The 72,089-nt window shown below is 38.2% G+C and overlaps 1 pseudogene; it reads left to right on the top strand.

Annotated features, from left to right (window-relative positions):
- The first annotated feature begins 31,392 nt into the window (after positions 1–31,392).
- Positions 31,393–32,729, top strand: LOC110307419 (glutamine synthetase pseudogene; annotated as a pseudogene).
- The last annotated feature ends 39,360 nt before the right edge of the window (positions 32,730–72,089 follow it).

Consider the following 72,089-nt stretch of genomic DNA (forward strand, 5'->3'; position numbering starts at 1 on the left):
TAAAGTTTGGAGCTATGACGAAAGGATGGACCATCTAAAGACTGCCATATCCAGGGATCCATCCCATAATAAGCTTCCAAACACTGACACCATTGCATACACTAGCAAGATTTTGCTGAAAGGACCCTGATATAGCTGTCTCTTGTGAGACTATGCCGGGGCCTAGCAAACACAGAAGTGTATGCTCACAGTCAGCTATTGGATGGATCACAGGGCTCCCAATGGAGGAGCTAGAGAAAGTACCCAAGGAGCTAAAGGGAACTGCAACCCCATAGGTGGATCATTATTATGAACTAACCAGTACCCCAGAGCTCCTGACTCTAGCTGCATATGTATCAAAAGATGGCCTAGCTGGCCATCACTGGAAAGAGAGGCCCATTGGACTTGCAAACTATATATGCCCCATTACAGGGGAACTTCAGGGCCAAAAAGTGGGAGTGGGTGGTAGGGGAGTCGGGGGGGAGTGTATTGGGGACTTTTTGGATAGCATTGGAAATGTAAATGAGGAAAATACCTAATAAAAATATATTAAAAAAAAGAATATAGACATTTGTTAATATCTCACCCAACAATTCTCATGTAATAGTGAGCATATGATTATATATATGTATATATATATGTGTGTGTGTGTGTATACAAATTTACAAAAATATTTAAGGGATAGATGTGCTATCTCTTATTTGGTAATTTGATATTGTATACACATATTAAATTTTCACAATGCCCCCACAATAAATATGCAGAGTTTAAAAATAATGAGAAAATAAGTTATCTAGAGATAGACTCCTTTTATGAAAACAAACCAGCAAACTAAGCATGTGATGATATTGCCAAGGCTACAGTGAATACAATCAAGTACACTGAATCTCTGGTAGATGGAATTACTATATTAGTCTATCTCCAATTCATCATAAGTCTAATACATGATAGTTACTCCTAAATACAGTGATCTCAGCTCTCAAAGGATGAGGATAAAACAGAATGAGTTTATTCTGGTGCATGAATTGCTAGGGCGATGGAAATATTTCTTAAGGTGTATGATTTTGAAACTGTATAATGTTTTAGTTTCAAGGGTCTTTATGGTTATTTTGTTCTCTCTTTGGGATTATTCAGGAAAAATAGCAATCTCAGGAAGCATGGAGGACTAACAGTAGGAAGGTGAAGCCTCTGCAATTTGAGTTTTAGACTGTTTATGTGAAAGTGTTGTAGAACAGTGAATTCTGTCTGATCTGTCTTTTGGGGCATAGTACAAACATCACTTTTCCTGTCACAGCTTTTCTCTTTGCTAACTAAAATAGCATCAAGAGCTTTGTTATAATACATAGTCCCAGAACCTGAATTCATATTTTACACTATGTATTTAGGTCCTCTTGGGTTTATTTGTTTTGTTTTATTTGGTTCGGTTTGTTTGTTTTCCATTTTTTATTAGGTATTTTCTTCAAATACATTTCAAGTGCTATCCCAAAAGTCACCAAAACCCTCCCCACCCCCCACCCCCCTACACACCCACTCCCATTTCTTGGCCCTGGCATTCCCCTGTACTGGAGTATATAAAGTTTGCAAGACCAAGGGGCCTCTCTTCCCAATGATGGCCAACTAGGCCATCTTCTGCTACATATGCAGCTAGAGACAGGAGCTCTGAGGGTACTGGTTAGTTCATATTGTTCCACCTATGGGGTTGCAGACCCTGTCAGCTTCTTGGGTACTTTCTCTAGCTCCTCCATTGGGGTCCCTGTGTTCCATCCAATAGCTGACTGTGAGCATACACCTCTGTGTTTGCCAGGCACTGGTATAGACTCACAAGAGACAACTATATCAGGGTCCTTTCAGCAAAATCTTGCTAGTGTATGCAATAGTGTCTGCATTTGGTGGCTGATTATGGGATGGATCCCTGGGTGGGGTAGTCTCTAGATGGTCCACCCTTTCATCTTAGTTCCAAACTTTGTATCTGTAACTCCTTCCAGGGGTGTTTTGTTCCCAATTCTAAGAAGGGGCAAAGTGTCCACACTTTGGTATTCGTCTTCTTGAGTTTCATGTGTTTTGCAAATTGTATCTTGGGTATTCTAAGTTTTTGGGCTAATTTCCACTTATCAATGAATGCATATCATGTAAGTTCTTTTATGATTGGGTTACCACACTCAGGATGATATTCTCTAGATCCATCCATTTGCCTAGGAATTTCACAAATTCATTGATTTAATAGTTGAGTAGTATTCCAATGTGTAAATGTACCACATTTTCTGTATCCATTCCTCTGTTGAGGGACATCTGGGTTCTTTCCAGCTTCTAGATATTATAAAATAAGGCTGATATGAACATAGTGGAGCATGTGTTCTTATTACCAGTTGGAACATATTCTGGGTATATGCCCAGGAGAGGTATTGCTGGATCCTCTGGTAGTACTATGCCAAATTTTCTGAGAAACCACCAGACTCATTTCCAGAATAGTTGTATAAGTTTGCAATCCCACCAACAATGGAGGAGTGTTCCTCTTTCTCCACATCCTCAACAACATCTGCTGTCACATGATTTTTTTTTAATCTTAGCCATTCTGACTAGAGTGATGTGGAATCTCAGAGTTGTTTTAATTTGCATTTCCCTGATGATTGAGAATGTTGAATATTTTATTAGGTGCTTCTCAGCCATTCACTATTCCTGAGCTGAGAATTTTTTGTTTAGCTCTGTGCCCATTTTTTAATGGGGTTATTTGATTTTCTGGAGTCTATCTTCTTGAGTTCTCTCTCTCTCTCTCTCTCTCTCTCTCTCTCTCTCTCTCTCTCTCTCTCTCTCTCTCTCTCCATATATATATATATATATATATATATATATATATATATGATATTAGTCCCCTATCTGATTTAGAATTGGTAAATATCCTTTCCCATTCTGTTAGTGGCATTTTTGTCTTATTGACAGTGTCTTTTGTCTTACAGAAGCTTTGCAATTTTATGAGGTCCCATTTGTAAATACTCGATCATACAGCACAAGCCATTGCTGTTCTATTCAGGAATTTACCCCTGTGCCCATATCTTTGAGGACTTTCCCCAATTTCTCCTCTATAAATTTCAGTGTCTCTAGTTTTATGTGGAGTTCCTTGATCCACTTAGACTTTAGCTTTGTACAAGGAGATAAGAATGGTTAAATTCACATTCTTCTACCTGATAACATCCAGTTGTGCCAGCACCATATGTTGAAAATGCTGTCTTTTTCCACTGGATGGTTTTAGCTCCCTTGTCAAAGATCAAGTGACCATAGGTGTGTGGGATCGTTTCTGGGTCTTCAATTCTATTCCATTGATCTACCTGTCTGTCACTACACCAGTGCCATGCAGTTTTTATTACAATTGCTCTGTAGTACAGCTTTAGGTCAGGCATGGTGATTCCACCAGAGATTCTTTTATCATTGATAAGAGGATTTGCTATCCTAGGTTGTTTTATTATCCCAGATGAATTTAGAAATTGCCCTTTCTAATTCCTTGAAGAATATAGTTGGAATTTTGATGAGGATTACATTGAATCTGTAGATTGCTTTTGGCAAGATAGCCATTATTGCTATATTGATCCTGCCAATCCATGAGCATGGGAGATCTTTTCATCTTCTGAGATCTTCTTTGATTTCTTTCTTCAGAGACTTGAAGGTTTTATCATACAGATCTTTCACTTCTTTAGTTAGAGTCACACCAACGTATTTTATATTATTTGTGACTATTGTAAAGTGTGTTGCTTCCCTAATTTCTTTTTCAACTTGTTTATCATTTGTGTGGAGAAAGTCCATTGATTTGTTTGAGTTAATTTTATATCTAGCTACTTCACTGAAGCTGTTTATCAGGTTTAGGAGTTCTCTGGTAGAATTTTTAGGGTCACTTATATATACTATCATATCACCTGAAAATAGTGATATTTTGACTTCTTCCTTTCCAATTTGTATCCCCTTGACCTCCTTTTGTTGCCTATTGCTCTGGCTAGGACTTCAAATACTATATTGAATAGGTAGGGAGAAAGTGGGGAGCCTTGTCTACGCCCTGATTTTAGTAGGATTGCTTCCAGCTTCTCTCCATTTAATTTGATGTTGGCTACTGGTTTGATGTATATTGCTTTTATTATGTTTAGGTATGATCCTTGAAATAATGATCTTTCGTACACTTTTATTATAAATGGGTGTTGGATTTTGTCAAATGCTTTCTCAGCATCTAAGGAGATGATCATGTGGTTTTTGTTTTTGAGTTTGTTTATATAGTGGCTTACGTTGATGGATTTCCATATATTAAACCATCTTTGCATCTCTGGAATGAAACCTACTTGATCATGATGGAAGATTGTTTTGATGTGTTCTTGGATTCAGTTAGTGGAAATTTTATTGAGTATGTTTGCATCTGTATTCATAAGGGAAACTGGTCTGAAGTTCTCTATCTTTCTTAGTTCTTTATGTGGTTTAGGTATCAGAGTTATTGTGGCTTTGATGAATGAATTGGGGAAAGGACCTTCTGTTTCTATTTTGTGCAATGGTTTGAGAAGAACTGGAAGTAGGTCTTCGTTGAAGGTCTGATAGAACTCTACACTAAACCCATCTGGTTCTGGTTTTTGGTTGGGAGACGATTAATGACTGTTTCTATTTCTTTAGGGGATATAGGATTGTTTAGATAATTAACCTGATCCTGATTTAACTTTGGTACCTGGTATCTGTCTAGAAATTTGTCCAAATCATTCCTGTTTTCCAGTTTTGTTGAGGATAGCCTTTTGTAGAAGGATCGGATGGTGGTTTGGATTTCCTCAGGATCTTTTGTTATATCTCCCTTTTCATTTCTGTTTTTGTTAATTAGTATGCTGTCCTGTGCCCTCTAGTTAATCTGGCTGTTTATCTATCTTTTTTATTTTCTCAAAGAACCAGCTCCTGGTTTGGTTCATTCTTTGAATAGTTCTTTTTGTTTCTGCCCCCCCCCCCCAAGAGTTATTATTTCCTGCTGTCTACTCCTCTTGGGTGAATTTGCTTCCTTTTGTTCTAGAGCTTTTAGGCGTTCTGTCAAGTTGCTAGTGTATGCTCTCTCTAAGTTCTTTTTGGAGGCACTCAGAGCTATGAGTTTTCCTCTTAGGAATGTTTTCATTCTGCCCCATAAGTTTGGGTATGTTGTGGCTTCATTTTCATTAAACTCCAAAAAGTCTTTAATTTCTTTCTTTATTTGTTCCTTGACCAAGTTATTATTGAGGAGAGTGTTGTTCATTTTCAGCGTGAATGTTGGCTTTCCATTATTTATGTTTTTATTGAAGATCAGCCTTAGTCTGTGGTGATCTGTTCAGATGCATGGGACAATTTCTAAATTTTTGTATCTGTTGAGGCCTGTTTTGTGATCAATTATAAGGTCAATTTTAGAAAAGGTACCATGAGGTGCTGAGAAGAAGGTATATCCTTTTGTTTTAAGATAAAACGTTCTGTAGATATCTGTTAAATCCATTTGTTTCATAACTTCTGTTAGTTTCACTGTGTCTCTGTTTAATTTCTGTTTCCAGGATTTGTCCATTGAGTTGGGTGTGGAAGTCTCCCACTATCATTGTGTGAGGTGCAATGTGTGCCTTGAACTTTAGTAAAGCTTCTTTAATGAATGTGGCTGCCCTTGCATTTGGAGCATAGATATGCAGAACTGAGAGTTCCTCTTGGAGGATTTTACCTTTGATGAGTATGAAGTGCCCTCCTTGTCTTTTTTGATAACTTTGTGTTGGAAGTCAATTTTATTCGATATTAGAATGGCTACTCCAGCTTGTTTCTTCAGACCGTTTGCTTGGAAAATTGTTTTCCAGCTTTCTACTCTGAGGTATTATCTGTCTTTTTCCCTGAGATGTGTTTCCTATAAGCAGCAAAATGTTGGGTCCTGTTTGTGTAGCCAGTCTGTTAGTCTATGTCTTTTTATTGGGGAATTGAGTCCATTGATATTAAGAGATATTAAGGAAAAGTAATTGCTGTTTCCTGTTATTTTTGTTGTTGAGTTGGCATTCTGTTCTTGTGGCTGTCTTCTTTTAGGTTTGTTGAAGGATTACTTTCTTGCTTTTTCTAGGGTGTAGTTTCAGTCCTTGTATTGGTGTTTTTCTGTTATTATCCTTTGAAGGGCTGGATTCATGGAAAGATATTATGTGAATTTGGTTTTGTCATAGAATACTTTGGTTTCTCCATCTATGGTAATTAAGAGTTTTGCTGGATATAGTAGCCTGGGCTGACATTTGTGTTCTCTTAGTGTCTGTATAACATCTTCCAGGATCTTCTGGCTTTCATAGTCTCTGGTGAGAAATCTGGAGTAATTCTAATAGGCTTGCCTTTATATGTTACTTGACCTTTTTCCCTTACTGCTTTTAATATTCTGCCTTTATTTAGTGCATTTGTTGTTCTGATTATTATGTGTTGGGAAGAATTTCTTTTCTAGTCCAGTCTATTTGGAGTTCTGTAGGCTTCTTGTATGTTCATGAGCATCTCTTTCTTTAGATTAGGGAAGTTTTCTTCCATAATTTTTTTGAAGATATTTGCTGGCCCTTTAAGTTGAAAGTCTTCATTCTCTGTGGAGAGCCGTGAGCAATCACCATTACAAGATGGCGCTGGCTTCTGCTGTGCCTAACTAGTAAACAAGCCTTGTGCGCTGGTGTGAGAGTGAATTCAAGCCAAGTCACTGCCCATCTCGGGGTGTAGTAATGAGGTGATGGGCGAGCAACAAATCAGGTGCTGATATGCCACACTGAGGGCTATATAAGCAGCACCATTTTCTGGGTTCTGGGTCTTCCCTCCTGAAGAAGCAATAAAGCTTTTGCTGCAGAAGAATCCGTCCTAGTGTGTTCTTGCCAGCGAGAACAATAGCTCGGGATAATTCTCATCTACTCCTATTATCTGTAGGTTTGGTCTTCTCATTTTGTCCTGGATTTCCTGGATGTTTTGAGTTAGGATCTTTTTGCATTTTGCATTTTCTTTGATTGTTCTGTCCATGTTCCCTATGGAATTGTCTGCACCTGAGATTCTCTCTTCCATCTCTTGCATTCTGTTGCAGATGCTCTCATCTATGTTCCTGATTTCTATCTTAGGATTTCTATCTCCAGAGTTGTCTACCTTTGGGTTTTCTTTATTGTTTCTACTTCCACTTTTAGATCCTGGATGGTTTTGTTTAATTCCATTACCTGTTTGGTAGTGTTTTCCTGTAACTCTCAGAGGGATTTTTGTGTTTCCTCTTTAAAGGCTTCTAGCTGTTTACCTGTGATTTTCTGTATTTCCTTCTTAAAGTCCTCCATCATCATCATGAGAAGTGATGTTAGATCCATTTCTTGCTTTTCTGGTGTGATGGTGTATCCAGGACTTGCTATGGTGGGAGAGTTTGATTCTGATGATGCCAAGTAACCTTGGGTTCTGTTGCTTCTCTTCTTACCCTTGCCTCCTGCCATCTGATTATCTCAAGTGCTAGCTGACCTCAATATATCTGCTTGGAGCCTGTCCTTCCTATAATCCCAGTTGATTCAGGACTCCTCTGAGTCCAGCTTTCTCTGTGATCTCTTGATTGTGGGCTCCTGTGAACCTGAGATTCTGGGTGTCTTAGAGTTCTTGGCAGTCAAACTCCTTTGAGACCCTGAAATACTGGTTTGACCCAGATCCTGTTATCCTGGTATCCTGTTGTCCTAAGATTCTGGGCGTGCTACAGTACCTGGAAGTGGTGTTTCCTTTGAGGACCATGGAGCTCTCTGGTTTGTTTGAAACCAATGTAAACCAGAACTGATCAAAAGAAACCCAAGCCTCTGGTCAGGAAGTGCTCTGGTGTCATTGTTCCTGCTGTCAAAGGCCTGTCACAATTGGATTGGAACTGATATTGTGTTCCACTCATCAGTGATCCTAAGATCACGTGGAGAGTTCCTCTTGGGACTGTGGGGGTGTCCGCTGATTCTGTGCCCAAGGTGACCCGGCACTGGTGCCAACCAGAAGGGACTTGTGCCCCTGGTCAGGCTGGTTTTCTGCTTCCCTACTGCTATCTCAGGTCCCGTGTGATTGGATTGGAACCGATGTTGTGCTCCACTCACCAGTGATCCTAAGATCACGTGGAGAGTCCTCTGGGGACTGAGGGGACATCTGCCCACTCCATGCCCTAGGAGACCTGACCCTGGTGCTGATCTGAAGGGCCCTCTTGGGTTTTTGACCTCAAAGCCTTAAATCATCTGAAAGCTAGTATTGTGCATAAAAATCATAATTTTCATATGCCATAGTAATGATGAAAAGAGTACAAAATCTACACTTTCTATTTCAATTTTCTAATATCTATTAGAAAACATTGTATATCTGTGCTGGTGATTGGTTCTAATACTTTGAATTAATTATTCAAAAGCACCCTCCCCCCAAATTAGGACTTTATGAGTCCAAACACTGAAGGTTGGTCCTTGTTCCCAGTTGGTTGATCACTCAATGAAGAGCCAACAGCCAATGGTTGGGCAGGTAGACTGAGGCGGAACCTTTGGATTTACACCAGCTAGTAACTAGAGAATGGAAGAAAGGAGCATCACGATGATTTGGAGTGATCAGATTTAGAGCTGCAGAAGGAAAATCATCCAAAATGTAGGTGAGAAGTAATGAAGCCCCCGAAGGGCTGCCCAGAGTTTCTTAGGCACCAAAGACTGGGGATCCGCCCAGAAGGAGCCAGGGCAGCAAAGATAAAATATAGAATTACAGGGAGTTAAGCCAGGATTACAGAAGGGAAATGTGTGCTAGCCATGGGAAGGATTAGAACTGCCCAGACTTTTAGCTAGTCAAGATATTTAAAATTAATTGACGTGTGTGTGTGTGTGTGTGTGTGTGTGTGTGTGTGTGTGTGTGTGTCTTTCATTTGTGAAGCCAGAGGGTTCTGTAAAGTGGCCAGGAGGACAAAGTGATATAGCAAATTTGCCACTACATATCTGCTGTTTATATGTGCAATGTTGTATATGAGTGTGCATATGGTGTGATTTTCCCCTAAGTCAGTTAGCTATATTGCCATTTCAAATAGTCCTCAAGATAAAATGACAAAAAAATAAATAAATAAAACAACTCAAGGTTCTTTTTTCACTTTTGATATAACAATCTAGATCATGGATAAAAATTCTGTTCTATAAGGTCAAAGGGATCAGCCTCACTTAGAAACTCTGCTAGTCTCAGTAGGCACCTCTCACTTCTGCATATGAGGAAGCTCAAGGCAGTTTCACTTTCCATTAGGATGTAGGAGACAGAGACAGAGAGTTCAGAAGAAACAGCGTTGGTTTGAAGGACATTGTCTCATCAAAGTGAATTTTACTTCCTCACAGAAATATTTGCTCCTAAATTAGTCTCACAGTCTCATTACTGACTGGCCAGCCTGAGAAGTCTGGTATCTATCTGAGTACTTGATAGCAACCTGCAACTCAGGGCTTAAGGCCAAGATGAATAAATTGGGTACAGATTTTGGAAAAGGAAAAATCAATGTCCCTGCCTTGGTAAGCAAAACGGAATAAAAGCAGAAGGTGACAGAGTCAGAACCTTTGAAGCTTGCTGTGTGGATCAGCAATGCCTTTCACCTTGCTGGGTATTTCCAGGAACAGAGTTCCTATGAACGATGCCTGAGGCAGTGTGACTCCTCTTGTTGCTCAGTGTCTCCCCCACAAAAGAATATTTCAGAGAGGAGTTGCTGTCCTCTGGGTCTCTTCTAAATGTGTAAAAAGCTGAAGGCAAACTTACTATGCATTGAATAACATTTGATGTTTTAAGACTTCAAAAAGTTGAAACGTACAATAAAATTTAGAGGGTTTTCTTTCTTTCTTTTTTTTTTCTCTTAACCATGATGTCAAAATGACATTCTTTCAGTAGACTTCAAAATATATATTTTGAATTTTGAGGTGTTGTTGCCTAGTAATAAACAGTAAAAATAAAGCAACAACAACAAAACTGTAATGTGATGATGGAGAGTTACAGAGTACCACAGTGCCTATTTAGCCATAGGGCTATTCTGATGATCAATGCTCAACCTAGGGTACACTGTGTTGCCAAGCTGAGCTATTCTCTAGGTTAGGAATTCATGTTCATAATAGGTTTACATGTTTTTCTACTTTCAGTGGATTTATTGTCGGGTGCTTCAGATAAAAGTTAAAGGACAGGCATAATGGTGGGTTTTGTTAACTTGGCCCCATCAACAATTACAGGGAAGAAAATCTCAGTAAATGGTTCTCTAGATAAGGTTGGCTTGTGGACATATCTGTAGGGGATTATCTTGATTATTCTAGTTGATTCTTGAATATCTGTGTTGGGTGGCCATTTCCAGGATTTGGAGGTCCTGGACTATGGAACTATGGAAAACAGACTAAGCAGAAGTAGCATCCATGTATTAATTTCTCAGTGCTCTAGTGTGGAAGTGATACAATGATTTGTCTTAAGTCCCTGCTGGCTTGACTATCCCACTGTGATAGGCTTTAATCTGGAATCCTGAACCAAAATAAATATAACTCCTGTAAGTTATTTTTTTATCAAATTATTTTAGCACACAGAGCAACAGAAATGAGTCTAGGACAATGTAGTGGTTTGAATACATTTGGCCCAGGAAGTCGCACTATTAGGAGGTATGGCCTTGTTGGAGGAAGTGTGTTACTATGGGGTGGGCTTTGAAACCATCCTCCTAGCTGCCTAGAAGAGCCGGTCTTCTCCTAGTGGCCTACAGATAAAGAAGTAGAGCTCTCAGCTCCTCCAGCACCATTACTGCCTGGACTCTGCCATGCTTCCTGCCGTGATGATAATGTAGTGAACCTCAGAACCAGTAAGCCAGCCCCAATTAAATGTTGTCCTTTATAAGAGTTATGGTGCATCTTCACAGGAATGGAAACCCTAAGAAAGACAGACAAGGAGTATTGTGGGAAACTGGTTTTGACAAAAGAGTCAGGAAGAAGTTGTACAACCACTATGCACAGAAAACCAATTAAAGTAATTGAGAAAATACATTTTCAAAAACATCTTAGATGTAGGAAAGTGAGCAACTGATATGAATAGTATGTAAATATTATCCTTATAAACTATTTTGCATCAGTTCAGCATGGCAGCAGCTTGGTACTCAGGCTGTCTCACTCTCACTGATGAGGAAGCCACAATTCACCTGGCTGTAAAGTGAGAAAGCAGCTTTCCTGAAAAGGCACAGGTTTTCTGAGTGAAGCACAAGGAAAACTTAGAACCAGGTCCAACACATCTGAATAAATTCTTTGCCAAAGAATACAAAATGTTAAATGACCACAAATACACTCATTATTATTTGTTAAGTAACATTTAAATACAAAGAGACATGAACATGTACTGTTAGAATGATAAAAATTTAAATTGTTTTTATATTTTTTCTGGAATACGTATATAAGTGAAGGGATGAATATGAGTTTTGTGTGTGCAAGAGGCTCCTTGTACAGAAGCTATTAGCAGTTATGAGGCATTCCTCATGGATGTTGAGAAACTGATTCAAATCCTCTGCCAGAGAAGCAAGAACTCCAGCACCTGGCAACACTTTTATACTGAAAATGGCACCTTTAGAAAACAACCTGGCAGTCTCTTCAAATGTAAATGATATCTCAGGATGGATAAAGGCTATTCCACTGGCAAGTGTTTACCTGAAACAAATGAAAACATATGTCCACACTATGCTTGCATGCTGCAGTCTATGGCAATTTCATCCAATAATAAGTGAAACCCAAATTGGCTTTAAAAAAGTGTTTTACAGACATTCAGCACAATACTGCTGAGCAATAAGGAAACAGTGTAAGAAGCAACCCGCTGAGGTAACACACAACGGGGAGCAAGAAGCTGCAAGCACAAGGATAAATGTGAGCAAGAACAAGAGTCTACTAGCTTAAATCTTCATTTACACATTTCCTTTTGAAAATTGAAAGTATTGCAAAGCCTTTCATTATTCCCATCAACCCACAGACTAGAGGAAAGCTTCCAGAAGGGCAAGAAGAAACATCTGTGAGTGTTCACGTTGTAAAACTACCTTGCAACATGACTGCTGTCACAGAAGGTCCTTAAACCACTGGGATGTAAATTTTAAAAAGTTTTGGGCTAAAAAGAAGGCTCTGACCATTTCTGCAGAGGGCCTGAGTTCAACTCCCAGCACCTACATGGTGGCTCCCCACTGTCAACCCTCTTCTGACTTCTGTACACATGCAGCTCCCATACATATATGCAGAAAAAACACATACATATGAAACGAAATAAATAACGTTTGTAAGGGAAAGCATTAAAGTATTCATACATACCTCAAGTTAAAATTGTAAAATAGTCGTAGGATTTACACCAAAAATGACCAAATCAAATTTGATGTCAGTATGTATATCCTAATAAAGAAAAGAAATTTTAGAAATCAAGTGAAGAAAAACATTCTCTTTAGAAAATTGAAGCACAAATCAGGATGTAACTTGTTGGTAGTGTGCTTTCCTAGAAGTCATGCTGCCCTGGGACCCTGCCAGGTCCAGCATGGCTGGGTAAGGGGAGGTGTAATACAGTTCCTGCCCCTGGAGCATCACCAGGCCTTTGATCCTCACTATCTCCATATGTGCTGATGACTGCTGGTGCACTGAAACGGATCCTCTTCTCTTCTATTTTACTTTCAATCTTTCTTTATGGGGAATATACTTCCCCCATTACTGAGAGCTAATCAGTCCATAAAAAATGAAAAGGATACAGTTTTCAGGAATGAGGAATTGAGGTGGTCAGGAGGCTGTGGAGGACAAGGAATAGGTCTTCTACTTGGCCTTTAGGGCCATGCAAAAGGATCTAGAAAACCCAACCACAGAGGCCATAAAAGTCTACCTGGTCATTTATAGAAATATTTCATTGCCAGATTTGGCTTTGAATTTAGAATTATGAGGAAATGCATGTACCCTTCAATGCAGACCAATGACTGCTGCAATAATTAGCTAGGGTGAACTTGGGGACACTGAGGATAGAGAATTAATGTGATCTCTAGAAGAAAAGGTCAACAAGCTGAAGTGCCCAAGTGAGGACGCCTCAGTCCCACTTAGGAGAGAGAAGAAAGTTATCAGAAGTAGGGAGGAAGGGAGGGAAGGAGGGAGGGAGGGAGAGACCTTGGAGGGAAAGTGGACAGAGGGAGGGGTGAGTGGGGAGGAGAGGGGAACCTGATCTGGTATTGGGTTAGGGAAAAGGACTGAAGCCCTGAGTGGCAGCAGAAAGAATGTAAATAGGCATCCTTGGGAGATAGGAGGTTGGGAGGATCCTCCAGAATGCACCAGAGACCTGGGAGGTGAAAGACTCAGGACTCAAAGGGAGGGACCTTAGAGGAACTCCAAGACTGTAGGGAGTGGGAACTTATACAGCCCACCTCCCGCAGGAAGACAGGACATCAAGTGAGGTTTGGGGTTGCCATCCTACAGTCACAACTCTGATCCATAATTGTTCCTTTCTGAAAGAATTACAGGAATGGAAATGGAAAAGAGCCCGAGGAAAAGAAGGTCCAGTGACAGGCCCAAAAGTGGGATCTAGCTCAAGGGGAGGTCCCAAGGCCTGACACTACTACTGAGGCTATAGAGTGCTCACAAAAAGAGCCCTATCATGACTGCCCTCTGAAAGACTCAGCAAGCAGCTGAAAGAGTCAGATGCAGATATTTTCACACAACCAATGGACAGAAGCAGCTGATCCCTGTTGTTGAATTAGGAAAAGCTGAAAGAAGCTGAGGAGAAAGGCGATCCTGTAGGAGGACCAGCAGTCTCAATTAATCTGGACCCCTGAGATCTGTCCAACACTGGACTACGAAACAGGCAGTAAACACCAGCTGATATGAGGCTCCCAACACACATATAGTAGAGAACTTCAGGGTCTGGGTTCATTCAGAGATGATGCACCTAACCCTCAAGAGATTAAAGGCCCCAGGGAGTTCAGAGGTCAGGTGAGGTGGGTGGTAGGGACATTCATGTGGAGACAGGTGGGTGAGGAGTAGGTATGGGATGTGGAAAAGTTGGAGAGTGGATAGGGGAGAGTGTGGGGGTAATAAAATATGGAGTGTAGTAAAATAAATTAACTAATAAAATAAGGAAAAGCCATGGATAGGAAAAGAATCTATAGAAAGCAAGCAAATGATAAATGGGTTTATTTTATATGAGAAAGACTTGTGTGTGGTTTAGAAACAAATAGTATTGGAAGGAGAGTACACAAGGCCAGGAAGAGGAAATAAAGGCTAGAGAATTAAACGATGACGCATGAGTATATGTTGAGTTAGCGCTTCATTCTCCTAGTTATGTGGAAAATTGGAGATGATGATGCCTAGAGAGATATTAGAGAGAGCTAGCTGCTTTACTAGAATACATTTTAAAACTTTGTAAGAAATCATTTTACCTCAGTAGTCTGTCATCTTTCTACTCTTACTTGAAAATAGCTACTAAAGACTTCTGTCTGCTGTACCAGGAAACCACAAGAGCTGTGCCCAAGCTACCTGTTAAAAGGCTGTGTAAAAACTATAAGGACATATGTTTTTGCTTTGTGTTTAGCTTCTGTTTTAAGGAAGCAGAGGTTGCAACTAATGGTCTGGGATTCATAGAATTTATGTAAATGTAAGGATTTCTAGGATAATTATTAATGATGCTCAAAGCCTTGATGTAACTTTAATCAATAAAACGATGGTTCAGGCTCTCTGGTTGGAAGAAGGGAAAAAACGAGAAGGGGGAAGGCAAAAGAATGAGAAGGAAACAGAAAGGAGAGGCATGAATGATGAGAGTCTTTGGGCAAAGAGAGAGCACATGACAGATTGCATCCACTGACTCTGAGTCATTATTAGATTAGTGCTGCTCCCGTTCCAGCCTTTCTGAGGACCCTCCTCAGGCTGAGGCTAGACCTCAGTAGGACTCCATTCGCAGCACTGCTTAATACCAGGTGTGCTAGTGTATACTTGTAAATCCAGCACTCAGAAGACAGCAGTAAATCCAGCACTCGGAAGATAGCAGCAAGAGTTTTAGAAAAGTTCAGGTCATCAGCAAATTTGAGGATAGTCTGTGACACATGAGACCCTATCTAAAAATAAACAACCAAAAAAAAAAAAACGCTAAAGCAAAATCGTGGGAATAAAGGAAACTACCAAAAGCACAAAGGCGAAGCTCTGTAGAAAGACAGAGGAAGAAACAACTTGTTCTCAGCCCAGCATCCACAGGGAAATCACAGTGCTCAACATCCATAACAGTAAAACCAAGCATCTCCATAGAGTCAAAGAAACTCATTATTTGTATATTTATGTGGCATCACTGGGTAGCAGAATGAGTGTTAGTCTATTAAAGATGGAGACACTTGAATTCTATGGGGAGTGAAAGTGGCACTTTTCACTTACATTGCATTTGTAGGATTCAAAATGATTTGTAGGGCTCTGCACTGAGCAGGGACAGGGGAATATCAAGATGTCAGGTTGCAAAGCGCTGTAAGGTGCCTGTTTGCTGTCTGAGCCAATGCTTGCCTTCAGATAGAGATGGAAATGTCTTCAGCTTAGCGGGAGTTCAACAAGGATAACTTGTTTCTTTATATGACAAGGCTGATGTGTCTTAGGAACATGAAAGTCCAAGCACCATCTAAAATAGAAATGTAGTTGTGGGGCAGTGGGAAGTGTGAAAAAGTCACCATGGTTCTAGACACTCACTATGCTTTTCTCTAATATGCCAAGAGTGATGTCAGTTATTTGAGTTGTGTTTCTCACTCTCTATTATACTAACTACATTTTCTATATAGGAATCTGTAGACTCAGTGTGAATTATGCAGAAAAACAAAAGGTAGTGAAGAGCCGAGATTTTTGATCACACATCTGGAGTCAGAAACCAGATCACGACGCTCACTGTGTTATAGTCTTCCAAAGGGGTTGAACTTACCTGTCATAGATATAAGGTTTTATATTTACCTCTTGATATTAGAAAAAAATCAGAGAAACAATATTTTGCAATGTATCAAAATAAAGCACTCTTAAAATCTGAGATTGTAGTGTATTGCATAGGGCTATATGTCAGATATTTTCACTGAACAGATACCAACATAAGTATGAAGGAAATTGTCAGCCCTACATTTTTCACTAGCTGGGCAAAATACAAATCATTGAGATAATTAGCATGCGTGCTTCAGGAACATGGGAGACATTTGGTCACAGACTGAATAGATAAGAGAAATTTATTTATAAATAAATCTTGAGTAGTGTTTATCAACAGTTGAGTTGGGAGGGTCAACATGACACCAAAATGCCTGGTAGGCCAGTTTGTCTGTTTGTTTGCTTCCTGGCTGCTACAAATATGAGAATAACATTTAATTAGAAACCACAAAATCCCCTGGCTATGATGACCAAGACAAGTTGTCCTTTGAAACATTTAAGATAGATTCTCTATTACTCAAGGTTTCTAAGCTGGAAGGGTCTGCTTCTTGGATACTGAACACCTGAATTATAATCATTTTACAAACAAATTTGTGACATAAACATGCTTCCTGATATTTATCTTGCATTCATCCACTATTGAAGCACTCTCAAGAACCCTGAAAATAGAGAAATGCAGATGCACATGATGCATCAATATGTATAATTAGCACAAAATAACACGAATCCATCCATTCATGACTATAACAATTACAATATTTTCCTACCAAAAGGAAGATAATGAATATTGAAAATTTTATTTTTGAAATTGTAATATAACTGGAGCATTTCCCCCTTTCCCTTTCCTTCATCTAAATCATCATATATAATCCGTCCTTTATGTCTTTCAAAACATGGTCTTATTTTTCTTTTTACCAACTGCTGCTACGTGTGTGTGTGTGTGTGTGTGTGTGTGTGTGTGTGTGTGTGTAAATATTGGAGACGTTAAAGTCTCTGACATTCTTTGTTATATACTTCTTCCAGCACAGCTTGGTCCAGGAAGCCTGATTGGAGCAGGGAGGGAATGAAAAGACAGACAACACAGAAAACCTGCGAACTGGTGAATTGGTTGTGAACAACCTGATAGAGTAGTCATAACTATGCAGCAACCCAGATCCACAGAACCTAAGCTTGTTTATTGGGTTTAGGCCATGGAAAGGAGTTAGCTAGTGTCAGTATGAGGTTTTTTTTTGGATTAAATCTACACCAAAAACCTCCTGGAGAAGAAAACTACAGTTGCTAGTTTTTGCACACATTCATCAATCCTTTGTAAACACTCATGTTTGTTGTACACATTGTCAACATTTGCGCTTGAGCCAGAGAAATGCCTTACCAATTCTGCGTCTGATCTGTATAGGAAAGGCTTTATCATTCTGATGGGTCTGAGGACATGGGTACTAGACATGACTCTACCCATTTCAACAACACACATTAAGAAGACATCTGCTCGGTATGCTTTCATTCAGGGATATCTTGGCATCTCACAGTTAGAATTACACACTTCTGTTGTTAGACTCTAAACGTAGCCAGCTTTGTGCAAGATGGTGAAAGCAAGCTGCTTCTTTAAATTATCGACAATGAAATCAGTATTGGCTATTATGTAAATATTATTCATGAAGGAGCAAGCCACAGAAGACTGTGTCCTGAAGCCATAGCTGCTGAGGAGAGAAGACACTCTAGGTGGCTGTGTACTGCAAGTTGTTCAGAAAGTTCCAGGATTCAGGTTTATGAGGCTTCATTCATCTTGAGCTTAGCTTTACTGCCTTTGAGTCATGCATGCTCCTGGAAGTAACCCCAATAAACTCACTGGCTCACTAGTCTAAACTTTGGTAGACTGCTTGCTTCATCTCTTGTTGAGGCCCTACTGGGAAGAATAAATGTTTCTAAATGTCCCCACAAGAAAAGTCACACAGCTGCCACTTATACAACCTCCACCTGTCCAAATGTCTTAGCTCTACACTTCATCAAATACTATCGTAAGGATTCTTGCTTGGTGATCTGAGTGCTACTGTCTCCCGACTGATGCCTCTGAAGCTTTTTCTCCTTTAGAACTGTAAAGACCACAGGTAAAAGAATTGTGACTGTTATATGCTAGAGTGAAAAGATGGCGAACACCTTGGAGATAGAAAGTTCTCTCTCTTGTGTTTCAAGGCCCTTTCTTTATTCTTTCAAGATATTTTCCTGCATACACTTTTTCAATTGGACAGGAAGCTAAACTCATGTATTTCCCAGATATATTGTACACAATGCTATGCTAATTAATGAAATATATAGGGCAATGGGAGATCAGGGTAAAAGGGAGATATGGGGAGGAACAATTAGCATGAAAGGCCCTTTGAAAAATGTTATGTGAACCTTCCAGATACACCAGGACTGGTGCACAACTGAACTCACAGAGACTGGCAGCATGGAAAACAGTCTGCAAAGGTCCAAGCCAGATGAGGTCTCAGTACCTAAATGCCAAAGTGTTCACAAAGCCCATTGCCTAACCAAGATCTTTACAAACAATACCTGCCTAAAAAGGAAAAGTCAGTTTCCTCCAGTGGAATGGCACTATGTCAGCCATATTCCAGGGCAGGTCCTGTGCTCAGAAGTAGTTGGCCAACACAAAATAGATGCCATAGTTTGTTTATTTGCTTCCTTGATTGTTTGTTTGTCTTTTGAGCCTGGGTGCTTTAGTTTCATCATGATTGGCATTTTTCATCATATTTCTTTGTTTTTTGGGGGGTGGGGTTATTATTGTGTTTGGATTTTCACTCTTGAGAAAGAACAAATATGAAGTTGAGTAGGGAGGGAAGTTAGAAGCATATGGGGAAAGTATAGGGAAGGAAAAGCATGATCAAAATACATTATATAAAAAATGTTTAAATAAAAGCTAGGGTATCTAAAGAAAAAAAAACGTGTGTTTGGGAAAGTGCATGTCAATAAACATAAGAATAAATATTTTAAAACAAGAAGAGGTAAAATCTTGCTTCATTGCTATTTTGGTTATTGCCTGTTTCCCAATTCATGAGGATAGCTATCAATCTGCTTTTTAAATCACTTGCATTATACTAAAGTCCTCTGTCTCCACAATATCGTACCTACTGACCTGTTAAGTGTTAGAGGAAAACTGTGAAAAAATATATATCATGACTATATGCTTGAAAATGTCATGCTTTAGTGAGACTTACAGCTTTCCCCTTCAACTTAAGTGCAAAGAATGACTGGGTAGCACTTTTGCAAGAACCTCGTCTAAAATCTATGTGGTACGTACAGTGGAATGAGGCCTAAATGTGATTATAAACTTACTGGAAAGTACATCTCGGTGCCTGCACAGGTCATCCATCACACAATCAAGCAGTTATTGGAGATTCTGACACTCATCTCCTTAGGCAGAAAACCTTGAAACTCCATTTTAAAAGCAGAGTAACATCAATGATTTTGCAAAAGGATAAAAATGTCTTTCAGTAGTACCTAAACTAGTGAAAATTTATAATTACATGTCAACAATCATTCTGTAAGTATTATATATTATCTCATTTTATGTCTATCTACTTCATCATTGTCTACTACCTATTCATTTCACATATCAAAGGAATCTTTAAAGAAAGTCCCAAAGTATTAAAAGTACTCAAAGTAGGAGAGGTTTGAAAGAATGTAAATTAAATCCTGAAATGCCCATTTATTTATAATTCTGAAAGGAAAAAAAAACCTCTATTTAGTATCTAAACCTTAATTTTCGCATTTTGAACGTGATATTGTTTCCAGACTTATGGAGAAATATAAAAGGTAAACACTATGTGTTCCATGTGTGCTCAACACCACAATGAATACAGTAACATGTTAAGCATAGTTACCTTCAAATGATTACATCATCCTCTACACCAAAAACATGCCCATAGAACATAGAGCTGCAGAATTCCCTGCAGGCATCTTTTAACCATCTCCTTGCTTAACTTAGATGCAGAAAATTGTAATCAGAGCAAGGGAGTCTCTGTTCTGATGATATCTTAGAAACCAGGTTCAGTGTGCCAAAAGGGTTTTCATACTTAAAAATAAAAAAATATAGTAAGTCTTGTAATATTTGACTTTCTGAAGCTTGAAAAGACATAATTCCATTTTCATTTATTTCTATTATTTGTGTCATACAATATTTGGGACATGCATAAACTAAATATACCACATGTATTATATCTAAAATATAATATACTAAATATATTCTAAAATGTATTGTACCTTCCTGATATTTAGAATTAGCTGCATAAGCTCTATTTTCTACATGGTCCAGTTGAATACGAAAGGGTGTTGAGAACACAAAGCAGAAAAATGAAGTCTGAATCTTGTGAAAACCTTGGTCTTAAACCTTATACTTAATGTACAATCAAATGAGACCCAGCTTTGTGTGGCTGATGGACCAGAAATTCTGGACTTCTTCCAGTGTTTGAAAGAAAGTTTTCTTAGCTTCAGTTTTTGTCACACTATGCACTTCATGCTCAATACACACATGCCAGTGTCTCTTAAGTTTGTTTGCTCCTAGATAATTTATATGTATCTTTTTTAAAGTTTTATGTCAGTAAATTAGTGTAGTTACCTCCATGGCTTAAAACATGTTTCCCAATTAATTGAAAATAGATTCTTTTCTCAAATAATATATTCTGATTATGTTTTTTCCTTTCTCTATTCCTCTCCAATCTTCCCCATCTTCACTCCCATCTGGATCCATTTTTGTTTGTTTGTTTGTTTGTGTATGAAAAGATCAGGCTACTAAGAGATACTATAAAAATATAACAAAATGAAATAAACAGAAACTATGACATCAAAGTTGAACAGGACAAACTAATAAAAAGAAAGGAACCCAAAAGACAAGAATCAGAGACTCACTCATTCACAACCACTTGAATCTCATAAAAGCACTTAACTGGAAGCCATAACACACAGAGGACATGGTGCAGACCTGTCCACCCCCTGTAAATGCTACTTCATAGAGTACCACATAAAAGTGAGGTTTCCCTTGGCGATGGTTCCAGGGCCACACCAAAATGTTCTCTGCTCACTCCATAAAGTCACCTTTGCTATATCTCCACTATCACTACCTCTGCTCACTCCATATAGTCAGCTTTGCTATATCTTCACCATCACTACCATCAAGAAACCAATAGTTCACTGCCAGACTCTTACACTAGCAGAACTGTGTTGGTCTTTACACTCAGAGTTCACAATAACAGTCTTCCCAGTAGATCAAAAGGAATTTTACAGATGTTTCTTATGAAAGAACTGTTCCCCCAAATTTTTTTTCACAAAAATACTTTTTAAAGCTAATTTACAATCACAATAAAACATATCTGGGTTTGGAACAAAATGATTCTATCTTTATTTTCTGAATATAGAAAGATAATATTCTTCTATGTATCTTAATATAATTTTTATATTCATACTTCTACTATATGGCAAAAATTACCATTGATAATATGCAGCCTCTTAGAATAGATATGCATTCTCTTATAATAGATGAGGATATAGAGGTCTAGCACAGAAAATCAGTTATCATCAATGCAATGAAAAATCACTCATGAGTCAGCATAAACAAAGAATGCCCAGAATGCTTAAAACATGTTGTACCAACCTTTGCTAATTATTAATAGAAGGAATTTCAATTAACCGCATAACCTTTATTTTCCCTTCAGTCCAATTTAGAATAAAAAGGTGGATCAGGTACACAAATCTGAAATATAAAGTTTCAAAATTATTCAAACCTTACCCAATAAACATGACAACAGGGGAAAGTACTGTCTATACATAAATCACTCTGTCCCAGAACTGGGTAGCTGAAGCAATAGGGATTTCCTTTTCTTTTTCCTGGGTGTTCTCGGGACTCAGCAAAGGCAATGTGCAACTGACTTGGAGTATAATATACTCCTTCCTCAGGAGCAGGCCATTCCCTACTGTGTTTGGCTTTGCTGCTACTTTGTCCCAGAGTATACCATCATTGTGTTACTGGCAACAAGAAAATATTTCTTAGAAAATGAACTTGGTCTTCTACCCAGAAAGATCATTGGAAAACCAAAGACATTGCTTTCTTCTGGTGCTCAGAATCAGGACTGGACATCAAATTTAAAATCCCTTGGTGCATATTGGATTTTCTTTCCAGTACACACTTCAGTACTGCTATTTTGAAGGCTATACATCAGGCCATCAAGACAGAATGGATGTGTCTGAACTGAGTGAGTCCAGTCATTTTAAAATCCAGAAAGTAGCATTGTGTTTAAGCAATCAAGATTTCCAGGGGAGAAGATAAAGGAGAGTGGACAAAAGTTGCATCAATGCAGATTCAGAAATAGGTTGGAAGTCAAGCTGTTGTTGATTTCAATTATGTGTAAAATTAAAATAACACACAAAAATCATTATTGTTCATCATGTTAATGGTAAGGAATGTTCAATAGTGTGAAAGAAGTTCTTCCTGTGAAGGATTTACAAGGACAAATGGTAATGGCATCATGCTTAATTATGTATTTAATTAAAGCTGTAAAATACAGTACCTTAAATAGTTCTCCTTAACTAAATTTAAACTGGCATTTGAAGCAAAGTCTTATACATCCTTCATCTCAACTCTGAGAAAGTAATGCTGAGCTCACTTCCCATGCTTCAGAGCATGGCTCTAAAAATATGTTACTCAGGAGAATGAAATGCATACTAGGTATCTCTGGCAACTATTAAGTACTAATTATATATAATTCCTATTCAATAAATCCAAATGAACAAATTCAAGTTTACTGGTCACTTAATACTTTAAAAATCATTTAGATTCACTTAGTATTCTCTATTACAGATATTACAGGTTTTCAAATGTTTCCCAGTGATTGTTCTAAGGAATCATGGGGAATATCTATTCTTCTATGTCTACAGCACTGTAAGTGTTCATGTTTCAGGGCAGTCTATGCAATGATGAAGATTTCTGCTGCAGAGGACTGTAATAGGAAATATCACATGCTTGGGAACTTTAGGAAAATATTTGTTCAGCAAATATTGGTGTTAGCACTTTTATGGCTTACTAGATATTGATGTACATTAATTTGGTAACTTATCTATTCCAAACTAAATGTAAGAAAAATTTTTTGAATTCGTAATTATTTGTGAGATTAGGAAAAAGTCTTGAAAATTGCAAAAGTTAGTGACAGAGAAATGCAAATGTATCCATGATGGTCTGACACCCAATTTAAACACCACAAGGTTACCTCTGAAACATCTGCTAGATGAAGTACTAGAGCTTATTTTAATGAGACTTAGCAGGGCTGTTAGCCAACTTTCATTTTTAATTACTGTGATAAAATACCCTACAAAAGCAACTTTAGGGAGAAAATATTTATTCAAATTGATTCCAATGTTATATTCTATCACTAGATTATACTCTAGTGATATCTATATCACATGATTATATTCTATCACTGCAGGAAAGTCAAGACTAAAACTTGAAACAACTAATCACGCACACGATCAAGAACAGATAAATAAATATTAAGTACACGCACACCTATCCATGTTCAGTACCATTTCCATACATACACATTTCTGAAGCTCCTGCCTAGGAATTGGTGATACCCACTGTAGGTTGATCTTACCACACCATACAATTATATTTGAAAATAAAATTAAGCTATTGTATAGCCCCTGTTTTAGAAAGCAGTTTATGTTATACAAAACTCAGGAAGATAATTGATGTCCTAGAAGGAAAAGAGAACCAGTGTTCATCCTCTTACTACCTAATGCATTGCCTGCCAAGAATGTGATCCCAGATACCGGGAACTTAAAGATGTTAAATCTCTGTACTATTTTAAATTCTCTCTCTCTCTCTCTCTCTCTCTATATATATATATATATATATATATATATATATATATATATAAGTTTTGAGAATTCCTGCAAATTCATGAAAAAAAAAAAGATTCTTTACTTTGATCCTCCAATTTCTGATTCACTGCTCGAAGATGTGTCAGCCCCAGTCAATACCGTCTTTGTTCACTGGCCCTACTGGGCAGTGGCTAGTGAGGTAGACCCTCTGAGTGTCCAGCTGTTTTCTTATGTAAACAGATGCTGTCAATGTGCACACAGTGACTGGTATTCAGTACCTTAATGATGACAACTGGCCAAGGACCAGCCTCAGCCTGGAGAGGAGTTCTGAGAAAAGGGGTGTCTGGGAGCAGTGAAAAGAATTACTCGAAGTCAAATTGTGGATCCAGGTTGAACTTCTGCTTGATACAGCTTTTCCAGTCTGCTTCTCTCTATTTCTGCTTTCTTTCTGGAGATTTCTCTATCTATATTCTGCTTTGTTATTCTTTATTTTAATTTAAATTATACTTATTTACATTCCAATCTTTGCTTCCCTTCAGTCCTCCTTCCCACAGTTTCTCATCCCATCCCTTCTTCCCCTTGCCTCCGACAGGGTGCTCTCCCCACATAAAACCTACCCCTTCCCTGGGTTCTCAAATCTCTTGAAGATTAAGCACATCTTCTCCCATTGAGACCAGGTAGAGCTCTGGGAAGAATGTGCAGGGGCCTTGGACCAGCCCATGTATGATCCTAGGAAGTCAGTGGCTCAGCTCTGGAAGCTTCCTGGGGTCTGGATTTTTTGAGACTGCTCCGTCTTCCTATAGGCTCGCTCTCCCTTTCAGCTTCTTCAGTCCTTTCCCAATTCAACCATAGGGATCTCCGACTTCAGTCCAATGGTTGAGTGTAGGAATCTGCTTCTGTCTCAGTCATCTGCTGGTTGGACCCCTCTGAGAACATCCATGCCAAGTTCCCATCTGTAAGCATATCATAGCATAGTAGTGTCAGGCCTTGGTGCCCCCACCCCCACCCCATGAGATGGATCCCAGGTTGGGTCAGTCATTACACCTCCTTTCCTTCAGTCTCTTCTCCATTTTTATCCCTACAGTTCTTTTAGACAGGAACAATTCTGGATCAGGAATTTTGACTGCAGGTTAGTAAACCTGTCCCTCTACTTATGGCCACCAGCTTACTGGAGGTGGATTCTTTAAGTTCTCTTTCCCCAATGTTGGGCATTTTGGCTAAGGTCACCTGAAATGAATCCTGAGAATGACTCTCCTCCATGGTACTCTCTAGAGGGTACCCCCACCTCCCATTGCCCGAGGATGCTTATTTCCATTTATTCTCTTGGTTCTCTGGGCTTCTTTCCTGTTCCCTCCCTGCCCCCATATCTAATCTTGTTCCCCCTTTTCCCTCTCCCTCCTCTCTCCCACCCAGGTCCCTCCTTTTCTCTGCCTCCTGTGATTATTTCCTTATCCCTTCTAAGTAGTGTTAATACCTCCTCATTTGGGCATTTCTTCTTATTACACTTCTTATGGTCTGTATGTGCTTGCTTGCTATTCTAATAGATCTCTCTTTCCATGTCCTGTTTGCTTGTGTGTGTATGTCTATTCTCCAAACAATTCTCTCTTTTTATCCTAGAATATTCTCTGGATAGCTCATCTCCTGCAGAACACAGATCCAGTCTTTTATTTTACCCTTCAATCTAGTTATTTATTTCAGGTTTTCCTTTTGATTATCTTATGAATAAGATCCTATCATCCCAGCCTTTTAATTCTTAGGGGACACCAAGTACACATGTTCTCATAACATTGCAAATGAATTCAGAGACCTGTCTGTTTTTGTTAGACACAGAAGATAAACTAGTTGAGTGAGACCTTGCCACTTCCACCACCTGAATCTAACCTTGCTCTCTCCTAGGCTGATCCTGAACTCAGGAATCTATCTGCATTTGGAAGCATTAAAAAAAATCTCTTTATCTCCTTTCTTAGTAATTTTCTAACATGATGGCTCTGAGCAACTGCTTTTCTTTCCTTAGATTTATGAAGCCCCTCATATAAATCATATTGCATTCTTGTTTTTTACATAGTTGAGAAATTATATATTTTTGAACTCATGTATTTAGAGCATTTTCCCATAGCTCTAAGGGCTGTTCTGAAAGTCCCAAAGTTTACCATTTGGCTGAGACATAGCCACACTCTGAACTTCTCTACTCATTCTGTTTCTAATTATCATGGAGTCACTTACTTTAACAGTGGGGCATTCCTCAGAAGGAAAAAGTCCTCAACTGCTAGTGGATCCAGAAAATAAGTACAGTATTATACAAACAGGTCTTATGCATATAGTAGCCATCAACACTCATGGATGGAGGCTCACACCAGGGCCTTGTCCAGAGACAGTAACTATGTCACTCTGTCCCCAACAGGGCCACACCAGGCTCAGTGTCTCTCTCTTTCTGTTTTAATTTAAGACTGTGAACCTCAATCATGATTGTAGTTACTTAATGCTCTACTTGCTTGATGCTGACTGGAAGGAGGAACAAAACCAGTAAGAATAAACCAAGGGTGATTCCTCCATTTATTAGCAAAATTGTTCAGGAAGACAAAGAAGTGAACTTGTGCACAGCAGAGGAAAAGCTGCAGATACTTCCTCAGTAGACGTGAACTCTACTCTAGAATTACTAATAGCCATGATCTTAGGATGTAGGGGATATATATCCAAGTCTGTGGGAAGCCACATACGCCATTATGTGCAGTAGAGTTTTTTGCAGAGTCACTGCCTGGCCCGAGGCATGCAAATGAGGTACTGAAAGCATAACCAATCGGGTGTAGACATGCCTCTCCTAGGCCTATATAAGCAGCGCCAGTTCTGGGGCTTGGGGTCTTTTCGCTTCTGCAATCAAGCTCTCCCAATAAATGTGTGCAGAAGGATCCTGTTGTGGCGTCTTTCTTGCTGGCGAGTCGGGGGCTCACACAAGTCCAAATTAGAATTGCTGCAAAGCCCCTTTCAATGAAACTGATGTTTAGATCAGTCATGTTCAGAGGTATTATATTCCAAGGGAGTAACACAAACCCAGTGGAACAATGAATGGCATTGTACTTAAACCCTGACTTAGCATGTTGAATTTGATTCCCCATAAATACGACTGCTTCCTCTAAAGCATTAAGTCTATCCTGAAGTTCCCTGTCAATATTTTCCTGGATCCTGAGTGCTATTGACACATTTTTTTTTTTTGATAACTGATCTACATGATGTGCTGAGTGACTTTCTTTAACTAAGGGTGGAGTGGAGAAGGCAAAAGTAGTAATCACACCTATTAAGGCTGTGCTTCCCAATATCAAGTCTGCACCAAATCTTTTAGATCTTTTGAGAGCTAAGGTATCCCTATGCAATGCCTCTGTAGTGTGGAGAATGCCTCAACACTCACAGAGGCTCACACCCGGGCCCACCCCAGAGGCTGAACCAAGTCACTCTGTCACTACCAAGGCCATACCTGGCTCAGCAACAACCTATAAAGTCAGATAATAAGAATCATACCAATAAGGTTAAATGAATCTACATATGATTATTTACAGTAACAGACAATATATTGACCACTTAAAAAGGTAATACAACAGTTTCAAAACCATTGATATTTGTGTCAAAAAGGTTGACACAGACATAAATGCATAATAGCTGTCTGTTCATCTCCTACAAACCTCTGAATGGAGGATGGAAATTATTCTTTCTGTTGTCAGATTAGAACACAAGCTTTGTATATTTAAAAATATTTTCTCTTGCTAAAGTTTTAAGATTGGTATTATGAATTTTTCAAAATTGCAGAGTAAGTATTCATTAAAGAAAATGTACATAGTCACTATTTGAGTTGTTTCTCCAATAAACAATGTACAGCTATGACTGGACAAGTGAACACCAAGGTTACAGAGGTTATACGCTCAAATAAACTTTATTTTCAACAAATTCTTCTCTAAAAGAAAACAAATTTGAAAAGCAAATTAGAGATTGTTTCTAGTTCCTTGAAACATAAAATTGTCTTTTCTCTTTAGTTTCTGTCATGGGAACTTACAGAGACAATCCTGCTGAGCTAGTATCTATTGGGTTCTTCATAGCAGACAGCTACACAAGCATCAGCTACTGGCACCAGTGGTGAGAAACATGGGATTAAGAACCCATAGCAATGTGCACACACAGCTGCCATTCTATGTGTCATGACCCAGAGTTATCTGTGCAACAGATGGCATCATGGAAAAAGAAATTCATTCACCAATGGGCAGTAATAGGCTCTCCTGCTAGCCTCTTTCTGCACCATCTTATCAACCTGGCATAGGCAAAACTAATGCTGTTGGACAAGCCAAACTTTAGAGACCTTCATCAATCTTTGGAACTCCTATAACCTAATATAGGAATGACAGCATAATTAATGACACAATGGTAGTTATACCAAGTGGTGACTCCAGAGTATAAACATTTCCTGAGAAATGTTAAGGTTTCTTTAGAAGTATTTACATCAATATTTTTAAACTGTCTCTTTCTTTCAAAGTCCCTTTAGGTCCTCTCTCACATGATCTCCATTACTAAAATTTTAAATTCAGATGTCAAATTCAGATCTCCTTGTTCCACTCACATCCAGTCAATAATTAAATATGCATTTCAACCTTTCTCCAAATTATCTCTAATACTCAGACTAAAATAAATTTAATAATACCAAGACTGGCCATGGTATGATTTTCCACTCTTCCATTTAGGTAAAAATATGAACGGATGGAAAAGACAGTTTTTCTTGTGTTTTATATCTACCATTCTAAAGAGTTTATGTGGCTTTCTGGTGTCACATGCATGAACATAGATGCTATAGCTTTTTGTATGTGTGTGTGATATAAATTTTGAGATAATTTGAATCCGGAAGTACATGGCTTTAAAAAGACTGAGAGAGACTGGCTGTGAATTCAGAAAAGCCAAATAAAATGTGTGCTTGGAGACACAGGTTTATGGAAAACACATCAGATATTGTGAAGTGGCAGAGCCTTTGCATTGAAAGAAATGTCTTCATCTTCTTCCTTGGTAGTCTCACCCAGATCTCTTCAGTCAGAAGTTTAAAATCCATTTCATATCCTTATGATAATGTTATCTTCATCTCTTCATGCTCTCATGAAATTTAATCAGACCTTTAAAAATCTAATTTTACAATTCTTAACACACTGCATTAATTTTGTTATTGAATGTATAATTATAAAAAGAAAAATCCAGCCTGATATCAGCCCAACTCAAATGTTCATAGACGAAATGTTACCACCTCCTTCCATCATCTGTATTCTTGCTATGGAAATGAGGGCAGAGAATTTGGATTTCAAAGACTGGACAATGATGATAATGTTGTTTTAGGGTGTGTGTGTGTGTGTGTGTGTGTGTGTGTGTGTGTGTGTGTGTGTTTGAAGTCCTGAATGGTAGTTAATGGATTGGTTTCCCAACAGCACCTGGATCCAATTCTTTCCATATAAAAAGGCTGATAAGAAGATAGCATAAAATATTTGATTTGTAGAAATTCTAGGGCAAACGAAAAGCTGAAAAGCTTTTGATTTAGAAACATGATTCAGCAAGTAAATTAATTGCCTTACAAATTCATAACTAAAATTAAGAGCTCCAAAACACTCAAGGAAAAAAAAAATCGAGTGAGTTTGTCTACAGTCAGTAGTTTTAAGACTGAAGAGATGAAGACAAAAAGGGAGGTGGGGGAGGGGCATTTTTCCCTGAGCAAGTTGATTAGCCAGATCAGTAAAAAAGTAAAAAAATAAAAATAAAAATGAGGTTTGAGTTTGGCAAAAGACAGTTTCTATGTATAAGTTGCAGACTAGTCAAGAAATACAACCTCAAGCTGGAGAGATGGCTCAGCAGTTAAGAGCACTGACTGCTCTTCCAGAGGTCCTGATTTCAATTCCCAGGTACCATCTGGTGGCTCACAACCATCTGTAATAGAATTGGAGGCCCTCTTCTGGTGTGTCTGAAGACAGCTACAGTGTACTTACATATAATAAATAAATAAATAAATAAATAAATAAATAAATAAATAAATATTTTTTTAAAGAAATACAACCTCAGGCCTCCACATGCATATACACACATGGCCACACACAGGTGAAGATGCATACACACAAAATCACACACAAAATTGTAGTAGTATTTGAACCAATGTTAGAGTTATATTACTCACTATAACTCTATGCAGTATGACCGAGTTTTAGCTTTCAGTAATTACTATTTGCATTAGGAAATACTGCTGATACTTGATAGAAAGTGTTTTTTTCTGGCTTGAATGAAATCATCTACACATTTCCTTATCCCATATGATAACTTCAGAATTGACTATGAAGAACATATTATCTACAACATTATTGTTTGCTGCTTTTTAATTGTATTTCCAACTAGAATATGGTAGGAACACCTCCTGAGTTATCAATTTATCTTTGGTTATACATGGCAGACTACTTTTCTTGGAGTGATAACTTATTAAATTAAATATTTCTCTATCGAGTTAAAGAGTTCACACTACTAATGATTGCCATTACTTTTTTTGTGCTACCTTACATTGAGTTGGGAATTGCTTATGATATATTTGAGTAATTAGCAGAATGAGATTTATTCTTTATTCATAGTTAAGTACTTGTAGAACTTTTTTAAAACCCAGATTCCTAGGACCTATGGTGTCAGAATGAAGACAGAGCCATCTGTTATAGAACATGAGCATATGACCATCAAATAATTAATAATTACTGAATGTACTTCAAAAATGATACTTTTAAAATTATTCAAACTTATAACAAGGTAATTATTTCCATTAAAATTCCAGTAGGTAATCATATAATTATGTATAATCCCATGTGTATTTCAGCCACATGTGGACATTTGACCATGGGGAGAGAAGTACATATTCTTTAGTCATTGGTTGATGCTTACTACAAATTTTAAAGGTCAATTTTCTTTTGTCCATTTTTCAGATGAAAGAAAATGAAAAAAGTTCATGACTATTTGAATTCTTGAGGAAGTTTAAAATGCAGGCCTGGGATCCACACCTAGTTCTTACAAATGTCTCCAATATATATCTCTTACATTTTGACTGTTGTTGCTTTTAAAATTAGTGTAAACTACTGACAATCTGACTTTAAATTAATTGGTCAAGTTAACATCAACCACACAAATGAATGGCATCAGTCCATACACTTAAAAGAATTATAAAATCAAATGGTGAAATGGGCACCAGATACAAACTATCACCTCCATCCCCTGCTACAAGTCTGAGTAATAAAAGCTCCATTTCTGATAAATTAAAACATAGTACTCATTAAGACTGTGATACTTGCTAAATACATATTAGAGAAATGAGGGATTCTCTGAGCTTGAGTAAAAGGAGAAAGAAGTCTATGATGAGCAGCCAAGTAGCTGCTGATTTGCTGTGTACTTTCTTTCCTCAAAAAGTTGCTGCAAAGGTTGCTGAGTCCTCACGGCTTTCAAGACCATATCTAGGGCAGGATACTTTCGGAGAATAACAAATTCCAAATCTTTCACATATATTACTTTGAAACAAACAGCCAAAACTAAAGAGTCGGCAAAATTTTAAACAGAGTCTAAGAATAATTGTGACAATTTTTCTTAATGAATAGGAAAATTAAGTGCATTATTTAACCTTTGTAGTCAGCATTCAAAAAGGAAACCTGGCAGAGCCAAGAATGGGAGTAGAGCAGAGTGTCTGAGCAGCACACCCATCTCCTCTCCGCTCTTCGCCTCGCTCTCGTGGCCTGTTCACCCATCCATCATGCGGCCGGCCACCGCTCTGAACACCTTCCACCATGGCCACCTCAGCAAGTTCCCACTTGAACAAAGGCATCAAGCAAATGTACATGTCCCTGCCCCAGGGTGAGAAAACCCAAGCCATGTATATCTGGGTTGATGGCACCGGAGAAGGACTGCACTGCAAGACCCGTACCCTGGACTGTGAGCCCAAGTGTGTCGAAGAGTTACCTGAGTGGAACTTTGATGGCTCTAGCACCTTTCAGTCTGAAGGCTCCAACAGCGACATGTATCTCCATCCTGTTGCCATGTTTCGAGACCCCTTCCGCAAAGACCCCAACAAGCTGGTGCTATGTGAAGTTTTCAAGTATAACCGGAAGCCTGCAGAGACCAACTTGAGGCACATCTGTAAACGGATAATGGACATGGTGAGCAACCAGCACCCCTGGTTTGGAATGGAGCAGAAATATACTCTTATGGGAACAGACGGCCACCCGTTTGGTTGGCCTTCCAATGGCTTCCCTGGACCCCAAGGCCCGTATTACTGCGGTGTGGGAGCAGACAAGGCCTATGGCAGGGACATCGTGGAGGCTCACTACCGGGCCTGCTTGTATGCCGGAGTCAAGATCACGGGGACAAATGCGGAGGTTATGCCTGCCCAGTGGGAATTCCAGATAGGACCCTGTGAGGGGATCCGAATGGGAGATCATCTTTGGATAGCCCGTTTTATCTTGCATCCGGTGTGCGAAGACTTTGGGGTGATAGCAACCTTTGACCCCAAGCCCATTCCAGGGAACTGGAATGGTGCAGGCTGCCATACCAACTTCAGCACCAAGGCCATGCGGGAGGAGAATGGTCTGAAGTGCATTGAGGAGGCCATTGACAAACTGAGCAAGAGGCACCAGTACCACATCGGCGCCTACGATCCCAAGGGGGCCTGGACAACACCCGGCGTCTGACTGGATTCCACGAAACCTCCAACATCAACGACTTTTCTGCCGGTGTTGCCAACCGCAGTGCCAGTATCCGCATTCCCCGGACTGTCGGCCAGGAGAAGAAGGGCTACTTTGAAGACCGTCGGCCTTCTGCCAATTGTGACCCCTATGCGGTGACAGAAGCCATCGTCCGCACGTGTCTCCTCAACGAAACAGGTGACGAACCCTTCCAATGCAAGAACTAAGCGGACTAGACTTCCAGTGATCTTCCCTCTCCCAGTTGTCCCCACTGTAACTCAAAGGATGGAATACCAAGGTCTTTTTATTCCTCGTGCCCAGTTAATCTTGCTTTTGTTGGTCAGAATAGAGGGGTCAAGTTCTTAATCTCTACACACCAACCCTTTCTTTCCTATCTAGCTTTCTAGTGGGGGGAGGGGGAGGGTAACCCACTGCTTCATCTCATCGGGTATGCATGTCCGGTAGGCATAGCTGTCACAAAGCGGGTGTACTTATGGTGAAAGAGGACATTTTTTTTTTTCTTCAGGATAGTTGAAAGGGCAGGCCCAACGGCTTGGATTGACATTTCCACTGTTGGTAGAGAGCTGTTATTTCTAAAGGGGAAACCAGCTTTCTGTTCCAAATGGAAGTCAGGTGAGGAGTTGAAGGTTGGTTGCTTGTGCTGTGCTTCCTTGGCTTGGGGTAGGGGCGTCCATCCCCTCTGCGAACACAGCTCAGTGCGTCACCTGATGGATGGCCCTACTGTGAAGGAAGAAAAAAGTTGGCATTTCTTGGTCCTCCGTTTATAACACAAAGCAGAGTAGTATTTTTATATTTAAATGTTAAAAACAAAAAGTTATATATATGGATGTGTGGATATATGTCTTTCTAATTGAGAGAACCATCCTATTCACTGGGTGCCAAGTTTGAGTGATGAGGGGCTTGGTTTAGAAGTGAGGCTCTCTTGAGGTAGGGGTGAGGATGCAGTACCGGGAAAGTTGGTTATCTTGGGGTCTCAGCTTCATTACTGCTTAGGGTTTCCCTGCCCACTCTTCAGGAGCAGATGTTGGACAGGTAGCCGGTGGGATGCCACTACTTGCCACCACTGTCCCCAGGCTTAGGTTTAGGGGATGTGTATACTTAATCCACACACGAGTTAGAAGTATGAGTTGGCTGGTCAACTTGAACACTGTTACTGATGGGTGGGTGGGTGGGGGTTTACTGGGGTTATTTTTTTGGTGGGATTAGCATGTCACTAAAGCGGGCCTTTTGATATATTAAATTTTTTAAAAGCAAAACAAGTTTAGATTTTAATCAGATTTGTAGGGTTTCTAACTTTACAGAATTGCCTGTTTGTTTCAATGTCTCCCTCCACTTGACTCTTAGGGGAACTAAGGACAGGCCTAGAGTTAAAACACTTGTCTCCTAGTGTCCCCTCCGCCAGCAGACTGTTCCTTTCCTTCTGAAAAAGCCGATAGAATTTTTTTTTCTTTTATAATAAACACACCCCACCTCCACCCCAGCCTGTTGCCCTTGAGTTTTCTGGTTGTTTGTGTCGGCAGCAGGCCAGCTGTGGTTTTTCTCTTGCCATGATGACTTCTAATTGCCATGTATAGTATGTTCGGTTAGATAACTCACTGTAAACAGACTGTAACTGCCAGCGCAGCGCTTATAAATCAACCTAACATTTATAAGATTTCCTCTGACTTGTTTCTTTGTGGTTCCAAAAAAAAAAAACCCTCAAAAATTAAAAAAAAAAAAAGGAAACCTAAGCAGCTTCTGATGTGTGACTCATTTAATGTAGTTAATCACAATAAATGTGATGTGATGTGTGTGAATATATATATACATATATATATATATACATATACATATACATATACATATATATTCCACATAATTCACAGGCATGGCAAAGCTGGTTTGGCAACATTCAAAGCTACTTTTTGCCATTGTTCTCAATACTACAGGCCCAGGCCCTGTTGTAAGGGGCATTTTTTTCCTCAGCCCAAGATTACTTAAACAGGTGCTATGCAAACAGAAACTGTCATTCTGCATCCTGATAGGGGTTATTGTTAAAGAACACAAAGACAGCAGTTTGCCTGAGTCCTTGGTTTTCTCCTCTCACATGTGTTTATATTTTGGAAAGACAATTTACATAGCTTTTGAAAAGTGTTCTTTGAATATTTATGCATACAGTTCTGTAGTAAGCATTTTTTTTTTTGAAACACGATTGAATGAAGATGCTGAATTCTCTTTAGAAGCATCAGTCAGAGGGATTGTGACACCATTAATTGCAAACTCTTTATATTGGAAATTTAGGGAGATGTGAGTTCCTTAAAATTGCATTTACTTTAACACGTGTTTCTGTTAAATGAAGAAATTTTCATAAGAGAAAGATGATGATGGTGCCATAAATTAGTGAATATTCTCAAAATTTCCAGAGGACTTTTTACATGTGTGCAGTTAATGGACTTACAAAATACTATAATGTAAAATTATTGTCTACACATTACAAAGTTAATTCACTAAGTTGAAGCAAAACCTTGAAGTTGTATATGCTTATGTGACAAAGATGCCATTATATTTTATATGGGCTTCTAACATACAACTCCAGGTCCTTCACACCATAGCATATGTAAATGGCACCATGGACAGTTCTTTATAAAGGTCTAGAACAGTGTGGGTGGGTGGGTGAGGAGGCAATGTAAGGTAGTGTTTACTTCCTCATCAAAGATCACATGATTGACTTTTAATGAAGACAAATAAATCCCTCCTGGTTCCTTCTCTGCTTTCCCATTAGTCCTTTGACTCAGGGTTTTAATTCCCAAGAATCTAGTGAGAAGAGGTGCTTCTGACAAAATCTCTTAACTCCCTAGATGCTTAAAAGCTCTCATCAGTCTTTTGACTACTTATTGCCTTCCATGTCAACATTTTATTAAATACCCATTCAACACTAAAGTTTGAAGTTTGGGTTTGAGTTCAATGACTGAATTTCCAAATGGAGAAGATGTTCCCCAAAACATGATTCATGCTAGACTAACCAAAATACTGAAAATAAGCTGCAGTGTATTCTAAAACAAAGCCCTCTGGAGTGTATTCAACAAGTCAGCAACACAACATTGGACAAGTGACCTCTGTAGGAATCATAAAACATAATAAATATACATAGTGGAATTCAGCATTTTGATGGCATCCATGAATGGATGCTTGTCATCCCCATGGCCCCTTTAGTATAAGAGGCTCATAGGGTAAAGTGTCATTTGCCCTCTCAGTCAACAGTTATATCTATTAATTCATTTATTCCTCAGAGCCAAGCAATCAATTACATACTGACATTATCATTCACACACCTCTAGATAAGGTAATTAAGACAAATAGATTAAATGACATCCCAAAGTCACAGAGATTGTAAGAAACCCAATTGGCCAACTATTCAGATTGTCTGGCTCTGGAGCCTTTCATGATTAATTGTTCTTCCTTGGTGCTACTCAAAGACCAATGTAGAACTAGCTGGTGTGTCAGAATAGGTACTTAGAAATATAAAGTTTAATTTCATATAAATTGAGGTTTTAAACAATTGTAAAGCTTTGCAATCATGTTTGAAACACATTTTTGTGCTTTTTATGTAATACATATGAATGCAACTTTTCTTCCCCATAAGTTTATAAAGCACTTGGAGTGTGTGTGTGTGTGTGTGTGTGTGTGTGTGTGTGTGTGTATGTGTGAGACTGAGGTATAAGGGAGATAAGAGAATTTTACAGGCAAATGAATTGTTTGGATTGGTAATGAAATAGATTTATTCAATTGCAATTTTAAAAGTCTTTTTCTATTCAAGTAACTTAATGCAAAATTTAACTTCCTTGTCACTTTGGGTACAGAGATTTTGAAAAAAAAAAAAGAAAGAAAAAGAGAATGTAAACTTTCCAGTTCAATTTGTGGATAAAAATGGAGAACAGAATTGTGGTTGGCATTTGGCGTTCATCTGCACATACTCAGCGAAGATGCCTGTGATGCCTCACTGGGGCACTGACTCCAATAGGCCTGTGCAGAGCCTCCATCCATGCTACTGAAAACTGCGTTCCAGCAGCCTACTGTTCCTGAACAGGCTGACATTTTATGAGGACTATTAGAAATGCATGAATTCTGCACATGAAATGTCAACTGATATATTAAGAAAGAGCAACTCATTCTAGTCAGTAGCAGTAAAAATTTCCTACCTTTAACCCCAGTCCGCCTCACGGATATGCTGTTTTTGTGCTCCTACCATTTTGGGTGAGATTCATTTGACATCCAAAATATACAAGCAAGTAAAATTTCACAATAATTGAATAAAACCTCTGGCAATGGTATCATAGTCTGGAGTTTAAAATCTAAGGTCATAGATTCAAATTTTAAATAGGCAGTATATCACTCAAAATCATTCTTGATAGAAAGATGAATCAAATTATTCAAGTTATTCAAATTGATGATTATTTAAAGTATGTCCTCAATATTTTTCAAGTGGATAACTTTTTAAAACTGGATACTAGACAAAAAAGTTAACTCTCATCACAAAGTGACTAGATGGGAGAATTTTCACATTGAATATTAGAATCAGTGATGCATTCTTCCACGTTCTACAAAAAAATAAAAATAAAATGAAAGCTGTGAAGTAAAATACAATGTATATTTGTAAACCTTTCAGTCTGAAATGATGAGAAGTATTTTCCTCTGGAAATTGAGATACGCCACAAAATTAGGCCTTGTAATGCCAAAACTGTCATACAGGCAACTTGTGGCCCAGCAGCAGGCATGATCTACTGAGAGTTACCCTGGCCAGTGACTTAGCATATTTGCTCTGGGACAGATGCCGAAGTTTATTCTTAATTTCAGTGTGTAATATGCAAAGCACTATAAGATTCCTTGTCACACATATGATATGGACATGTTCAAGTGACCTCACGAAAAGTTCCTAAAGCTCTTTTATTGTAAATGTATGACTAATGGCATCTATGATAGGGTATCTACAGATAACATTCCATTCTGCCTATCCTTCAAGTAATAAATAAGATGATAATAGCTTTCTAAATTGAGATTTTGAAAATTCTACACATGTATACATTGTATCTTGTTTGTATTCACCTCGACCCCCCTCCCCAGCTAGCCCTGAGTCTCTCACAACACATCTCCACTACTTCATGTTAATGAGTGCTGACCAGATGTCCATGGGTGTGAGATCATCCACTGAGGTGTGTGCAACCTCACGGTGGCCACCCACCAAAGAAACGTGACTCTCTTCGCCAGTAAAAATCAACTACCTATAATTCCTCCGTTATGGAGCAGAATCTCTTTATACTAGAATTTTAGCTAGTTTTATCTTCCATTCGTCTTGTTCAGGTAAATTCATCTTTGGTGAGTTCTCAGGTACAGCAATTGTGTCAGGACCAGAAGACAATGGTGAACAGTCCTCCTCATCCTTTGCCTTTTACTTTCTTTCTGCCTCCTTCTCCAAAATGTTCCCTAACATTTTAACAAAGGAAGGTTGTTGATTGAACTCTCCCTTTTATAGCTGGATGCTTGCTGGCACTCATTTTCAGCACTTTGAACAGCTGTGAGTATCTACATAGCCATTCTCCACTAAAATGAGAAGAAATATCTTCAACCAAGATAGAGAACAGAGCAAATCTATGAATATAAGCATAAATAGTGAGAAGGAAGTTTAATAAAAGTGGTCATTAAGCAAAATATTATTAGGTTCTTTGTCTTGGGTGTATGACTTCCTTAACTGTGAGTTTTGATGATGGTTTTAGAATTTCTTCCTGGAGAGAAGGCTTCAAATCCAATCAAGAGAGGAGCTAGTTCCCCCATTAGCAGTCATAACCACTATTTTACAAGTGGGCACATCATGCCTAGCAGATTGGTATTGCAGTCTACAAAAGATAACATATAAAATCACTGATATCTTTTTCTACTCTAACCTCAGCACAATACCTTCCAGAACTAAGAAAGTGATCCATCTAGGAGATCATTGCCTGGTCAGCACAAGATTGATTTCTTTATGTCTTGACACCAAAATGTTTTCTGAGAGCAGCATTGTTCACCCATGTTGGATATAAGAAGTAAACTATTAACATGAATTTACATGTCATAAAAATCAGTTTCATTTAGTTGATAAGTTTAATTTTTTTTACAGTTAAATGTACAAGAATTATAATTTTTCTTTAAAGATACATCATGTTACATGCAGAAAACTCGAGACAGCTGAAAGTGATTTAAGCTGAAAACCATAAAAGACTGGTGTTACCTTAAAATACTGTTTGTGCTAATACCCATGAAGGATAAAATTGTCATTTGTAAGCCATTCAAATTTGAATGCTGCATTAACTATAATACCTATAATGCTATCCAAGTTATATTTGGATGATACCTTACTATGTCAATTTGAGTTTTTAATATATTTAATTTTATAACATAGATCTCTAGTTATCCTCTAGAAGGAACTTGCTGCTGGAAAGGAAAAGGGAAAATAGACAATTATATGACAGTATACAGTAGATTGTAAAGTGAAAATCAGAGACTACCTGTGGCAGCAACCACCAAGGATATAGCGGCTAGAACGAATGATATTTCATCTTTAAGTCATGTAGACAAATTAAATGATTGTATTTTGTTCCTTTCAAAATGGTAGATAGGGTGTCATTAGCCCTTGCACTTGGTATGCATGCTGTTGTGTATTAAGTTAGAGAGCAAACAAGAAGAAGTGGAGTGCTTCAGAACATAAGACTTAGAAGTTTGTATTTAACACTTCCTTTATACATGCAACTGGGTGATTATAGGTGGGAGATTTAATCCACACATGTATCATATGCTCATTCAAAAATGTTCATGGACAACATTATGAACTAACCAGTACCCCAGAGCTCTTGACTCTAGCTGCATATGTATCAAAAGATGGCCTAGTCGGCCATCACTGGAAAGAGAGGCCCATTGGACTTGCAAACTTTATATGTACAGGGGAACGCCAGGGCCAAAAAGTGGGAGTGGGTGGGTAGGGGAGTTGGGGGGAGGGTATGGGGGGGACTTTTGGGATAGCATTGGAAATGTAAATGAGGAAAATACCTAATAAAAATTAAAAAACAAAAAAAAATGTTCATGGAAATAGATGATGAACAAAGAGAGAGTTTGGGAGTAATAAATACATACAGCATGTGTAGTTGTCTGTATAGCTATGTGTAGTGGGTCACCATATTTTAATATTATTAAATGAATTTTTAACTTTATCATCATTTTTTACTATTAACTTTATATCCTACTAACTGCCCATCCCAGTCACTTCTCCCACAATCCTTCCCTGATTCCCCTGTCCTTCTCCTTTGAACACATAGAAGCCCCAAGGGTATCCCTTTACCCTGCTACATCAAGTCACTGTGAGGGTAAGAGTATACTCTACCACTAAGGCCAGACAAGGCAGCCCAGCTGGAAGAACATCCCAAGTACAAGACCTCACTCCAGTTGTCTGGGATCCACATGAAGACCCAGCTGCACATCTGTTATACATGTGTGGGAAACCTAGGTTCAGCCCATGTATGCTGTTTGGTTGGTGGTCCAGTTTCTGATAAGCCCAAGGGTCCAGGTTAGTTGAATCTGTTGGCCTTTCTGTGAAGTTCCTGTCCCCTTTTAGGCTCACAATCCTTCCTGCTATTCTTCCATGAGAGACTCTAAGCTCCATCCATTGCTTGGCTGTGAGTGGCTGCACCTGTCTGATTCAGGTGCTCAGTAAAACCTCGCATAGGACAGCCTTGCTAGACTCCTCTCTTCAAGCATAACAGAATATCATTAATAGTGTCCCGTACTACTGCTTACCCATGGGATGGGTCTCAACTGGTGGGAAATGGGGACTTCAGTGTCAGTTCTGTGGAGCTACTGGAGAGATAGCCAAGCTCCCATGAAAATTAATGGAAATGTGTGTGCAACTGACATGGATGGGGAGGTGGGTGTCATCTTCAGTACAACACAGAGACCTACGATAAGAGAGGCACCCAAGTGTGGTCTCCCTTCCCCCACCTGCTTGAACCTGCTTGCTCAAGGGTGGAGCTTCCTGCTCATTCGTCCTGCCACGCCTACTGCTGGACCCTGCCTTTGCTGCTTGGAGGCACACACGTGTTCGTCCTGCTACTGGACCCCGAGATTGTTTGGCGGGGAATCGGGTTCCCTCCCCCTTCCTTTAAAATTGAGTGTCTGGAAATAGTAAAATTGAGCTTTGATCAGAATATTCTCTTAGCTTCATTCCCTTCTCTCGCCGCCTAGCCCCTCTTCTCTTCCAGGTTTCCAAAATGCCTTTCCAGGCTAGAACCCAGGCTGTGATCTGCTGGCCGGACACAACACCCAAGAATCAATGGATATATGGAACCTGAAGCTACCTCCTGTAGCCAGTCAGGAACCCCAGTGAAGCCATAGGCACACCAACACACCCATAAAACTTTCAACCCAAAATTAATCGTGTCTACATGAAATGTGGGAACAGAGGATAGAACAGAGACTGGGGGAATTGTCAACCATCACCAATTTATATTCTTGAAAAAAAATAGACTCTAGCTCTACAAAAGAGCACTGTAAGTAAAAAATTATCCTTAGTGGAACCATTGTTATATAATGAAACTCACCAGAATACAAATTAATCTTGAATATGGATATATTGAAAAGTATTAAAATGCCATAAATTATCCTATTTGAATACTGAAATTAATTTCCTAAATAATAAGTTAGTTTCACTTTTGGTGAAATGGGAATTAAAATTTTAGTTAAATATTTTTTATCACCTAGCAATAACAAAAGATATAGACATAGCAAGAAATTATAGGGAGAAATGACCATCCCCTATAATCTTAAAATGATCATACTTAATAATATCATGCATTTTCCTTCAGTCTTTATGATGTAGTTTTTTATATTCTTGATATTCTATTGTACATAAAGTTTTATGTCTGCTTTTAATGTTGCACACTATAGCTAAGAATTCACCACAACTTTGAAACTTTTTATTAGTATCATTATTAACTAATCCCACATAGTTTGCATTTTATTGTCAAATAGACTATAAATACAAATAGAATAGTAAATGTTATAAAACCAGTCTGTATTTTGACTGGAATTAATGAATATAAACAAACACAAGCTCATAATTATAATGCCAAAACAAACACATCTGAAAACAGGCTAAATGTTTAAAGAAACATTTCTTTGAATTGAAAGAAATTAATTGTAATATTTTGGGGCATTTATTGAAAGGTTGACAGGACGTGATAAATAATGATGTTTTATCATTAAGTAATAATAAAAACATTACAGTTTGTAAGAAAAGGCAATCTCATGAGGAAAAATAAGACGAAATCAATTCAGAGATGGATGTAGTCAGGCTGGCAAGATGGCTTATCAGATAAAGGAACTTTCTGAGAAAAACTGATCAGAATTTGATACCAGTACTCATGTAAGGGTAAAGGGGAAGTTCTACCTCCAAGTGTTATTCACTGACCTCCATACATACCCCATACCATGCCATGCATGCTCACATGTGCACAACGTACATACAGAATAATAAATAAAGTTTGAAAATTCTGTAAAGTGATGGCAGTAGTTGTAAGACCATCTTGGGTATTAATGTTCTTAAAATGTTGCAAAATAAATTTAGTTATGTTGACGATGGAAGATTGAATGACACAACTTGACTTTTAAAATTATATTTATTACCACATCCACCTGCTTTTCTTTGTGCATGATGAAGAATGAAGACAATGTGAACATAATAATCCTAGTGATGAGTTTGCTGAAAGGTAAATAACCTGCCTACAAAACAGGGAGGTGACTTAATTTGTTATTTAACACTTCGTGCAAAGTAATCATGAGAAAATTGCTGGGAAAGTGAAATACTTTTCTTTGTTACACGATTGAATCTCAGACACACTTTGGGCTAAAATCTGGTGTTTCCCTTTATTTTGCATTTAACATAGAAATATGTTAAGAATAAAATATCTAGGGAATTCATGCTGGCCCTAAAAATTGTGAAGACATCGATTTTTCCCCCATACTAAAGTTCATTATACTAGAGTCTAAGAAGATCCAGGGATGTTTGAAATAAAACATGTTAAACAGGGTGCCAGTAATGATGAATGGGTGAATAAATTATACTGTATGGAACTTTCATAACATCCATGAGTTTTCTGTTTTAGAAAATCAGACAGAAGGCTGCGGAGGTGAGCTGTCTTTTGTGTGCAATGCCCTGGTCTGGGCTTGGGCTTTAAAGGTATCTGCAGCCATTATCTAGAAGCTCATTCAGTCCTACTGCTGCTGGCTTTTGTCTGGGATTGCCTCAAAGGCTAGAGGTTTGACTGAAGTAGTTAGATTTTCTTTCCTGCCCCCAAATCCCTCTCTCCCCTTTCTCCTTTCTTCTTTCTTCTTATGTGATGATCTTTCTGCTATATTTCATGAATTGTGGCCATATGTGATGACTCATTGATTCAGAGGCAGATACTTTAATAAAAACAAAGGGTAGGAGGAAAGGGGAATTCTGCTCATTGTGACCTGGCCCTGCATCCCCACTTCAGATGTTTGTTCCACGTCCTGTGTTACTTCTCTAAGTGATGGAAGACCAGCAGGATGATTTACCCAGATCAAAAGGGAAAGAACGTAGACACTCTTGCCTGGACAGTGTCACCATGACTCTGTAGTCGGGGTGTGGAAGACACTACATCTATGTCAATCTTGGGAACTGAAGTTTGTCTTAGACAGAGCAACTACTGGTGAACATTTTAATTCTAACTCTCCAATTCAAAAAAAAAAAAAAGCTCCCAATGGAGGAGCTAGAGAAAGTACCCAAGGAGCTAAAGGGATCTGCAACCCTACAGGTGGAACAACATGATGAACTAACCAGTACCCTGGAGCTCTTGTATCAAAAGATGGCCTAGTCGGCTCTCACTAGAAAGAGGGGCCCATTGGACATGCAAACTTTATATGCCCCAGTACAGGGGAACGCCAGGGCCAAAAAAAATGGGAATGGTGGGTAGGGAAGTGGGGGGGGAGGGTATAGGGGACTTTTGGGATAGCATTGGAAATGTAATTGAGGAAAATATGTAATAAAAAATATTAAAAATTTTTAAAAATTAAGCAATTCTTGTGTACCTCTCTTGAGATATGTCTTTTTTTCTCTACTTTCCCCATGTCTCTGCTATTTTTTTGTATAGTTATTGTATATTTTTTGTATGCTTCATGTGTTTTCACATCTGTGAAAGTTAGATGTGTGTGTGTGTGTGTGTGTGTGTGTGTGTGTGTGTGTGTGTGTGTGTGCAGATCTGGGTCTCACATCTTCATGCTGAATAGATTCTGCAGGTTCCTTTGTTTTCATTGGCTTATACTCTTACTGTGCATTCACTGGGTATATATATTTTTCTACAAATAGTCTCTTTTGTTGTCAATAAAGCTCAGTTGCTCCTTGTGGCTCTCTGATGTATTTCATGATTCCCTATATGGATGTGTCTTATCTTATGTTCCCTCTTCTTGATGTACTTAAATAGTATTAAGTGTATGCCAACCCGAGTTTGCTTTTATCCTCTTATTTCAACTACTATCATAATTGTTTAATCTTGAACTATTCTAATTCAATCTTCTCCTATAAAATTTGGAATTAAATTTCCAGTCTGAGGGTTTGAGATATGGTTCCGTAGTTATGAGTGCTTAACTGCTTTTGCAGGGGGCCAGAGTTTACTGCATCGAGCAGCACAGATCCACATGTAACTCTAGTTCCAGGATATTTGATGCAATCTTTTTGTCTTCATGTGCATCTTCATACAGTTGGTAGATACATAGACATAAAAAGATGCACATATGCATATAAATACAATAAAATTATAATAGAAATTCCAGTTTGATATAAAAACCAGACTTTATTGGTGTGGCATTTAATCCTGGCTTTCTCTCCACAGACTTTTCTCAGTAGAATTTCTCTATCATAATGAATGTCTTTTGTTTGGTTTGCTAGTTTTTGTTTGTCTGTTTGTTCTTATACAGCTTAGAAAAATTTCTCTTGCCATTAATCACTCTAGGTTTGTTTACCAAGAAACACAGTATGTCCAATATGTAAGGCATTTTATAATTGAAGCTTGTTTTAGGGATTGTGTGTTTAAATAGAAACACTACTTTATATTATTTTCTTTTAAGGACTGTATTTCTGATATGGATCTAATCTCTTTCCCCCTTTCAAATGGTATTAACCTCAGCAATGTTTTTTGGGAGCAGGTGGAGGTGGGCTCATGATCAAAGAACATCTGGAGTCAGTTCTGGCCTTGCACATTCTTCCTGGTCACTGATGTGTTTAACAGAATAGTGGGGCTGAAGCTTCCCATCTAAGCCTTCCATCTTCCTGTGAACACAATGAAATTGCAGATGTACGCCCTATTGCATCTGCTTACTGCAATGTTTTTGATTTGCTTTATTCCCTTGTCCATGTCAAAGCTGCTACCCTTGATATAGAAAAATCCCTAATCTTCAAGTTGCCAAGAGAGACGTATGGTTATAATTGAATCTCATGGCCTTCATAGAATAGAGAAGTTTCCTGGGATACAAGGATTTTCAAAATAGAGAGCATTCCAGCACAGTGGAGCAAACAATCAACAAACACAAATCAAATGGTTACAATTATAAGTACAGCGGATACAGAATTATTCCTACAATTGCCATGGCATTTGAGTGGAAAATTCATACATATTCAAAAATTCATTGAAATAATCTCACAAAGAATGATGAGACATAAAGTTTCACTCAACAAACAGGTAAGAAATTATTTTATCTACACTCTATAGAATGAAAAACAGTAAAGGGAAAGAGGGGGGAATAAAAAAGAGGGTGATGGAGGGAGGGGTCAAGGAAGGAAAAGTATTTATTTGGCTAATTTTTCCAAAGTTATAACAGTGGCTATTTTTTGTAAAATATAATGGAAGCATTACAGAAAAGGGAAGCCACAAGCCAAAGGAAAATCAGAGTATCTGAATGAATGCAAAATAATCTACATATGACATCAAATTCCCACTCCTAATTGAAAATAAGGGACATTAGATGTTAATGGGAAACAAAAAACAGAAGTGAAGAGGAGGCAGCACTGTAATATGGAGATGTTGGACACTTGTCCCTGGTGTCAAGAAGAAGGAAAGAATGCCTACAGCACTAACAAAAGACTTACACATTACCTACTCTGTGCTTTAAAATTCTTCATATTTTACTTTTGTGCCCAATTATATCTGACAACTAGACCCAGGGTAGCTCATAAACAGTAGATATTTATTTCTGTTTGTGAAGAAGACTGAGAAGTCCATCATCAGAGAAGCAGTGGATTTGGAGTCCTCTGAGAACCCATTTCACATGCATAATGGTGCCTTTTCTTTGTGTTCTCACATGGGAGAAAGGATAAATTAAGGGGCCATATCTGCCAGTGGGGTATTACAAGTGTTTACTCTGATATCAGGAATAAGAGAAAGAAAACACTATTCACTTTTACTAAATATCTGTCTGAGACTTTCTCACAAGACCATTAGGAAAAAAGCAAACAATAAGCATACTGAAGCAAAGCTCCCTTATTATTTGTAAACACTGTCAGTTTACAGTTCATACATACATACATGCATACTTGTGCATTGTGTAGTATCTAAAATTTCTGTGGATAATTATCAAAACAAGTGAAATGCTCAGTTATTCAATGCATAATTTGTTTTAGCACTATCTAACATTACAGCTGGAAACAAGGCTATCAGTATAGGACTTTAACAAAATATATGCATTTAAACCATAGTATTTATATCAAAATTATTTTATGTTTCTGCATTTTCCTCTCAATTGTTATTCATTTCTCATTTGGGTGACACACCCTTCTTTTTCAACAGAGATACAAATTAATGACTTTATCATTTTTATACAGTGCAAGAACCATGGAAATCTCTTGGAAAATTGACTCTTCATAGAGACACATTTGTCCATGCAAAGCATTGAATTGTTATTTATTTTATTTTTTAATTAGATATTTTCTTCATTTACATTTCAAATGCTATCCCAACAGTCCCCTATACCCTTCCCCTGCTCTGCTCCCCTACCCATTCACTCCCACTTTTTGGCCCTGGCTTTTCCCTGTACTGAGGCATATAAAGTTTGCTAGACCAAGGTGCCTCTCTTTCCAACGATGGCCAACTAGGCCATCTTCTGCTACATATGTAGCTAGAGACACAAGTTCTGGGGGTACTGATTAGTTCATATTGTTGTTCCACCTATAGGGTTGCAGACCTCTTCAGCTCTTGGGTACTTTCTCTAGCTCCTACATTGGGGACCCTGTGTTCCATCCAATAGCTGACTGTGAGCATCCACTTCTGTATTTGCCAGGCACTGGCAAAGCCTCACAGGAGACAGCTATATCAGGGTCCTTTCAGCAAAATCTTGCTGGCATATGCAGTAGTGTCTGTATTTGGTGGCTGATTATGGGATGGACCCCCGGGTTGGGTAGTCTCTGGATGGTCCATCCTTTCATCTTAGCTCCAAACTTTGTCTCTGCAACTCCTTCCATGGATATTTTATTCCCTATTCTAGGGAGGAATGCAGTATCCACGAGTTGGTCTTCCTTCTTGATTCTCTTTTGTTTTGGAAGTTGTACCTTGGGTATTCTAGGTTTCTGGGCTAATATCCACTTATCAGTGAGTGCATATCAAGTGAATTCTTTTGTGATTGGGTTACCTCACTCAGGATGATATCCTCCAGATACATCCATTTGCCCAAGAATTTCATAAATTCATTGTTTTTAATAGCTAGGTAGTACTAGCTCAGCATGTAAAAGCATTTGTCACCAAGTCTGACAGACTAATGACTTGAGTTCTGTCTCAGGACCTACATGGTGTGAGAAAAAAAGAGGGAAGATTCCTGCAAAATGTCCTTGACATTCAGTATGGCATATCTGTGTGTCCACACACATACATACTCACACGTGTGTGCATACACAAGCATACACAAGCATACACACATATCATAAAGAGATAAATGTATCTTAATAGTTGAAAAAATACTAAGTCAATCTATTTGTTCTATTTTTTAAGTTTTGTGCATGTGTATATCATATGTTCAGCATCTCCAGTCTCTTACCCTACTGTCTTAGTTAGGGTTTCCATTGCTGGAAAGAGATACCATGACCAAAGCAACTCTTATTAAGACAAACATTTAATTGGGGCTGACTTACAGTTTCAGAGGTTTGGGAATTACCATTATATCAGGAAGCATAACATCATTCAAGCAGACATGGTTCTGGAGAAGGATCTGACAGTATTGCATTTTGATCCAAAGGAAACCAAGAGAGACTGGCATCTCCAGGCAGCTAGGAGGGAGCTTTCTTCTACAAAGGGTGAAGTCTGAGCATTGGAGACTTCTAAAGCCCACTCCTACAGTGACATATTTCCTCCAACAAGGCCACACATACTCTAACATTGTCACACCTCCTTATAGTGCCACTCTCTCAGCCAAGTATATTCAAACCACTGCACTCACCCTCCTCTTTCTCACCAATGAGTCCCTTTTTTCTCAATAGACAGTTTTCCTACTTCCATGGCACATGTACATATGTGTGTTTATCTGGATATCTTAGAACTTCTAGGATTCACAAATGAGAACAAATGTTACATTTTTATACCTAAATAAACTTACTTCATTTAATACAATGTTTTCCCAATCTCATTCATCTTCCCGCAAAAATGATATAACACTTCTATATTGTGGCTTCAAATTTTTCCATAGTGGTTATACACCATGTTTCCTCTTCCATGCCTCTGTGTGGAACACTTGAATTTGTTGCACCATTTTGCAATTGTGAACAGTGCTTTAATGAACTCTGATGCACAGGTGTCTTTGTGATATTTTGACTTGGAGTCCTTGTATATGTTATTAAATATAACTATTTATCAATTAATTTTTATTGTCTAGAGATCATTGTCTAATAGTCCATATCTACATTTTTAAGGAGTATTATTTTCTACTATTTTTCTATTCAGGACTATAAGCCAACATTTGGGATATTTTCATTATCACATTTCATGTCTTCAAATGTGAGAAAGAGCAAGGCTACAATTACTTGCAGTTCTGTTGTTCTCAAAACACATCTGTTTTGAAGCAACACACATTTTCATCTCTGCAGTTCTCAGGTTCTGTATATTTATTTTAATAAATTCTGTTGTGTACACATAAGGGCTATAATGTAATGGTATAGGATACAGGTCAACAGAAACAAGGTTACAGAAACTGTGAAGTAATGAGCACCGGCATCCGTCTCTCCTATAGTAACCCTGTATTATTTTTGTGAGAAAAGAAACTGAAACTCATTCATTTAATATGGGGTCCATATACAGTGCATTGCTATGTAACACTAGCTTCCCCAGTAACTAGTGGTTTTGCAGCAGTTATTGTGATGCTGATAGAAGATCTAGCATACAACTGAAACAGAATTTTAAGAAAAATGTGAAAGATACTTTATATTCTGGTCACTTTATATTCTGGTTATATTTACTTTATATTCTGGTTAATGGTACTCTAAGTGCAACATTGCCACACATCATATCTTCTCTTGGACTTTGTGTGTATATGTTTGTGTGTGTGTGTGTGTGTGTGTGTGTGTGTGTGTGTGTGTGTGTGTGTGTGGTATATAACTGTGCATAGCTTTGCGTATTTATATATGTGTTTGCATTTGTGTGTGTATTGTGTAGGAAGAAGGTCAGTACCTAGTGACTTCCTACAGTGTGTTTTACTCTATTTTTGATACAATGTCTTTTATTAATTCCCATAGTTAACTGGCTACCTAGACAGACTAATTAGTGAACTCCAGGGAGTTGTGCCTGTCTAGTTACCCTGGGCTAGTGTTACTAATATAGGGCATTATGCCCAACTCTTTAGATGTGTGCTGAGTTTGAGCTCCAGTCCTTATATCTGCATATCAGATGATTTATCCACTGAGGGATCCCCTCAGTGCTAGCTCAACTCTTTAGACTATATCACTAAGTTACTAATAGGAACATAAACTTTCTCAGTGTTGACCACATTCTTGTCTTTTAGTGTGAGAATAAATGGGAACTCTACAGGCAAAGAAAAAAAATGACCAAACAAACAAACAAACAAACAAACAAAAAACCACAAGGAACTGTTGTTTGTAGGCCTCTCATGGTATGAATGGACCAGCAGCACCTGGGTCCATCTTCTCTAGTCTATGAAGACTAAGATATTCTATAGAAAAATAGTTAATCTTTCTCTTGATAGCATATACTAAAAAATTCATAATGCTTCCTATATAGGGAAATTATTCAAATACAAAAGTCAGACTTGCTGGTGCACACATATAATCCAGATCTTGGGAACAAGAGGCCAAAACCAGACATGTAGAATGCTTAACATAATTCTCATAATTCTCTCTCTCTCTCTCTCTCTCTCTCTCTCTCTCTCTCTCTCCCCTATATAGATGATGAATAGATATATAGAATGATAGATAGATGGAGAGATATATACGTACATGCATAACGCATACAAACATATGTACACAGATACATGCATGCATACATACATACACTGATACATACATACATACATACATACATACATACATACATACATACATACATTGGTAAATACTAAACAAATACTCTCAGGTTCTTCATTCTGTGCCCTATGTGCCTTTTTACTCTATTCTGTATATTATACTGTTTTATGCTTTTTGGTTGTTATGTTTTTTGTTAGTTAACAAATGTTCCTTTTCATCTCTGTATATTATTATGTTGAAGTTCTTTTTTAATAGTCTTAATCATGTATGGTTTATCTCATATTTTACATTTTCATCTTAAACTCTCAATCTCTTCTGAAATTTTAAGTATTTTAAAATGATTATGGTTATAATTTCTGTGTAGAAATGGGCATCTTTTGGTATCATTTGGACATGTTTATATTTACTTTTTGGTTATTTTACTTTTCAGCTTTTATAAATGATCTTTATTTCAATTCAGACACTATGTAAATTTATAAAATGCCAGTTAGAAACACTGGATAGTGATATATTCCTCAAGAGAGAACCTTCTGGAAGTTAAGGGCACTAGGATTAAAAACCTTAGTCTTGTCCTGTCAGGAGGCACAATTTCTGGTTCTCTTTTCTTTCCTAACATACTCCTCTTTCCAATTATATGTTTAACATATGACTTTTTCTTTTTGTTACTTTTCAGTTACTTTTTCTTTTATCTTTTACTGTTCCTCCTTCCTTCCTGTCTGTCTTTCTGTCTTTCTTTCCCATGTATTTAGTTTTTGGGTTTGTTTCTTTGTTTGTTTGTTGTAATAGGAACTCACCACTTAGCTCTAGCTATTCTGGAACTGACTGACTATGGAGATAGGCTGACTTTCAAGTCACAGGGTCTATTCTTTCTGTTGTTGCTGTTTGAGTGTTTTGCTTCTGTTTTTGTTTTGAGAGGTTGAACTTCCTTTTTCTCTTTTATTGAAAATGTTTTTTTGTTGTTGTTATTTTGTTGTTGTTTTTGTCTCACATAGTAAATCCTGGTTATGTTTTTCCCCTCGCTCTACTTCTCTCACCTCCTCCCCACCTCTCCTTCCATCTAGATCCATTCCTGTTCTGTCTCTCATTAGAAAACAAACAGACTTCTAAAGGATAATAAGATAAACTATAGTATACCATTCTGCTTTAAGGTTTAGAAGAAACCTTAAAAGAAAATGAAACCCTTGCCTGTCTTCACCAATCAACTTCATTTTCAAAACAGAAATTGCATCTGCATCCTGGAAAAATGTCCCAAATCCCTGGCTTACTCTCTTGCCCTCTTCCGGGATCCTGCATAGAGAATTTTGTGTTTACAGCTCTCCAGTGCCTTCCATTTCTTCATCAGTATTATCTAAACATTTCCAATGTTTTAGTGAGAGAATGAATCATTAGAAGCAAACCAGATATCAACAAGACCAGAACTGTCATGTTGCTCTCAATTTACTGTAATTCCTCTAATTCTTTCATTAGTATTATTACTAACTTTATTGATAACAGTCAGTGGTTTGGATTGTGAACATTCTGGGATAAATTGTCTACTAACTACAAAAGTGTAGTGTGGAACAACAATAGAAAACGGCAAAACATTAACTGTCAGAATCTTTAGGGATGTACTGAGAAACTTTAATGTGAGCACTTAGATGTAAGTAAATATTCCATAAGGGTAACAAGAAACAATATTAAACTACATTCAGATTTCACCTGATGTGAGTAGAATGAGCCATCAAATAAATACTAACCGTTTATAAAACACTTTCAATTACTCATTTCATCTTTGTGTGTGTCTGAGACCAAGAATATGTATATGTAGCATATATGTGCCAGTTCCCATGGCACATAGAGGAGGGAATTGAATACACTGCAATTAGAGTTTCAAGATGGTTGTAAATTATCATGTGGATGCTGGGAACTGAACCTGGATCCTCTGCAAGAGCAGAACTGGTCTTAACCATTGTGTTTTCTCCCCAGGGCCGTACTAGCCAATTTTAACAATGGCTATAAAAATATCAAAGGTTTTTTTTTTTTTAATTTGTTGTTTTTTTCCCCCTCTATGAGAACTTGCAAACCTAGGAGTGCAGGCCTGTAATCCCAGTTACTCAGGAGGCTATGGCAAATTCAACGCTAGCTTTGTCCACAGATGATGTTCAAGACCACCATCAGCAATTTACAGAGACCATCCCAAAATAAAGGTTAAAAGAGAAGTTATGATCTTTTTATTTACTTTTTTACACTTCAATCATTGCCCTAACTCACTCCCCCCCCCCCCCCGCACGGTTCTTCATTACATTCTTCCTTCCCCTTGCCTCTGGGAGGGTGCTCTCCCCACCAGACTGCCCCCTTCCCTGGGGTCTCAAGTCTCTCTAGAATTAAGCACATCTTCTACCACTGAGGCCTGACCATGCCAACCTCTGCTATATTTGTGCCAGTGGCCTCAGATTACCCATGTATCCTCCTGGTTGGTGGCTCAGTCTCTGCGAGCTCCCCCTCACAAAGAGAGAGAGAGAGAGAGAGAGAGAGAGAGAGAGAGAGAGAGAGAGAGAGAGAGAGAGAGAGAGAGAGAGAGAGAGAGAGAGAGAGAGAAATCACATTTAGTTCAGGTGTAAAAATGAGTGCAGGTCCCAAACTTTATTCACCAGTGCTGTAAAAAGAGAGGAAGACAGAGGAAATTGAAGGAGGGAGAAGACAAATGAAGTTCATACAGCCTCTTCTTCATTAACTCTTAGTTAGATGATGTCATACTGAAGAGGTGAGCATGTCTTTAAACAAAATGTGTGTGTGTGTGTGTGTGTGTGTGTGTGTGTGCCACATATGCATGTTCCTAAAATCGTGTTCATTCCATTCTAATTTGGATACATGTATTCAGAGTGACTGCCTACTCTAATCTCCTCTTGGGGGCCTAGTAAGGTACTATTTTGTCTCTTGGCACTATGTGTTACAGAATATAAGTAAGCATGCAGAGAAAATTGCCTGCCCTCAATTACTCTGATTCCTCAAGCACACATTATTAATTACCCCAGCTTCTCCCCTTGCTCTGCAGACACAATGGACTGCTTCTCTTCCTATCTTTTCATACAGGTCATGTATTAAATCGCCTCACTCCTGGGCCATTCCCGAGTCAATGAAAATTGCATGGTTTGCGACTCAGCTTAAGCTCATGTTTGCAGATCAGTTTCTTTCTGTGCACTGCCGTCAAGTCCGAAATAATTATTTTTTCTCTCTAACTTTAGAGAGAGAAACTAATAGATGTGTCACAGTAGAAAGCGAATTCATTAACTCTTAATCAATGCAAATTACTCAAAACTACTGATAATTCTGCAAGTCTGATTGGAAGGGCTTCAGATTCCCCTTACTCGGATGTCTTTGTAATAATTGTAACAGTTGTAAATGATCAATTATCAGCCTGTAGATTTAAGAATCAGGATTTATTAAAATTATACTGTGTAATATAAGGAAATAAACATGGGGGTTTATGACTATGGCCACTTTTATACATCATTATCTCTTCTATAATATCAAATATATAACATTATAATGGTTATAAGAATAGTTTCCATTATTAAGCTAAGGGTGGTAGATTTTCTTTGTCTCCTGAGACTTAGGTCTAGGGATCTAAATTATTTTAGGATACACACACATTAAACAGTTTCTTAAATGTTAAGCAGCATTGTTCATTATTGTTTGCCACTGATTTCTATGGTGGTATATCTTTTATGTTCATAAATTTATACGGATATTGTGTATGTAAATAGCACCGATAATTATATTTCTTGAAATCTATTTCCAGAGAGCATTTCTTTAAGGAAAATATTGAAGTAAGTTAGTTTAATCTTGGCTAACACTCTATGCATCCTTGGATATTCATAAAGATTCCTGAATACTATTTATTTTCCATAGTTATTCTCTCTCTCTCTCTCTCTCTCTCTCTCTCTCTCTCTCTCTCTCTCTCTCTCTCTCTCTCCCAGTGCAAGCTTTGAAGGTGATAATGCCAACAATTTCAGATAATGAATTTTAGCTTTCTCAGGACTCTAAATACACATAGGGAGTTATGGAGTTATTAACTCTCCAGTTCTTCATGTTTTAGGTTACATGTCCTACATAGCAATGTCAGTTAACAATCCAGTCATTTTGTTAAAAAACAATATAAATAATCTTCCTTAGTGAGTGCATATGACAATTTAGTTGAAAGCATATTATCATATATTTCATAGGTATGCATCTATGGTTTTATATTCATATATTTTCTTTTAAAAAGTAAGTTGAGTTACTTACACCCACTCCCACTTCTTGGCCCTGGCATTCCCCTGTACTGGGATATATAAAGTTTGCAAGACCAAGGGGCCTCTCTTCCCAATGGTGGCCAACTAGGCCATCTTCTGCTATATGTACAGCTAGAGACATGAGCTCTGAGGGTACTGGTTAGTTCATCAACCAAGTGGAAACCACTTCATTTTTAATAAATTAAAAAATATATACAAATTGGCCAATGTGTGTCACTGCCCTCTTAAATATTCATCACCAGGGCATTTCTTATAAACTGGACAATTATATATATATATGTATGTATGTATGTATGTATGTATATATATATATATATATATATATATATATTACTACATAAACAAATGAAAACAAATGACCATTTCATTTTTTATTAGATATTTTCTTTATTTGCATTTCAAATGCTATCCCGAAAGTTCCCTATACCCTCCCCCGCCCTGCTCCCCTACCCACCCACTCCCACTTCTTGGCCCTGGCATTCCCCTGTACTGGGACATATAAAGTTTGCAAGACCAAGGGGCCTCTCTTCCCAATGGTGGCCAACTAGGCCATCTTCTGCTATATGTACAGCTAGAGACATGAGCTCTGAGGGTACTTGTTAGTTCATCAACCAAGTATAAACCACTTCATTTTTAATAAGTTGAAAAATATATACAAATTGGCCAATGTGTGTCACTGCCCTCTTAAATATTCATCACCAGGGCATTTCTTATAAACTGGACAATTCTTGGAATAGTCTTTACTTCTACTTACCACAGATTTCCTTTCAAAGCCTTTAAAACAATATTTAGCAGAATTCCCTCTACAGTGTTCTCCAGGTAGCTAATCACCACGTTGATTTGATTGTTTTCAAGTTTGCCCTCATGCTGCAATTATTCGGTTACTAAAAATCCTTTGATAATATTTTCATGTACAAATGTCTGACTTAATTTTTCTTAAAAGTTATACATATGGATACATCTTCCATGAATGCTATGAGACAAAAGAAGGGAAAGTGTGGGTTAGAGACAACCAGCATGAGTCTCCATCCTCATGACACTGAAATAATGCATCAAACAAAAATCTGAAGGGAGTGATGGGAAATGAGGTACATGCACACAGGAATTCAAAAGGAAATAGGGGAGACAGAAACCATGGCTTGTAGATTAGGAAATGAAACAAAAATATAACACCAGGCACTAAGCAACATGATAGGGAAAAGGACTTACTTGCCCAGTAGGACTACTAAAACAGAGAAGAAAATACCTCAGCCAGCTCCAAGTCACACAGGCTGGTACTCTAGAAAACAATTTATGATAAAGGATCTGTCACCCTTGTAGAATGTGGGTGTGATGGAGGTCAGGCTTCTGTCACCAGAACTCACTGGTATGGGTACTTGGTGAGGAACCATCTTCAAAAACTATCTTACCAGCAACCATTTTACGTTAAGGTCTGAGAAGTCTCTGTATTTTTCTATTTTCAAAGCCCTAAGACCTCCACCCTTCAGTGTCTGAAAGAATAACCAGCAGATCAGCCATGTTGGAGAGTCATCTGGTTCTAACTTGAACCCATGAACACAGATCTAGGTGGTGATAAGTAATGACCTCACTGAAGTGGAAGAGAAAGAGTGAGTTTCATATAAGAACAGAACTTCTTGAAAGAAGACCAGCTGTGTCTGGATATGAACAGGAGACTGGGACAAGGACAGGTATGCTCAGCACCTGCCTGCAGCTCACACTGTATAGATTGCTCTCAGAGCATTGGGGATATCTTTGTGGAACAGCATTTGATCAGCCTTTTCCAAGCTTGTGCCTGCTGGCAGAGTACCTCCATGAGTGTATGAAGATACACCCAAGTAGATGGTCCCATGGCACAGCCACTGAAGCACCTTGACAGAAGGTCCTATACTTACCAGGTTTCCAGATCTGGGTAAAGAAAAACTGAGGGAAATTCTACCCAGCAGAGGCTAAAGCAGCTTGTGAACACCAAGAAAAGGCAAAAGAAGAGCTCAATCTACAAATGTGGAATTTTAGCTTCCCCTGTTTAGATCTCAGGGAGACCATGGTCCACATTGTCATATGAGTCAAATAAACTGGAAAATGAGAAGTCTAGAAGAGAACCAAACCATATCCACTGTTCCTATTCTCAGAAAAGGGGAAACACTGATCCACATTGTTATTAATTACAATAGTGGCTTTCTTTTACCTCTATTATCATGTTTTTCTTTTTCACCGTCCACACATAGAGTTTTTTTTTTATTATTATTTGATGATCAATATTTTCAGATGTGTTCATCTGATAAATTTTAGTGTATCCTATGCATAGTTTCACTCTTTGTTTTCTTTCCCAATTGGTATTGTAGTTGTTATTTTAGAGGTACTTTATGTAAATATCTGGTTTGCTTTTGCATTGTTCTTACCAGTGTTTTCTTTCTCTCTAGTAAGTGGTTGTAGAGGTAGACAGCTAAAGAGGAGGGAGGGTGTTTATAATGAAAGTCCACCTCTAAGAATGAAAGACAGATCCACCTCAAACAAAGCATAAATCTCAGTAGAAACACAAGAAATATGAGTAACCAAAAAATGTGACTCTCTGAAAAGTTTATAGCTCAAAAATAGTGAAATAAATGTGTTGAAAGTTTTTAATCATCGAACACAAAATTAAACAGTATAATTTTAAAAATGGTCAATGACCTCAAAGAAGATATAAATTGAGCATCTGAGGAAAATAAGAAGTTGGTTGAGAATGAGACAAGTTTGTATCCAAACAGAAATTCTGATGGTGGTTGCAGAGTGGGGTTCTAATTAAAAAATTGAAATTGGAGAATTCTATAAAACTTTAATATTTTAGGGGAATCACCAATACTCTGGAACAATATGTTGTTTCAACAGTGGTTGAAGACAAATGCAGCGTGGTGGTTTGCCATGGCCCCAATAGCCCCATAGGCTTATGTATTTGAATGCTTGGTCATCAAGGAGTGGCCCTACTTGACAGGGATTAGATGTGGCCTTGCTGGAGGAAGTGTGTTACTCAGTTTGAGCCCAGTTTCAAGAGCCCAAGCCAGGCCCAGGTTTCTTCTCTACTTGCAGATTCATTTGTAAAACTCTCAGCTACTTTCCATCACTGTGTCTGCCTACATGCAACCATGCTTCCTGCTGTGATAATGGACTCAACTTATGAACCTGTAACGCATTCCCAATTAAATGCTTTGTTTTATAAGAGTTGCCATGGTCATGGAATCTTTAAAGCAACAGAACACTGACTGAGAGAAACTGAGTAATTATTATGTTAAGATATCAGTAAGAAAAATAATAAGCCATTATGGCCATAACTTCATGAATGCTAGGGCAATATTAATAGATTTTTAAAAATGGAGATACAAAATAACATCATATAACACATATTCTAACAAAAGTTCCCAAAATCCATGGAAAGAATGTATTTTCAAGTAAAAGAAACTGAAATACAGATGCCCAGAAAGGAATTTCTCCATGTCACATTATAGTTTAACTGGTAAGAGAACAGAACTAAGAACTAAAAACGTAATGAAAGTTTAAGGCAGAAGCATCATGCTCCTTACAAGGAAAATTCAGAACTGCATAAAAATACCCAGCAGAAACTAAAAGTTCTACTGTGATGGAGAAATAAAGACCCAAGGACAAAATAAACCACCTCATGATCATGAAGATGTCATTATTGGAGGTGAAGAAGTCTCCCTCTCAATCTCTCTCTGAATCTCTCTCTCTCTCTCTCTCTCTCTCTCACACACACACACACACACACACACACACACATACACACACACACACTCACACACACACACTCACACTCACACACACACACACATACTCACACACACACACACTCACACACACACTCACACACACACACACTCACACACACACACTCACACACACACACTCACACTCACACACACACACACTCACACACACACACACTCACACACACACACTCACACACACACACTCACACACACTCACACACACACTCACACACACACACTCACACACACACACACACACACACACTCACACACACACACTCACACACACACCAGGCAGACACACGTGAGTGAATATCTCCTGATTTTCTCTCTTATGTAGGGGTCAGAGAGCCTGGGAAGGGATTGTCAGGAAGCTAAATAGGAGGCTATGTGAGGTATAAAGAAAAAGGGAGGGGAGTAAGAAAAATTAAGAAATTGGATATGAGAGGGTACTGTCACACACATAAATAAGATAAATAGACAGAGGAAGAAAAATGATAGATAGATAGATAGATAGATAGATAGATAGATAGATAGATAGATAGAATGGATAATAAATAGATGATAGAAATAAATACAGAAATAGATTGATAGACAAATAGACAGGATTAAAATAATGTTCTATACCTACCAGTGTCCCTAAATTTTAGTGACATCTAACATGTAATTGAGCAGCTATTCCAATGCTCAAAAGGCTGAGAAGAAATTAAAAATCTGGCTCACTGAAACAAAGAACCACAGGCTTTATACGCAAATTGACTTCAGTGTAATTCAGGGGATATCACTGAAACTTATGACCCAATTATCTGTAAAATAACAATTAGCAATAGTCCCCTGTCTTCCTTTAAAAAAATGGTTGCATTTATTTTTCCCATTTCTCTGCTCTTTGAATTGCTTCAATGCAAGGATTGCTTTACAGTTATTACATCCCCCATTAGTACATTGACTCTCTCTCTCTCTCTCTCTCTCTCTCTCTCTCTCTCTCTCTCTCACACACACACACACACACACACACACACACACATCACTCCACAGACAGACTGAATAAACAGATGGTAATGGAATTATTAATGCTTATGAGAGGGAAGAATTAATTCTTATGGCTGATACATTTTTTAAAAAAATTCCCAAAGAGGAAAGCTGAGCTTGACACCAAAGGGCATATGAGGCAGTTAAAAAAAGAAGTACTTCCAGGCATGTAAAAAGTTTTTGTGGCATCCATGAACCTTTCAAGTACTCACAGAACATGCCTCTGCATATAAACCCATATAAAGTGTGTATAGATCTGTATACGTCTGAGAATTTTCCTGAGTGTCTCACATCTTTGCAGGGCTTCTGTTTATCAAGTCTAGTGAGAGGAAGTACTTTACATTTCAGATCATCTGCCTGTAATGTCAGAAGTAAAAATAGTTGGAATTTAATTACATAAACGTTATCTCCTTCTCCTCTCTCTTTGCCATATCTCCCACTTCAAGTCAATTTGAAAAGAAAAAAAAAAATAAAAAATAAAAAAGCAAATCACCAGAAAAGAATGTTTTGTGGGTTATTGCGCCCCCTCGTGGTAATTCTAGGTAGGTGAACAAATGTCAAATCAATTCTTACAAAAAGTTGGCTTGCAGCCTTGAAGGTAATGTTCTATTTAATAAAAGAAACAATTGTGTGGAACTAAAATCAGATCAGCTGGACCCACTCCTTCATAATCATTCATCTTTTAGAAACAACATGACCTCACACTAGTTATTAAATAATCTGTTTTTAAAATGTGAATATTTCCCCATATAAATGGTTTTATAAAAGTGCTTCTTTTATAAAGAAGCCATGGGATCATTTATATTACAGTACTCAAGCTTAGAAAGTTACATTATTGCTTCATTTTATAGGACAGTTCAAACATGATGTATTTAATCATAACCAACAATGGCAGAAATAAAGTTGCTTTTAGCAAGGAGTAAAGAAAACAATTGCTAAAGTTAAACAACTCTGTTTTCTATTTTAAAATGTTTCTATTTACACTAAATTTTAGATTGATTTACAAGATATTTTTTATCCCACTGCACATGTTGTAAAAGTACTCCAGCACTAATCTACACCACACCTCAAGTTTATTTTACTTATCGATTATTGAATGTATATGTTTTGATTATATCCACCATTCATTTTGTTCCATACAACTCAGTCATTCTCCCACCTTTTCTTCTTCTTCTTCTTCTTCTTCTTCTTCTTCTTCTTCTTCTTCTTCTTCTTTTTCTTCTTCTTCTTCTTCTTCTTCTTCTTCTTCTTCTTCTTCTCCTTCTCCTTCTCCTTCTCCTTCTCCTTCTCCTTCTCCTTCTCCTTCTCCTTCTCCTTCTCCTTCTCCTTCTCCTCCTCCTCCTCCTCCTCCTCCTCCTCCTCCTCCTCCTCCTCCTCCTCTTCTCCTTCTTCTCTTTTTTCCTCCTCCTTCTCTGTTTTCTTCTTCTTCCTTTTTTTCCTCATATCTTTATAACCTATGGAGTCTAATTAGTGTTTCCAATATGCACATGGGTATAGGGTCTTCCAGTAGAACGTTGCCCGCCTAGTAGAGGCCACACCAACCTTTCATTGCCAACAGTTCTAAGCTATCCGTTGGAGCTGTGGTCTTGGGAGCTTCTTTCTCCCTGATCCTTGTTAGGCTGTTTACTGGATTGATCTTGTTCAGATCAGGTACAACAGCTTCTCTGCTTTTGTGGGTGCAATGGCCCTGTCAGAGTCAGAAGACAACATTTGCTACAATCCTCCTCCCACCTCTGGTCTTTGGCAATGGGCAGTTCAGGAATGGAGGGCCACTCATCGTCAGGAGGGACTGGATAGCTTCTCCCTTAAACACTGGCAGGCAGTGGACAGGCAGGAGAAGTGTGTCAAACAGAGATTTTCCTCTTGCTTTATCCTCATCAAAGTATGGTGTGACTATATCTATGGTTTTACAAGCTGTAACTAGTTCAAATTAGTCTGTTATTATAGGCTGAGGGCTGGAAATAGTTTAGAAAGAATTCTGCAAGTTGGGCTTTTTTGTGCATATATGGATTTTATTTTAAATTTTATAGATATTTTCTTTATTTACATTTCAAATGCTATCCTGAAAGTTCCCTATACCCTTCCTCTGCCCTGCTCCCCTACCCACCCACTCCCACTTCTTGGCCCTGGCATTCCCCTGTACTGGGGCATATAAAGTTTGCAAGACCTAGGGGCCTCTCTTCCCAATGATGGCCAACTAGGTCATCTTCTGCTATATATGCAGTTAGAGACGCGAGCTCTGGGGGTACTGGTTATAGGGCTGCAGACCCCTTCAGCTCCTTGGGTACTTTCTCTAGCTCCTCCAGAAGATGTTCCAACCGGTAAAAAGGACACATGCTCTACTATGTTCATAGCAGCCTTATTTATAATAGCCAGAAGTGGGAAAGAACCCAGATGTCCCGCAACAGAGGAATGGATACCAAAAATGTGGTACATTTGCACAATGGAGTACTTCTCAGCTATTAAAAACAATGAATTTATGAAATTCTTGGTCTTTCTTTTGTTTATTTACTAAGTTGGGCTCAATTCAGGGTATACATTCAAGATGCAAAGGCTGACCAAAAGCTGAATGCAACTTAACATTATGCTGCTTCTCCTGCATCACAGACCTCGAAAGCAATCAACTAGGCATTCATCAGCTCAGACAGTGAAGAAAGGTTTTATTCTTCATTCACAGAATTGCTATTTTAAAAATAACTGTATGAAATATGGAATCAAAAGACATGTTAACCTAGATTAGTGGAGGTGGATTTCAAAAGGTCTCTCACCCTTAGACAAAGAACTACAAGCAATTAATGACTGCTAGGCAAAGAAACACTAGTCTCTCCCAAGTGTGAGCCCCTTTATTGGATGTATAATGAAGAGTGGTCAGCCTTGAACTCAGAAATACACAAACAACAAAACTGTACTCAACAGATTGTGTGTGTGTGTGTGTGTGTGTGTTTGTGTTTATTTATGTAAAAATAGTACTCAAAGAAAAAGAGGCTACTAGGTAGAGAATGGGAGTACACGGGAGGGATTGAGGGGTGATAGTTGGAGGCTGGAGGAAGAAAAATAAAAGAAGAAAGGTTTTTAGAAGGGATAAAAGTAAAAAATACACAGAAGTTGTATTTGATTTTGAGAATTCCATACAATGTATTTTGATCATATTCACACCTTCTTCCACACTCCCAAGGTCCATGACCTCTTCCTTAAACACCACCCAATTTTGTGTCCTCTTAAAAAAACTATTAAGTATACTTTGTACTACCCTTATACTCTTGAATGCGTGACTTCACTGGAGCATTGTTTATCTCCCAGGGGTCACACCTTCACGAAAACCAACTTTCCCTCTTCTAGCAACTATCTATTGCTGTTAGCCCAATTTTTAGGAGTAGGACTTTTTGCCCACCTGCCAGAATTATATTTGCCTTGAGCTTGCACAGATCTGTATACTGCCTGAAATGCTCTATACAGAAATCTAACTCAACCTGTGTCCTTGTAGTCACCCACCACCTCTGTGTCTAAGAATCTTTCTAGCCCCTCTGCCACAACGATTCCTCAGCTAAAGAAGCAGAGGTCCTGTGATAGATATCGCACACAGGACTGAGCAGTCCACGGCCTCTGATTGCCTGAACCCTTACCAGTTTTGTCTCTGTATTAATCACCTTCTTCAGAAGAAAAAAGTAGCTCCGCCCATGAGTATGTACAGATGGTGGACCTTCAAAATAGCTTTAAAAGCAAGCCAAGACTCAGAGGATGAGGCTGTAGTTCAGTGACACAATGCAGCTTGTGTCCTGGTCCTGAGAGAAGGGGAAGAAAAAGGGGAAAAGAGGAGGTAGAAAAATTCACTCAAAATAACTAACTAAAAAAAGATAAAAGACTGGTAAGGAAAATGAAAACATCTTCTCTAGTGATATTGTGTCATGGGCAGATGGAACTGGTATTATGTAGGAATAAAACTAATATATAAGATGATTTAAATGGTATTTCCAGTTTATTTAAGGGTCTTAATGACTACATACACTTAAAAACCTTCCATGCAATGAATTGTCTGTAAATAACACAGGCAAAGCCTTTCAAGGTGCCCAGAGCACAAAATACAAGGTATATTCAATGCCCATTGCCTTACAAGAGCCAAATATCTAAGAATCCATCACACTGAAGATGTTCTGTGTGCTCTTGCATTAAAAAAGAGGAGTTTGGTTAATGGCATCAATAGTTTTAATGAGTGTTTGAATCATAGAAGTGCTGTCCTGGGCAGCATAGGCATACATTTCATTGTTAATACAGCGGCAGTGTTTCTAGTTCTCATCTGAGAGGTTGCACGATGCTTCTAAGCTAGGCTTCGATTCCAGCCCTCTTCATTTTTCTATCAAATGTGCAGTGTTTACCTCATGGAATCTATAAAGAGTGCTCAGAGAGTGACAAAAAGTAAAACGATGAAACCTACTCATTTCTGCAAAGACTGTATGTAATTGTGCTTACAGCTCGATTTCTGGTCCAGCTACAGTTATTTCTTTGTGTTACAGTGTCCTGCATTTTAGGACACAGAGAAGAAAATATTTTTCCTGTTCTGTCTTCTACTTATTTAGTAATGAGGTCATCCATTTATAGCATGGAACTTTACCAGGGAATCAGAAAACTTGAAATGTGGTATCTAAGAACTTTTCCTCTGTTAATCATTTTTATTAATTTGTATTAAGAATTTTCTATAGGTGCAAACTGTGCTTTGATCCACTTCCACATCCTTCCATACACACCACTTTTCTCTCCCAAATTCATGTGCTCTTATTTTTCAAAACTTCTGAGGTCCTTGGGCTCCCTATGCATCCATGGTTGTGAGACCATCTCCTGGAGGATAGCCAGCCTCTCAAGGAGGCATTCCTGAAGAAAACTGGCTCTCCTTCCCCAGCATCCATTAATTGTCAATAGCTTCCAGGGCAGGACTTTGTGAGCCATTCCCTACCCATGCTGGCATTATTTCCCCTTGAGCTTGCAAAGGACTTATGCGTGCAACTCCAGGCTCTGCCATGTCTAACAAACAATGCTTTGCTGCAGGTGTTCACTATCTCTAGCTATTCCAGTCTTTCTACTTCTCCTTCCAGGATGATCCACGAGCCTTGCTGGGAGAGGACGTGATATGATATTTTTATGGACAATTATATTAAGGAAGTACAACTGCCAAACTCTTCTTGTCATACCCATAGCTAACTGAACACAACTGTGTCTTACACATATCAGTTTATGATTTCTTAAAACAATGTAAACTTTGTATTCTTGAATTAAGACAGCCTATTCTGTTAAAAGAATAACCATTACTTCAATTTTTATTTACACCTTTCTTTAAAGTGCATTTTTCCACAAAATTGATATTGCTAACATCAAACAATAATCATCATGAAATTATTATAAAACCTGAGTATGTACTCAGAAGTCAACATGTTTGGAAATTGGACCCAGTTACCATCTTTTCACAAATTATTCAAAAGTTTATGTTACCAGAGAGGTAAATAAATGCTATTCATTACAAGGCATGGGAAGGTTAATTAGAACAACTGGAATGACTATTATTACTTTTGCCAAATGTTTCTGCTTTGGATCAGTTGTGACATCTGTGAATCTTAAGGATTTACTCTTTAAATGTCAAATGAAGAAAGTATACATGGCTTATTCACCTTCTAACAAATACTGGAATGCAAGGAGGGTCAGAGAGAGTGCTTGATAACAAGAGTACCCTGGAATGCTTACGCCACCCTACGATGCTACTGGGTAAGTGCTCCAGAGCCCATTAGTTAGGACTGAGCTTCACTCTCAGCCCTGACAACTGAATATGGGATTTTCATTTGTGTGATGTGCAAACCCTTTTCTAAATGCATCACAATCTGTTTAATGACAAGAATTGTTTTGTTGAATTAAATTCTGTAATTATTTGGATTAATTTTATATCAAGTATTTTTAGACTCCATTTCAACAAACATACATTTTTTTCTTGGTTTCACTCATATGTTGTTTAATACAATTATGCTTTCAAACAAACCTACAGTAAAGATTTACCACAAGCTTCTCTTCACTTAAATGTTTCTTTTTCTGATTGAGTTTGGCACAGAATTTTTCTCTAGGTATAAATACATTTAGAAGGCAACGTTAAGATGTTAGGTCATCATTGATACACAACTTTAGAACTTCTCTAAACTTAAACCGCAGCCTTGGGATATTCATAGACATAAACATACATAGGCAGAATTGAATTAAATACAAAATTAAAATAGGTAAGGTGTCTGGAAAATTTCCTAACAGATAGAAATTGAGGGTCACAGTTTTAAATAAACCAAATAAGACATCATATAAGAAATTAGAAAATGATCTAATTTAAGAAAATATTTCAAAAAGCACCAAAAAGTAAAACAGTAGTCTTATCTAAAAACAACAACAAACAAACAAATGTTTATTCTATATCATAGTGGATGTTTTATATAATTAACTAAACTCTACCTTAGGAAACAATTATTTTTAAAAAGTCAAATTAAAACTGAAGTAAAATCATTTTATATTACAAATTATAATTGAAATAAAATTTCAACATTAAGCTGTAAATGTTTACCATATACAAGGGACATAAGCTGTTAATCTCATTAATGTGTGCACACCTCATAAAATTTGCACAGTTAACTTGCAAAAAGGTAGATATTAATATTCACGTGTAAGAAATTCTTCAAAATTAAAACTATATTGAGATACAATTCCTTGGTTTTATGATTCTGTTGTTTACTTATTCTTGTCATTTATAAAATGGCAAAGAAGTCACAGTGATCCCCATATTCTACATGTGTCTGATGAACACCATGTCAATGTGAATCTTAAGACAAAAGATCCTAGCAATTTTACAGATGATTATTTAACTAGGATTAATTCAAAATATGCACAATACATACCAAATTCAGAATACGACACAAGAATTCACATTTCACGCCAATTTCTTTAACCAATCCACTGCAGTAGTAAACAAGAAGGGGCGTGGAAAACTCATTAAGAGGGGCATGGGAAGGGTGAGTATTGGTTAATGAAAGCCAAGGATGCATACAAACATGATTTGATTTGGAAACTTTCCATTTTGGAAGTTAGCTAAATTATATATATATATGTTTATTCTATATCATAGTGGATGATATAGATATTTCCCTGAAATATTACCTGTTCTTGCTAGTTCATAGAAATATTCTGTCTCTGGTGCTAGATCAAATTGTCCAAGGGAAAAAACACAGCACAAATACATGCAGTGGTAAAGTCTCATAGTTCAATTATCCTGCCTACCATTTCATATCAGACTATCAGTGTGGGGCACTATCTGCAGTTTGGAGACACAATCCAGGCCATCATTCAGGAATGGACCATTTGTTTAAGAATTTCTAAAGTAAAATGTAAAAAATAAATACCACTTTGTACTTAGGTAACTAAATCACCTTATCAGAACAATATCTAAAGGGATTACTGAGACCTTGACCCATACCGTATTTGATAGCATAAGTTCATAGATTGCAGCAGTGGCCAAACTTGATTTTTCATTTTAATTTCAGGACTAATTTTACTTCTCATGTTTACTGCATATATGTACTTAAGTATTCAAAATCCTCTTCTCTCTAAAGCACACAAGAAAATGATTCCTCAGACCTTCAATATAGACTAATATACATATATAAATATTTATAAACATTGGAATGATGAGCCGTAATAGACATTAACTAACTTAATTTACAGAACACACCTTCCTTAAAATGAAGGCATTTCAGTCCGGAGGAGGTGGAATTGTGGTGATACCTGTAGAAGAATTCAAAGAAATGAGAATTCAAAGAAGTACACATACAAATAAAAACGGATCTACGTTCCTTTAATCTCACGGACTGGGTTGGAAGGATCACCCATAAAAGCAACAGGTTAGACAATCAAACTGTCCTGGTTAGCTTTCTGTTGTTAGAATGAAGCACTGACATAAAGCAAGCTATGATTTTTTTTTTTTTAAGGAATTAATTTGACTTACAGGTTATAATCCATCATCAGGGGAAGCCCAAGGCAAGAGTTCGAGGCAGGAAACTGGAGGCAGAAAGGAAAGCAGAGACCATGGAGAAATATTACTTATCAGTTTGCCAGCTTATTTTCTTATAACTTAGACTCCCACTCCCAGGTGTAGCACTACCCATAGTATGCTGGACCTTCCAATAGCCGTCATGAGTAAGAAAATATCTACAGGCCAATCTGATGAAGGAAGCTTCTCTATTGAACTTCTCTCTCCCTAGGCCTGTCTGGATTTGTATTAACTTGGCAAAACCTAACCACACATAGACCTGTGATCAAACCCAAACTTGAAACTACATAAGAATTTTCTAGAAGTTTAGACAAGTTACCTTTATCATTTTGTAAGAGATTTTGAGTGGAAGAAAGGGAAGACACAATCAAGATCTGCTCAATAACAAGTAGTTTTGCTCTTTTATTTTTATTTATTTATTAAAAATTAATTTATTTTTTACACTCCATATTCCATTCCCTGCCCCCCATCCACCCTCTGGCTGCTCCACATCCCATACCTCCTCCCCCCACCTCCTTCCCTACCTGACCTTTAAACTCCCTGAGGCCTCCAGCCTCTTGAGGGTTAGGTGAATCGGTGAATCATCTGTGAATGAACACAGACCCCCTAAGTCCTCTACTGTATGTGTGTTGAGAGCCTCATATCAGCTGGTGTATGCTGCCTGTTTTGTGGTCTAGTGTTTGAGAGATCTTGGGGGTCCAGATTAATTGAGACTGCTGGTCCTCCCACAGGATTGCCCTTCTCCTCAGCTTCTTCCAGCTTTTCCTTAATTCAACAACAAGGGTCAGCAACTTCTGTCCATTGGTTGTGTGTAAATATCTGCATCTGACTCTTTCATTTGCTTGTTGGGTCTTTCAGAGGGCAGTCATGATAGGGGTCTTTTTGTGAGTGCTCTATAGCCTCAGTAATAGTGTCAGGCCTTGGGACCTCCCCTTGACCTGGATCCCACTTTGGGCCTGTTGCTGGATCTTCTTTTTCTCAGGCTCCTCTCCATTTCCATCCCTGTAATTCTTTCAGACAGGAACAACTATGGGTCAGAGATGTGACTGTGGCTTGATACCCTGTCTTTCTGCTGAAGGTGGGCTCTATAAGTTCCCTATCACTACTGTCAGGCATTTCATCTAAGGTCCCTCCTTTTGATTCCTGAAAGTCTCTTACCTCCCAGGTCCCTCTCTAAAGGACCTGGTGACCAAGAGTGAAGTCTAAAGGTAGGAGAGGATAGGTGCACAGTCTAAGAAAGCAACCTTCATTCTTTTGCTTGTCTCTTTGGTTGCACAGTTTGTACCACATCAACAGGAATGATTCTTTTTGTATTCAGTCTGCTAAATTCTTCCAGAATATAGCACCCACAAAACCAAAGCATATTGTGACATCAGCAACCTGAGCATTCCTGGGTCCAATGAGGTTGACACATAAAATTAACCAGTACGGAATTGAAGGTGTAAGTCTTCATATTCGATTAAACCTAATCCCAAATCATCACCTTGTCACAAACCATACTGAAGATGATGGTGAATCACCTTGGTTTATCAACCAAAGCTAAGCACTGCCATGTCTTATTACTATCAAGGGACATTATAAATTAAAGAAAAAAAAAAAAACATGGAAATGCCAGCATTTGTTCTGCCTGGGAACACAGGAGAGAATTCTCTAATAAGATCACAGACATTACTGATAACTGTGAGGTCTCTTCAGTTAGGGCAGAAAAAGAAATGAAGAGGCTTCACACAGGGCTATTTTCAGAATTTGTTGCCAAAAATCTAAAAGAAAAGTAAGTATATAGGATTTAAAGAAAAGTAGATGTATAGGATTGGCCAGTTTGTTGTTCTGTATATCTTGGATGGACAATTATAGAGCTGAACATGAATCCTCCTGTTCTGTGACGGGGGTTATCTAAGAGAGAGTTCCATTATAGCAGATGAAGCAAATACACACCCCATAAAGGTGTTCACAAGTATTCAAAAATGGGGTTTGATGAAAAACAAGAACAACAGCAAAATACTTAAAATATAATTTTCGTGTGTCTCAGTTTTTTTCTAAACCTCCCACACCAGTGATGACTCAATAGTTGCAGAAACCTTTTCTCTGACAAACCAACATCTGGATATTTCTTCCAGGGTGTAAAGGAACCAGAAATGTGACACCAAGGCTGAGCTCCCAATTAGAGGCCCTGAGCAGTCTGAAGAGGCCTGTCTATTGCTGTGCCCTGAAGTCCTGAATCCATTCTAAGGACATACTTGTCAGCCCTTCTAAATGCTCTTGGTTCTACAGATAGAGTTCTTGCCCACAGGAGGCACTTACTCCATTCCTTTTTAGAGCTTCCCTACAAGCTAACCTTCACACCTGCTCTACTCTGAAAGCCTGCCCCGTGTAGTTTCAGTTACTACATTTGCTTCACTCTTTCATTTTCCATTTGGATCAGTAATTAGGTAAAAGTTAGATCATGTGCCACTCATGTCATTCCACTTAATGCTTTTTAATATTTTGGTTATTCATTTGTTGTCTGTTTACTTTATCTAAGTGTATCCACTCTTTCCACTTGTGTGGATTTGATTTATCATTTCATGTAGCTTACTTCTTGTTGCTAGAATTCCCACCAGGTCCTTATTTTATAATTTTCCTCTGAAAGGGCTCTCTTCCTCTTTTTTTTATTTTCCCCATTGTGATCCATCATTCCTTACATCTCTGTTGAACTCCTATAACATCTGGTTCATCTTTGGATATGTTCTCTTCACTGCCTTTCTCTTTATTTTGTAATCACAACCAGGGTACACTGCAGCATCTGCCTGATACAATGCCGGGTTTTATCTCCATAGGTAGTTGTTCACTGACCTGCGCTTTGATATTAGCAGGTTTGTTTCTATTTTATTCTACAATGGGTTTTCTTCATTTCTCCTTAGTTCTAAGATTGAGAAGGCTAAGCTGACTCCATGACAGGCTTCAAATTGGTAATTCAGGAGATGGGGCCTAAATCTCTGTTTCCAAGAACTGGGCAAGTCCAAGCATATCCAGGCCTCAGAGGCTGCCCTAGCACCCGGCCTGAGGCAAGGACTATGGATCATCAACAGTTTCCAAACTGCCTCAGCAACAGTTTCCAGCCCCCACTCCCTGGTAATGGACTGTCCCTAGAGATAGAGCAAGATAACGGTCACCTACTCCAGAATTCTCCTAACATGCTTTTAATCTGGCCTGTGAGCTCACTTGGTTGTCTCTTTATCTTGGTAATGGGAATCCCAGAATGTTGGACTTCTACAGAACAAAACACTCTATGCGTTTACATACTATTTGAGTCTGGGGTATCCTTCTTAGGTGAATCATGAACCCTTACATTATGTGTCACTAACTGGGCAGCACAGTCCTTATTTATAACTCAGTCATGGTGGTGTCCCAACATAATGGTTGAAGGTCCCAAACTGATCACTTTTAAGTCTGGTAGCACTACATATCTTTCAATATTTCTGCTTATCTCTTAACCCTATATCTGACACTGGCTTCTTAGAGCTTCAAACAATCCATGCATAACCTATGACAAAACTAGGCAAATCTCACTCCCCAGCCTATACTCCCTTCAAGAGTTCTTGAATGTTATAGACTTCCACTTATCCCCTGTGTAGCCCTCTACCTCTCAAGTTTCATGCTCATCAATCTGCCTAGCCCTGTCTCTTCCCTCGGAGTTGACTTCTCTGCAAATCTTCAATTGGATAATCTTGGCCAATGTGGTCCTCCACCTAGTGGTCCCGTGTTACTAATGATCACTTAGGCATGGTACCTGTTATCAAGTTTGTGAATATAACTGTCTCTTATATTTTACCTGGTATAAGAAATTTCATGCTCCATACACAAGTACAACATTTATTTCACTAAAACTGCATATTATAGTTGCCCCATTTCCCTTACACACATTGACTCTTAATTTCTTTACATGTAACTAAATTTATTTTCTTTACAACTTCTAGCAAAAGTAATGATTTGATAAGCATAATTTGATAAGTCATAATTCCACAATAAATTATTAAATTATAAAATGCCAGACATCCTCTTTATTATGCTTGTGAATTTTTCATTATTAACCAGAATTTTAGGAATTTATAAGGCAAGGTACTCTCCTCATTTTAATTGTGAGAGAAAGAAAATGCAATAAATTGGCTTTCAAACTCTCATCCACAATTCTATATCCAGGAAGAAAACTAGGGCTGTTCATCATCAAAGTCTTCACTGTACTCCACTCAAGACCACTGAAATCCAGAAAGGACACCAGAGTGATTAGCACTCAGAAAAGAGGTTTTAGGAAGAGATTTTTGTGAATGTCATATAACAGAAGCATAGCATTAATTAATATTACAAGCAGAACAAAATGAGAAGAAAATAAATGTTCTCAGGAATATTCACAGTTAAGAAGCTACCAGGAAATAGAATAAGCTTAGCAATTCATGCAGAGAAGAGGAAAATTAATGACTATAAATAACTAAAAGCTAAAGTGAATTTATTATTTGGTTTTTGAAGGAAGAAACAGGGAACACAAATCCCTAAAATTGGATGCTAGTAAAGAACTGGTGTGAGATTTCCTGCTTATGAAATATTTGTAAGTCAGCAAGGGACTGAACTATGGTTATTTAAAATTCTTAGAGGATTAACTATCACCCTAGGGATTAAGGTGGATTTGGAAAAAATCAGTCATTTCTGGAAGCATCTTTGGAGAAAAAGGAGCCATACGTCATGGAGAGGCTCTGAGCCCTATAACCAAATGGCAAACAGTCTAACCTGGGCCAGACCATTTCTCCTCTTGGGCCTTCTGCTCTTCCATGAGGCCAACAAGGACCCTGATTTAATGACACTTCAAATATTTCCTAAATCTGTGTACTTAAACTTACTTTGGAAACTTTGAGATAAATTCAATGTAAATTAAATCAACCAGGTGTGTATTACTTACCTAAATTACATTGCATTACATTAAAGTTTGTTATGAGTTATTGTTTTAAATGTGTCTCCTCAA

Source organism: Mus caroli, unplaced genomic scaffold (assembly GCF_978045245.1).
Source record: "Mus caroli unplaced genomic scaffold, Mus_caroli_1 scaffold_14, whole genome shotgun sequence".
Lineage (NCBI taxonomy): Eukaryota > Metazoa > Chordata > Mammalia > Rodentia > Muridae > Mus > Mus caroli.